This window comes from Biomphalaria glabrata, chromosome 5 (assembly GCF_947242115.1).
Source record: "Biomphalaria glabrata chromosome 5, xgBioGlab47.1, whole genome shotgun sequence".
NCBI lineage: Eukaryota > Metazoa > Mollusca > Gastropoda > Planorbidae > Biomphalaria > Biomphalaria glabrata.
Genome location: NC_074715.1, coordinates 39376631 through 39439118, shown reverse-complemented (window position 1 = coordinate 39439118; position 62488 = coordinate 39376631). Strand labels below are relative to the sequence as shown.

At 34.7% G+C, this 62488-nt stretch overlaps 3 protein-coding genes across 6 annotated transcripts; all 3 read right to left on the bottom strand.

The window, feature by feature from the left end:
- Positions 1-3765: 3765 nt before the first annotated feature.
- On the bottom strand, positions 3766-23795 carry LOC106059013 (putative ferric-chelate reductase 1). Of its 2 annotated transcripts, none has more exons than XM_056030163.1 (10): positions 23590-23795; positions 16683-16873; positions 15793-15914; positions 13637-13728; positions 12657-12739; positions 10509-10786; positions 9066-9170; positions 8443-8581; positions 7668-7787; positions 3766-5755 (listed from the first exon to the last, which is right to left on the bottom strand). In XM_056030163.1, exons 2-10 carry the CDS (start codon positions 16870-16872, stop codon positions 5670-5672), a joined length of 1215 nt encoding a protein of 404 aa, XP_055886138.1. In that variant the 5' UTR covers position 16873; positions 23590-23795; the 3' UTR covers positions 3766-5669. The 2 variants fall into 2 exon arrangements, with proteins under 2 accessions (XP_055886138.1, XP_055886139.1); XM_056030164.1 differs by lacking the exon at positions 23590-23795 and adding an exon at positions 23320-23338.
- Positions 23796-31303: 7508 nt separating this feature from the next.
- LOC106058941 (uncharacterized) lies at positions 31304-49470 on the bottom strand. Of its 3 annotated transcripts, none has more exons than XM_056030156.1 (16): positions 49345-49470; positions 48027-48238; positions 47547-47671; positions 45679-45770; positions 43555-44594; positions 43097-43386; positions 40465-40563; positions 39909-40047; positions 39044-39169; positions 37931-38043; positions 36925-37011; positions 36196-36270; positions 35403-35502; positions 34450-34593; positions 33098-33168; positions 31304-32515 (listed from the first exon to the last, which is right to left on the bottom strand). In XM_056030156.1, the coding sequence occupies exons 2-16, from the start codon at positions 48217-48219 to the stop codon at positions 32420-32422; spliced, it is 2790 nt and encodes a 929-aa protein (XP_055886131.1). In that variant the 5' UTR covers positions 48220-48238; positions 49345-49470; the 3' UTR covers positions 31304-32419. The 3 variants fall into 3 exon arrangements, with proteins under 3 accessions (XP_055886131.1, XP_055886130.1, XP_055886133.1); XM_056030155.1 differs by lacking the exon at positions 49345-49470 and adding an exon at positions 48763-49315; XM_056030158.1 differs by lacking the exon at positions 49345-49470 and adding an exon at positions 49085-49315.
- Positions 49471-54832: 5362 nt separating this feature from the next.
- Positions 54833-59961, bottom strand: LOC106059377 (putative ferric-chelate reductase 1). The gene is made up of 5 exons (XM_056030548.1): positions 59771-59961; positions 58183-58385; positions 57936-58066; positions 57005-57096; positions 54833-55869 (listed from the first exon to the last, which is right to left on the bottom strand). The coding sequence occupies exons 2-5, from the start codon at positions 58373-58375 to the stop codon at positions 55680-55682; spliced, it is 606 nt and encodes a 201-aa protein (XP_055886523.1). The 5' UTR covers positions 58376-58385; positions 59771-59961; the 3' UTR covers positions 54833-55679.
- Between the last annotated feature and the right edge of the window lie 2527 nt (positions 59962-62488).

The following is a 62488-nucleotide window of genomic DNA, read 5'->3' as shown; positions in this document are numbered from 1 at the left end:
AAAACATGAATCAATATAATATCATTAATAAAGTTGTTTTTTTAATGATTGGTAATAAATTATTTTGTTTGGTAATCAAAAAAGAAATAAATGCTACTAATTGAGAGATGCGCCTGTATTTGTGGAGTCATTCCACTTATTACATTTTGTACACTTTTTTTCTTCCATTTCACAAATTAGTTAATGAAATAGTGGTATTTTATATAGAAAAAAGGAGCTTATTCATGCAGTATTGGGATATATGGCAATACATTTTTTGGTTATTTACCTTTAACTTTACCTATCCCTTAGTCTGTTGGACCGTTGGGGCACCAAGCAAGACTCGTCTACCGTCTTTCTCCATTCCTCTTTTGCCTTAGAACCTCTTTCAATGCCATGCCCGTCCATTCTTTAATGTTGTTCTCCCACCGTTTTCTCTGTCTGCCTCTTCTTCTTTTTCCTGGTACAGTTCCCTGATGGAAAATCTTTTCGAGCCCCGAAGATCTTGTAATATGGCCATAGATTTTGAGCTTGCGTTTTTTTAATGCTATATTTAGCAGGTCATCATGGGGTCCGATCGTTGCAGTAACCCTGTCTCTAATCACCACATCGCATGATACAAAAACTGAATTGAACGTTAGCTAAAACATACAAGCTTGGATTCTAAATTTTCTTATCAAACGACCACAATATGTAAAAGTGAACGGGCATGTGTCAGGCACGAGAGAGCTTAGCACTGGAGCGCTGCAGGGGTGCGTCCTGTCACAAGTATTGTATACCATATACACAAATGATATTAAGAACCTATCAGCTGACACTCCTATTTAAAAATTTGCTGACGACACATCAATCATTGGCCTTATTGCACGTGACGAAAATCTGTACCATTCAACAATTAATACCTTTTACCAATGGTGTATAGATAACTTTCTAATTTTAAATGTTCAGAAAACTGAAGAAATGATTATTGACTTTAAGAAACATAAAGGCCATATTGCAGAAATTCAGATAAACAATCAAACCATAGAACAAGTACAAGAATATAAATATCTAGGAATAACCATCAGCAGCAAACTGAAATGTAGTTAACACTGTCAAAACCTCTACACCAAAATTCATCAGCGACTCTTCTATCTCAGAAAGCTAAAATTTTTAACATCGACAAAACAATTATTAAACTTTTCTATACAGCAACCATTAGCAGTCTAATTAACTTTGCCATCACCTACTGGTATGGTAATACTTCACTGGCACAAAGACTTAGACTAAATAGACTAATTAAAAAAGCATCGTATATCACTCGAACACATTTACCATCTCTTGAAGAGCTTTTTCACGAAAGATGCCTTTAAAAAATCTCCTGATTCTTAAGGACAACCTGCACCCATTAAACCACTGTTACATAAGATCTGAACGAAGTGGTCGTCTCCTTTCCATTAGGACTAAAACAGAAAGATTTAAAAACTCCTTTATCCCACTTTTGTTCAGAGTGTTACAAGATCAGCTGTCGTCATCGAGAAGTTCATAGAAGTCAAATTCATAAAGCACAGGTTGTGAATGTGTATGTGTTTCGTGTGTGCATGTTGTTCGAATTTTTCATCTCTGCTGTTATTGTACAGCAGTTACGCTGATGTTGTCAATTGTAGTTAAATTGAATTTCCATTTGATTGTTCAATAAAATTATCTTATCTTATCTTACCTTAATCTCTTGGTTTTTGATGTGAATGTGATACCTAGGATCCTTTTGTAGCATCTCAATTCCATTGCTAGGATCCTCCTCTCTAGATCTGCAGTAGCGTCCAAGACTCACAAGCATATAAAAATGTGGCCATGACCAGGGAACGCATCATTCTGATTTTCGTGCCTTAGACAAGCTAAATTTTTAAAAAAAGTTTTTAAGATTCTGTTAGTGTGTGTGCCTGTGTCTTTGATGTAGCTATGAGCGAAACAATAGTGGATGATTAGGTTGTATCACGGTACTTGTATAGAATGAATAAAATCAAATGCAATCATGAGGAAATTTGTTAAAATTTATGTTATAAATAGGCAGGTGAACTTTTTTTTTCTTTTTTGTTTCTTCTTCTTCTTCTAGCCAGCTTTTTTTTATTGCTGCTGAGCTGTCAGCTCTTTTGCAGACTGTGCCAAGAAAAAATAGTGTGTTGTTTTCTTCAGTTGTTCAGCGCTGCCGTACAAAGTGTTGGTAATGTTGGGCTGGAGTGGTAGCAGGGTCTGCCTAAGGTGGATCAGGAAGGGGCATTCAAAGAGGATATGGTTTACGGTTTCATAAGAGTGGGCGCAGTGTCTGCAAAGGGGGAGTTGTGTGGGATTTATTTTATTGAGATGTTAAATTAGCAGAGGTGTGTCTCCTGTCCTTAGTTGGAAGATTGTAGATTGCTCTTTTCGGGGGAGGAAGTTAATACTGTCCAGTTTGTTAGGCATGTTCATTTCTTGGTCTATGGCTCTGCCTGTGTTTCCTGTTGCCCATTGGTTGAGCCACTTCTCTTTTTGTGGTTCTTGACTAACATTGACCTTAGGGTGAGGTAGTTAACAAGTCTATCTGGTTGTTCCATAGATGATCCTGCCTTTGAAAGCTTATCTGCCCTTTCATTTCCCATGACGCCAATGTGTCCACTGTAATGTGATATTGATGTTTAATTTTGTCATCATCTGGTCACAATCTGGTGTATTATCACTATTAGTGTTGTCAACTCTCTTAAGCTTTTTGAGATGCTGATGTTACGTGCTTGAAGAGTGGATTGGGAGTCTGTAAAGACAAAAATATCTGATGGTGATTGTACCCCTTCATATAATTTGTTTTCGACTGTCTGCAAAGCTATGGTAATTGCCTCAATTTCGGCTTGGAAGTTTGAGCAGGAGTCGCCACAGGGTGCGCTTATCTCAAAGTGTTTATTTTTAGGGAAGACCAGGAAGGCACCAAGACCAGCATTGATGGTAGCTTTGAAGGCTGTTCCGTCGGTGTATATATGGATGGCTGTTTTTGGATAGCTTTCAATTGTTTCGAGCGTGCCTACTTTGAGCTCCAGTGGATTTGATTCTTTTGTTAGAGTGTTATTTATTAAATGTGTTTTAACAGTTGGTTGTTAGTAATTAAATCCAGGAGTTATGTTTGAAATCTGGTAATTAATTTTTTCTCTGTTATTGGGTAGATGGTGTTTTAGGGCTAGTTCGTCAGTAAGTTGGATCAGAGTTCTTTGCTTTTTTTCTCTGTGTTAGTAGTTTATTTGGATGGTCGTCCTCCAACCTTCTGTATCTCTCAATAGCTTCTAATGCTGCTCTGTTGCGCCTTAACTTAAGAGGTTCAATATTGGAGTCTATTTCACAGGCTACTGGGGGAGTAGTTCTCATACCTCGACTGATTAGACGCAAGGCTTGGTTTTGGATTGCGTCTAAAGATGATTGATAGTTTTTTTTGTTTAATATAATGTGTTCAAGTTTGTATGCAAGTTCTTAGATATTAATATGTCTACAACGGTTTAGTTGTATTAGATGTTAGGACCTACATCTCAACAATCCTATATCAACAAGAGAATTCACATACGTTGAGCTAACGGTTGCAAAAATTTCCCTATCACAACCCTAAGTTCTGTGAATTTCCAATAAATGTATTCGATCCAGCTCTAGGTTTAATATTAAATTTTCTCAGTTTTTTTCTGCTTTATGCTAAGTTTTCAGAGAGTCATCACAAGTCAATCACCTTTTATGTTTAAGGTTTTAAATTAATAAGACATTGTAGCAGCACAAGTTCATTAAAGCTAAAATTAAAAGTGATAATGTATAATATTTTAATACAGAATAATTATATGATCAAGGTAAATCTTTAAAGTAGCATAAATACTATATATCATTTTTTAAAAATTAGCCTTTTTATTTAAAAAAAAACATAACATTTTTAATCGAACAAAAATGTGTATTTACATGCATTTCAAATACATAAAATAAAGTAAATAAGGCTAAATATACAAAATATAAATTTCAAATGATTCTATGCAATGCAACTATCCAGCTTTAGTTCAAATAAATAAATGAATAAGTAGACATATTCATGACAATTTTAATTATAATACACAAAATTATCTGGAACATAAGCCAATAGTGTACAATAATATCATAAGGTTCTAATCATTGTTCTTAAATTTCAAAACATTTAAAACTATAGCTTAGTTACAATCATTACAATCATTCAGTTCAGAGATAAATATACACAAAATTTACCCATCTTAGGATTACCTAATGGATTTAAGCTGCATCCTAATGAATAATTCATTTTTATTTGGAATAGAAATTTAATTTAAGGAAAAAAATTACAATGTTAAAACTCTCAAAAGGCAAAGACAAAAAAAAACATTTTAAAAATTTAAATAGAACCATCATCACAAAGTAACATGTGAATCTAAAAAGAACATTTTATGCTATGCTATGATATTGACTAATGAGGAATGAACTTTTTTTTTCAATATCAGAACATTAGCAATAACTTGAAACAAATTTCAATAGCCATGATAAGCCATCTTTTCTTTCAAGTCAAATGATATGATACACTTTCATAAAGAGTCTCTTTCTATTGAAAGAAAAAAAAATATTGCAGTTCATTAAAAAAAAAAAAGTAGTTCCATAGCATCAGCATTATATAATATAACAATCATAGATATATTTTTTATGTACATTTTCTACAGATTTTTGTGTCCATGTTAAATGTGTAAATTGTTTGATGGCAGGGACAAGGAAGAGCTAGATGACTTGCTAATGTGCATGCTCAAAAGTTCCACAGCATATGGCATGCAAATCAACACCAACAAAATGCACCATTAGCCAACAAGGCTTCCAAATGGACATCAGTAAGCCGGCAAGTGTCAGAAGTCTTAAATACCTTGTAGCTATCATTTCAGACATGGGAACCAAACCTGAACTACTAATCAGAATTGCACAGTACACAGCATCACTTGCAAAGCTAAAAACAATTTGTTAAGACAAAGACTTAGCTCTAGGCACTAAAATCAGACTGATGCATTCCATGGTCATGGCAAAATTTTGTATGAGATGTGACTATTGGACGCTAACTGCAGAAGAAGAGAGGAGCATCCTATAAGAAGGATACTAGCTACTCCTAAGAGAAGATTAGAAACAAGATCACAAGGGCAATCTGACCCTATGATGACTTGCCGTCTACTGTCAAAAAATCCAAACTAAATTTTTTTTTTGCCATACAAGGTCCTCAGGGAAAAGTACCATGGAAAAAAGGAGAAGTGATGGGATGACAAGATTAAAGAATAGAGAGGTCTATCATTGAAAGAGACTCTATTCAAGGCAAAAGAATAGGAAAAGCGATCGACAGATCATGTGTGATGCCCCAACAGTTAAACAGACTACGGTATAGATGACTGTAAATTTCTAGTGAGTACTATAATTAATAAAAAAGATGCAAAATGTTGGTTTGCTAAATTTAAATTTACATTGTTGTTTGATTTTAGATAATTTAATAAAATCTAGATACATCAATGCTTAGTCTCCTACCTACATAGTTTTTTAAATTAAAATAACTTGCACAATTTCATTTTTCTTAAAGATTCAGTCATGATAAAGCTCATACCACACTTTTTGTACAAATTCAGTGAAGATGGAGATGCTGGTTCTAATAAGTGACAGTGAAATGTATCCCCTGTGGTGTGGTTCTAATTATTGAAAGTGAAATATTTCACAACTAAAATTACAATAATAAAATTGGTCAATATTGAATATTTGTTTTGCCTTCCATGACCTGTAAAGAAAATATTAATTATATAAATGAATTTGGCATAAAAAAAAATTTTTACTCTAAAAAAAATTAAAATATCATTTTTTCATAACTCAAATGTCTAATTAAATAAACAAAGCAGACACATTTGAAAAAGTGTTGAAAATTGGAAAGTCAGAAATAATCTCCTCTTTTTTTTTTTTAACCCAAAAGTATATTACGTACCATTGAAAAAAAAAAGAAGGTACAAATGTTATATGGGGCACCTCATCAGAGGTAGTCACTAAACAAGTTTTTTTTTATATGTAAATTTATTCTGCAATTATCATAACATTTTATAATTAAAGGATTTTAAAAAAGATAATAACATCAAACATATCTTTTTAACATTAATCTTCTTGCTCCTGTCACTAGCTGATATTTTATTAGGCTCCTCTTTTAAGTTTGAGGATAAGCACAATCTCATGTACTATGAATGAAGATGACTGTGGATTCTAATCTTTTTTTTTTTTATTTTGAAAAACCAATTACATTCAAGACATGGTCAGGCCTATAACCAGACTTTCTAATATAAATAAATGGCACTTGAAAAAAAGTTTTTTTCTTGATTAACTAGTTATTACCTACAGAGCTAAATAGACTGATTTTGTCCATTGGCCTTTTTAAAATTTGATTCTGGAGTTTCTATAAATTTAGTGATTGTTTTATTTTTTATTTTTAGTTGTTCCTTTACAAAATGAAAATTATTACATCTTAGCTAATACCTTCTGCAGAGCAGTGAGGGAAGACAGTGGGCGGGGTTCAAACCTAGGACTATCAGATGATAGCTTGAAGTGCATCCCACACAACCAGGCATATTTATTTGCTCATAACTCAAATACTTTATCTGGCTGCCTGGAGGGGGGTAGCAACCATCAGGCTGCTCAATTCACTACGTTCATGTACTGTTTATGTCTTTAGAGTTGACAGATTACAGTTACTTCATAGTTTTTTAACTCAGTCACGTGCTCTTTCAAGGACAATGAGGCACTATGTCAAACATCATTGTTTCCTACCAGGCACTCAGGGTGGAAAGTCTTTCCTGTCACGACCTCAATCCACCCACAAGTTAAATACCTTTAGTTTAATGCTGGTTAAGTATATTTCCAGTCTCCTTTAATACATTTTTTTTTATATTTTATAAAAGTGATTTTAAAATGAAGATTTTCTGTTTTGTATGTTTTTTTTTATTATTTTATTTGTATGTTTTGTAATGAATACTAATTTCAAAATTAGTAAGAAGGAGGATTAGGCATGGGCTTGTAACCCGACCCTTAACTGCTAATGAAACGGCAAAAATTTAGAACAGAGTAAGTTGTGTATAAAGTACAATAATGAAATCATCTTTCAGAGCATGAGCTATTGGTTTGAATTCAGGTCATCCCCCCCTTTTTGTAATTGCTTTTATAAACAGATTACGGTAAAATTCACCCAGATATCCCTTTCTTCTGACCCCACTTCCAATTATCCCAACTGATCCAGATAAGTGATAGGATCATAGCCTATTGAGAAAACTAAACGCATGAAATAGCGCTAAAAATTAAAATGGAAAAATATTTCTAATCGCACAGATTTATTGTTGTTGGTCTAGATCTATTACAAATTGAATGACATGACTGATCCAAAGTAATAGATACAATTACACTTTGTATAAGCTTTTTTTTTTTTAAAGTATTTTTTATGTTTTTCATGTTTGTTTCTTTCCCAGTGGAAATATACTGAATATAGTGAATAATTCTCTTTAATAAATATTCAGATTTAATAAATATGAAAATCTAATTTTTCAATAATTATTTATGTATGAAAAGCATTATGTAAAGCAGTCTTAAACTTACTGTTTAATGCAGAAAGATTCTATACAATAATAACTTTTGAATGTAAAAATTAACCAACATACTCAAAGATTTTTCTTCCTCTGCAGTCATTGCCTGAACATTAGCAGTTGATGTGATACTATAACTGGATTCAGACATGTAACGTGAAGTGCCATGATACTTTAACTGTAGTACATTGCTAGCTAAAAAAAGAGAAAATTAAATATTTTTTACTGTTTACTCTTTTGAAAAACATTTTAAAATTTAAAAAAAAAATATATCTAATGAGGTAGTTTTGTTTATTGTTGTAAAATTAGAGCATTAAAAAATTTGACTTTTATGTAACCTACATCTAGCATTTTAATCTTGAAAAATATATAAACTCTAATACTATTTTTATAACAAAAGAAGTAGGGCAACATACTATAAAATGTTATAAAAGATGTAACATTTCTAAAAATACTGAACATTTTTTAATGGAAAAAAAACCCTCAATAAATAAATGTTTGAACAAAAAAATATTGTTCATTCTGATCAAGATAACTTGCCATAATCTTAAATTCAATATTGTATTGTTTAGTAAAATTGAGTATTCTTGACAAAAACTTACAACCACTAATGTATATATAGCTCAGTCTGACTAAACTTTAAACTAACAATGTGACTTGGTTCATTTATCATGGCTGAAGAAACAACACTGTAGCTCATTGCTCAATCCCAATATGTTTACTTTCCTAGTCCCTGAAAGACACACTGCATTTCTATTTGCCCTAAAAAAAAGCATTTTAAATGTAATACGCTCACTGACCATGATAGAATCAATAAAACTTAATTTAAGTTGCAGTCAACAGAACTTACTATAAGATGCAGATCCTGTTGCAAAGAACAAGGTCCACTGTTTGCTGACATCATAAAGCTTCAGGGTTGCTGAAACTGGCCTGTTCAGAAAGCAGGTGAGTACACCACCAGTATAACTACTGGATGTCATAACTAGATCCTAGCAAAAAAACATTATTTGGTTACAAGTAATTCCTAAGAATGCTTTTAATCTACTGAGCTTTAATTCTGGATAATTAGATTTAAGACTCAAGCAGAGCTTCAGCAAAATTTACTCTACAATTTAAAAACCACAGACAAGTTCATTTATAGTGTAATATATATTGAACTTCTAAGAATATTTAAAATAGGACAACAGTAGATTATGAAATAAAAAATATTGTTCTTATCCAGTAACATTGACCAAAAATGGTTTTCATTTTAAAATTTTCTAAAATCACATTAAACATTCTGGAAGGCAGCAAAAAAAAAGCAGATACTAATCAAGGTTACTAAAAATATAACTAACTTTCAGTCTATTCATATTATCAATGAATAAAATATATGACATTTTACTTTTTTTTTCTAGAAAACTTTTTTGCATGCATGTACAATGTCTTTTAAGTAATTATCATACATTATGTACTTATACATTATGTACTAACAGTATCAACAAAGATATTTGGCATCACTCTGTCTGTCGACGTGGCAGAAAATTTTATATTTGATCCGCTTGATCCATGGTAACATCCTATGATGGCATCTTCTCCCTGTAAAGATATAAAAATAGATTGTTGTTTTTTTAAATTAGCATAACCTCACCAAAAATAAAATAGTTTAATTAAACTACATTTTAACAAATTAACACACAAAAAAAAAACCTATTTTAAAAATAATATAAATTACGACAAATTAATTTTTTTAGCAAAACACATCACAATAGGAAACATAAAATAATATAATCTACTTTTTCAAGTTAATTATGTTATTTTATTTCATAATATTACTTTTTATCTAGAATATGTCAGTATATATGTCAGACATTTAATTAATATTTTTCAATATACCTATTTTTAAAATGCTATCCTGTTATACAATTTATTTTTTTTTCCACAAATTTTGATGTATCATTTTTAGCTGTTTTTTTTAATTTAATTTTACTTTGATTAGGAGCACAGAGTTTCTCATCTCTTTTGAGTGTAGAAAAAAAGGCTTGAAATCAATATGGCTGATTGATGGAAATTAAGTGTCATTTACATTAGCATAGTGCTGAAGATTGTTATATATAAAGTTATATATAAAATTTACAATGACATCAGTAGAGGACACAGTGGGGTTAAGGATTAAACTGAGAACAATCATTATTGAAGGCCTGTACACTGACCAGCAACGCCACAACCTGTGGGCAGTCTGGGGTTTCCACATCACAGTTAGAGACATCAGACCTGGCAATGAGCAATAACTGTAACAGTTATTGAAGCTCTTTGCTGGTGGTTTTGAAAATGTAGAGTGCAGAGGCAAATCAAATGGACTATTTCCATCTCTCTGTGGTTTTACTTTTTTTAAAAATATGTAATGGATGATACTGATCATTCTGTAGGTGCCATCATAATAATAATTTTATTTATAAAGTGCTGTTAACAAACAAAATGTAGGCTCAAGGCACTGTAATAACAATACAAACACAGACATGACAGCTAAAATGACAGTTAATCTAAAAATGTTTTAAACAGATAGGTTTTAATGTTGTTCTTAAAAGTGGTGTAGCATGTTGTCTGTCGGAGATCAATGGGGAGTGAGTTCATGAGCTAATCACACTAAGTGATACTGACCCAAGCAAAGCTACTGATAAAATATAATTTCTTCAATTCAACATGATATATAGAATATATACAGGTAACATGAAAAGCACCAAGATGCCTGTGTGTAGTCGCTGAATGAACTCTTTATGTTGTGTCTGTTGTATTTATGTGTATGTTTCTGTTGTGTTGTCTTTATATGTGAAAAGAGTTCTTGTAATCACAACAAATTTCCATAAGGATCAATAAAGCAGTCTTAGTCTTAAAGCCAATAAAATAAAACATTCTGTTTAACACAGGAAAACTTACCATTCTTTTATCACTGGACAATCCAAGTGCCATAAATGACCCACTGGAATAAGAAACTACTGATTTCAAAATATAATGAGCCCTTAAATTTTCTTCATACCAGGAGACAAAAAATTTACAGCCACCATGGGCACACAATGAGAAGCATCCTCTTGTTTTCCCACATTCTGCATCTAATGTTATGGGCCCTAATGGTCCTTGTGTTGTGTTATGAGTTCCACTTGATTTTGTGGTGGTTGATATTGTTGTGGATGATGAGATAGTTGATGCTGTTGAGACTGTGGAAGGGTAAATGTGCTGTACATCTCAGAACATAAATATAAATAAATATATATATATATGTGTCATTTTAACTTTGATTAAAATTATGTTAAACAAATTGCTCAAATACACACTAGACCAGTGATGCCCAACATAAATCGACCTGCGGGGGCCATTTTAATTTCCGACACTGGTGTCGCGGGCCACATAAACGGAAAGGTAGCCTACAAAAATGAAATGAAAATGACCTGAAACTATTTGATTAGAAACCCATGGATCTAGTACTTACATTCATTAATGGGATAGTATTATCTTTTTTTTTCATGTGTCAGAAAATGGTTTCATTTCTCTACTAAAACATGAGAAACAGTGTAGCTAGCTTTACGAACGAGTCATTTTCTTGTCTCTTTTTGGTAAATATTCACATTAATCTTCCAATCTCTAGACGTAGTTTAACAATCTTTTTATTCGAATGACGTCAGATTTGTTTTATAATGCTTTACAAATTAAATATATTGGTTTATGATCAGCTAATTATTATGTTCCACAAAAAAGTAAAGATCCATTCACTTTTCCTAGTAGATTCTACATTCACGAGTCCATTTCAGAAACACACAAGTGTTAAAGGTTAATAGTTAGGGCCCTAAAGTAGGTAAAGACGCATTTTTCAACCTTTTTTTTTTTAATTATGGAAAAAAAAGGTGGGTAGGCGATTTTCTACACTTTGTTCTGGCGTTTCAACGGGCCGGATAGAACCACGTCGCGGGCCAGATGTGGCCCATGGGCCGTACTTTGGGCATCGCTGCACTAGACATTGACAAGTTAAAATGATTTTATATATTATCTTGAGTAGCTGAGTACTGGGAAAAAAAATGTTTTTCTCTTCATGTTTCTTTGTAGGTCTACATCCCTCTCATTCTGTAGCATTTTGGCATCATTTTTTTTCAATGCTGTTCTTTTTCCAATTTCAAAACACCACATGGCTATCATTTATTTTTTGGCTTTAATTCTTGCAATGTGTAAAGGTGATTTGGTTAAGATCAATTTAGGAGATTTTTTTTTATTTATCTGGTCATTAGCTTCTCAATTAGTGTTTAATTTACTTCAGAATTAACGTTTAGGATTTGAATATTCCAGTATCTGTTTCTTCAATGTTTATTTATGTTTTACAAATGTCAGCATAAAGACACAAAGAGTTGAAGCCAAGGTGTATACCTTGTTTCTTCAAAGCTCCTGGTGTGTCTTAATGTTTTGAGGTTTTTTTATCAGGTAGTAATTACTTAAAACTAATTATTAGAATGGGCATAGTACCTTCTACTAACATTCCTTTCTTAATCATAAAAATTTCTGATAATATTTTTATATTATCCTAACTTCAAAATTTCAAATACAGGCTACCATAACTTTCATTTTTTAGTCTCTAATTTCCTAAAATACAGTACACAGCATATCTATCCTATCCTATCTTCTGTCCTATCCTATCTCCCGTCCTGTCCCACCCACCATATATATATATATATATATATATGGATGTCTAGTGTATATATATTAAAATCCTGTTGATTGGACCTACAGTTATTTGGAACAAGACCCATAGTACAAACAAAATTTCCTATTCTACAAAAATCTAGTAGTTAATAGGACATGCCAGTAATTAGGACCAAAACAATTGTGTCCTGATTCTGATGTAGTCCAATAATCCAATGATTTGGATTTAACTTAGGCATATTTAGCTAGAGAATTTAAAGCTACAAGACATTGATGTGTATCAATATATGACAATAATCTGACTTTTCAAGATAGATCTATACTTGCATTGCATTCATTCACCACTATTTGTATAGATTTATAAAGTAACTAGCAGTTTTAGGATTCATAAGTTTATACTTGTAGTGATGACAGCAACTGGTTTAAGTACAACAATTTCAGTATTAGTCCAAAACACTGTCTTGCTCTGAACGAAGGTCGCTCTAAAAAATTATAAAAAAAATATTTTTTTACACTGCTCATATTATCTTCAAAGCCTAATTTCCTTTAGGATAATAAGGAGACATGAGAAAATGAAGATGAAATTAATCAAAGCATAAAGATTTCAAACCAGCAACGCCATTAAAGATGCACTTATTTTTGCATATTGTATAGTTAAAATGTAAAAAGCAGAGAAATAACTGAAAGTAACTTATTTTTTTTATAATAATCTTTAACCAATACAGTTATTTTAACTTTTTAAGTGGACTCTTAATTTGCTTGAGTTAAATGCTTTAAAATATAAGTTGCAGCTATTAAGCTACATTGGCAGCATAAATATGCTATGTGTGAGAGAATCCACTTAAAAGAATATATAAATATATACACACACACATATATTTAGATATATATATTTAGATATAGATAGATAGATAGATTCAGCAGTGTTCCAGTAAATATTCCTAATGTGGGAAGTGTTCCGTAATGGAAAAGTTCTAGGAAACGCTGATTTAGGGAAAGCTTCTATATCATTTATATATATATATATATGTATATATATAATATATATGCAAAATATCACTCATTCAACCCAAAGTCTCTGATACCACCAACTGATTTGCATTTACTTTTGTACACAGGTTCGTCTTACCTCTTAGGTGCCCTTTGTGAAATGATCTTGATAGATTCACATTTTAACCATGGAAATTAAAATTTTACTTTACCTTTTGGCAAAACATGAGAAATGGAATCATGATCCAATCTTACAAGTACTTATCTTGAAACCTTTTAACAGGTCAATTCTGTTCAATTGGGGGATTTATAACCAGTGGGTAAATCTAGTTCTCTTATAAAAAAAATACACCAGATTTTTACAATTAATTTTATTTTAAAAAATTTACTTGAATGTTATGTCTCCAACAGCTGTTGAAGGTGGGTTCCAATTGAATGTCAATGATGTCTTTGCATTACTGTTGCTCTGAACTAAAGCTTTCTAGAAGGAGAAGGAAAACTTATTTTAAGTAGTTAACATTTTCTTAATTATAGTTATATAAAAACATGTATTGGTATGCAAAGATTATAATAAAATCTATTTTTTATAGGAAATATTCTAATCAATTTTTTTGGATATTAATGACTAAAAAAGACTGTATGTACTCTGCTTAGCATCCCCAAAAGTTAAAGCAGCTAGCTATTATTAAGGCTATTCATCTAGAAATGGTGGAATTAGGCCTTCAGCAGACAGATGAAACTCATTTGTGGAATCCTTGGCCTTTGAACTATTAACAATGATATGCCTTTCCACTGATAGTCCCTGCAACTGATTTGATACCAAATGTGAAGGTTCTCCTTGGATCACACCAGTAAAGACAACAAAAGCACTTTAATGCCAAGAACAGGATACTTTGATGAAAAGCAGCACTAATAATCAGAAGTCAGATGTTAGGTTAAATTTTAACTTGTTTGGCATAACTTACTCTGTGATGGTGGGAGGCAACCCCAAAAAATTAGACTGAGTTTCTGATTAGCCACAGCCTGCCTTTACGAATCAGTGCTAAGAACTTAGATGTAATCATTGAAAGGCTAAAAACTTGCACCAAAAAATGAAATGAAAATAAAACCCTACTAGCCCTATAGTCATGGAAAGCTAGGTTGATAATGCAGGAAAAAATGGCAGTTATAAACAACTAGTCAACCGGCGGCATACCATATGCCACTATTTTGCAGTGGTTGGCCTTATGCCACTGCAACATATGCGACTGCAGTGGGCCTCGCACATAGGACCTGTGCTTATATTCAAGGTGTATAAATTATTAAATTAAACCATTTTATAACTTAAAACAAATTTCCCGTGCCCCCCTGTCCATTTACCAGGAACTCCTGGAAATCTCCCAAAATTGCAAAATATACGTCCTTAAAATATACTAAAATATATAGACGAAAATTGTCATTTTGGGGTGTCATTCAATATGGAAAATGACAATCCTACGCGCGATAAATAAAAACAGCATTATGCATTAGGCCTAATTGTGTTATCTGGTGAAAGAAGCTTCTTGCGCCTCAAACTAATGAAGAATTACTTGAGGTCAACAATTCTCAAAGACAGATTGAAACGTTTGGTAATTCTTGCTATTGAGCGTGATCTATGTAGGAAACAAAATTATTATGATATACTGTATGACTTTGCTACACGGAAGGCTCGTAAAGTAATTCTGTACATAGTAAAGAATGAATAAAATGCATAGATGAATTTATTTTCTAATACAAACTCTTAAATTTCACTTATTATCCGCTTCCCTACCCAAACTTGGCCCCGCGAAATCCGTTTCGCATAGGGCCCCACAATGGTTAAGTACGGCCCTGCTATTTAGTGATGGGTGAATATACATAGTAGATTACTTGTTCACTTTCCATGATTTTTTGGTCACAATGATCAGGCACTGCTATTTAGTGTTTGTAAAATGTTTTACATGTTTCGGATGTTCATTCAGAGTTGAAGATAGTTTACTTCCTAGTCCAAACCTCCCCCAGGACGAAGGGGGATGGGAGCGGGCAGGGTTTGATAAATCCAAACGACAGACCAGTGCGTAAACCACAAGACCAGGCAACCATCTGTAGGGGCTGGTGAATACTTGTTCTCCCCCCCCCCCCCCTCTTGTTTTTTCATGGTGTGACTATCAGCAGAAATAAGAGTGATCTATCCTTTACTTCTTCGTCTCGTCCAAACTCTTGAGCGATGAAGAGAAATATATATATAGAGAGAGATGATATGAAAAGAATACATAATAACAATGGAGTTCTTCAGAAAAGAAGATTTTCTGATAAAAGAATGCTTAATAAAAGGAAAAACAATTTCTTGTGGAAAAGAAATCTCAAACTAAGGTGGACATGCTGTGAACATTGCTACCTTACAAACAGTCTACTTCCCATTAGTAGGCCTAGATCTAGTTCCTTGTGCTGGTGGCTGGAAACATTTATGGAGCACTGGCTTAATGACATCAGAAAAAGTCACCCCATTTATGCACCTAACTAAGATGTTAATCTATCACTGACTTACATTTGAACAAGCATGAATAGTTCCTGTAATAACAGTAAAGTAACCATCACTTTGAGTGCCATCTGCTTTTCTGGCTTGAATCATGAAACCCTTAAATTGTGCTGATGTTGAATAGATTGTCACTAGGGGATCACAAAGAGAGCATTATTGCAACAAAATAACTTTATCTATATTGTTTTAGCAGAAATTTTAAAAGCTTAAAAATATCATATAGCACTATTGTTATATGAATTAGAAATAAAGGTAGTTTAACCATATTTCAGATAAAAAAATAAATAACCTATACATACATATAAATAAACGAATGATCAAATCATTATATAATTATTTTCAGCTGAATCTTATATTCTCAAAGAGAAAAAAAAATGAAATAGCTGGCAGCCTTATTTGTAGATACAAATTTGACTTAATAGGTCTATTATAGGTCATTTAACATGAAGTAATATAATCTAACGGCTAAATCAGCTTGGAATACTATAAAATATAGCATGATACCACAATTAGCTGATGCTATGCTTTTTTTTTCTAAAACATATTTTGAAAAAAACAGTCATCATGACTTTGTATGTTTTACAGTAAAAAAAAATTAAAATAGAAAATAAATGTATTATGTAGTAGAAAAACAAATTTTAAATATGGCCCAGTCTGTCGAGCTACTTCAGTTTCAATCCCAGTAAGTCTAAAAGAAGAAGACTGCCAATTTGTATCTAACCTATAGATCAAGACAAAAAAGTTTATAATAAAACAATGCAAATATTGTAGTGATGAATTGGTTGATTTTATTTCTCTTCTAGGGATATGGTAACTTAAAGATTTAATTGCTTCTAATATTAAACTAAAACTAAAAAAATGCCAGCCTTAATGAAAACAATATTTTCAAAAAGTCTCACCAGACACAGGTACTCCAGGTGTATAAGAAGATGATGCTAGCTGTATTTTATAAGGACTTTGTGAAGACTGAGCTGATACACCATGGTTTGGCACCATTGTATTACATACTGAGTCCACATTTAACCCATCAGGATAACAAATCACAATTGACATACACATCAGGAACAAGTAAAAGGTGATGAGCAACATTCTAAAAAAAAAAAAAAAAAAAAAAAAAGAAATGACATTTGTTCTGATTTAGAAACAGCTAAAAATTGACACATTTTACATTAATTGACTAGAATGACTAGAATCAGTTTTCTATATTACAAGTTAAGGACAATATGAATGGAAAGAAAAAGTTTCTCAAGCCCTTTGGAATAAAAAAAAAAAAAGATGAAATAAAACAAGTTAAAAGATCAAGATAACCTTGTTTCTTAAAACTATAGAAAATACGAAAAACATGCATATATGTGACCCTGCCGGACCAAGTAAAACAAAGGACGTTTGGGCCACTGCCCCAAACCCCCCCCCCCCGAAAAAAAATCCTGGCTACGCCCATGATATATATATATATATATATATATATATATATTAACTGTCAAATTTCTAAGAAAATCATTAGAGACGTTTTTGAATTACGACCTGTCCACCCAGTTTCCAGGCTTTTAAACCCATAAAGAATATGGTAGAATTGTATCAGAATGGTAAAAAAAAAAAATTAAGAGAAAACAGAACTATTTTTTTTTTATTTATTTATTTCAATGAAATGTAAATTTAGATTTATATTATATTTTCATAGCAGATTTACATATATAGGCCTAAATCTGCTTTTTTGTTTACATTTTTAAATGTCTGGATACATTCAAGAGACTTAAGTTTTAATGTCACTGCCTGGTATGGCAATCTGAGCATTAAAAATAAACTTCACAGAATCATAAATGCTGATGGTATAGTCATTGAGAAAAAACAAACCCCATATTAGCTTTTGTTGGAGACAAACATCTATAAAAAGCTAAAAAGACTCTAGAAAAAAAAAATCACCCTTTTGGAGACACAAGACACCGATAGCAAAGACAGGCACAAAAACTTGTGTTCCCCTGGCAATCAAATCATTTAATAGAAACATCTGATAAATACTTTGTCACATGTAAGTTATGAGTGAGTCTGGTGTGAATGTACATTTTGGTTTCTTATAGTTATAATGTTTTATTGTTTGGTGTAGTGCACAAATTGTAAGACACATTTCCTTACGAGCAAAAAAGATTATTATTATTATTATTATAAAGAGTTATGGAATGAAATTTCTAGAAAAAAACTGATGAAACTAAAACAGGAAGATTAGGAGAGATATCAACATAACTAGATCACTTGCTTGGATCCCCGTGGACATTTGATCTCTTTTCAGCTGGGTTATAATTATTTTCTGGCACTATTTCTCCTGAACAGATTCACACACAAGCTTCACATACAAATGTACGCACTGTTCCATTCATTTTCAATCAAACAAAATCTTTGGGCATGCACGCAAGCACACAGAAACAACGATTCGTTTAGAGTAGTTAAAGTCCGTACCATTCTTCCTAGCCAGTTTCCCCACATCCAACCAATTCATACGCCTGTTTTAACGACTAGCAAGCCGGTCTAAACCAGACACAACTGCTTGTTTCTATGTGTGAAGTTAGGACTATTTCGCTCGAAACAAATATAAAGTCCATGCCTGACGATGAATCAATCGCCGTGTGGTATGTAGCCTACTGTGGGCTGTCGTTTCGGTGGTCTCGGGTTCAAACCTCAATTACGTCGTCCTGCGGGAGGTTTTGGCTGTTATGTAATTATCTTAATTTTGAGGGGACATAAAAAAAATTAACTAGACCTTATTTCCTGGCTTGCTATTGGTATCAAAATCTTATTTAAAAACAAAGGGGCAACATTCGGATAGGATGGTGAATTTCTAGTCATGCCACTGCCTAGCTTTGCGCTTCTAGAAAAGAGACCAAAGGTAATCGGACAACTTTTTTTTTTATTTTACAAAGAAAAAGAAACTAATAATAAACTTTGTTGGGCATCATTTAGTCTGCACTATATCGTTGAACATAGATGAGTACGTCGGAGATAGGATGAATGTGATTTTCAATCAAATCAGCGGTCTAAAGAAGTTAAATGGTGAAAAGTTTTTGCTGGTACCGCACGAATTCGTTACAAAGCTCACTTCTTGAACTTTCCCGCAAACATCAATCTTCAGTATTTACCAACAGGTGACTCCTACATATGGCCTGAAACATTTTAACTATTTACATATCTTATCCCCCCCCCCCCCTCTTGTAACAGGTCAACCAGCAACCTTGACCCTGCCCTACTTCATTCTTTCCATTCTCCTCTATTTCCTTCTCTTTATGTCAAAAAATGTTCTCTCTTGATCTCTTCTTTCTGCTCTTCGTCATTACTCTCCCTTTCACACTGTTTCTTTCTGAATTAGTTCACCGTTTCTTTCTGAATTCTATCTTTCTGTTTCTCTCAATTAATTGGCACTGTTTCTCTGTGACTTCTACCACATCTTGTATGCTTCTATACCATTAATCTTAAATTTCTTTTACATCGCTTTTCTGTTTGTTTGACACTGTTTTTCTCTTTTCTTTTTAGCCTATAATATATATTTCTAAATAATATGTATTTCTAATTGTATGTCTAGCCTTTCTTTCGATGGATATTTGTTTAATTTGATACTGACACGTTTAAATATGCATGCGAATAGAGAACAGTAAAAAAATTAAATGGTGTAAATCAGATTCTTCTGAACAAATTAATTGCTTTTCTAAAGCGCAACGTTCACGCTAATAGCGTGCTCAGTGAGATGTGGTCTAATCTCTTTTTAGCTGCCTGGAGTCGCTTAGCAAAAAAAAAAAAAAAACTTTGCTAGAGTCGGGATTAGAACTCGAGCCCCCTTGATAGGAGATGAAGGCGTAGCCAAGTATTTTTTGTATTTCAGCCACACATCCCACAGGATGCAGGACTTAACTTTTAAACAACCATTGTTAGGGACGAAACCCACAACATGACCTATCAGGCCTCACTTGTTCACTTTCTCCAACTAATTGATTGTACTAACTGTAGTGTCTCGTGAAATAACAAACCGGGCTACTCAAGATTGTTCATTTTCTGGCTGTTTTTTTTAAAGAATACTAGATACTATTTCACAGAAGCTCCTGAAAATATGAAATTATTAAAACCTCCTGAAAAGTCGTAAACATCTCTTTAAAAATATACAAAATTATCATCTTTAAAACATATTCTGCAAAATACTGCCAAAACCTCCAATAGAAATTTTAGCTTATCTGTCCACAGCTTCCACAAACTACTTTGTTGGACTCAGAATATTTTAAACAATTTCCCGTAACTGTGCCATTTAGTGAAAGAAGCTTCTCCAGCCTCAAATTAATCAAAAGTTACTTTTCCACAATTCACGAAGATAGATTGAACAATTTGGCCATTCTTGCTATTGAGCGTGATCTATGTAGGAAACAGAATTTTGATGAGATACAGTGTAAAAGATATGTGACAAATGTGGGGGCATATGTTGCATGCAGAGAGTAAAAGATGTGTGTGGTGCATGGCATATGTTGCATGCAGAGAGTAAAAGATATGTGTGGTGCATGTGGTATATGCAAAGTAAAATAAATATAAATGTATATCTTTTGCTAAAAAAATGACTACCTAATGGGAAACACAATGAAAACTATGGTTGAACCGGTATAATTTTTTAAAATCAAATTATCTTAAAATTGAATTAGGCTTACGTGCTTGCTTCAGTGGAAATGTCCTCACTCGACTCAAACGTTTCACCAGTTAAGAGTTGACTAAAACTATAACTACGTGGACATTTTGCGCACCGCCTTATGTAGACATCCCAGTGCACAAACCCTTGCAACCCCATTACTACATGGACATTTTGCGCACCGCCTTATGTAGAAATTCCAGTGCACAAACCCTTGCAACCCCATTACTACATGGACATTTTGCGCACCGCCTTATGTAGAAATTCCATTGCACAAACCCTTGCAACCCCATTAGCTGGACTGTTAATAGGATTGAAAGCGAACTAGATTTTATATTATTTGTTTGAGAGCCCGCTTTATGTTTCATTGTTTGTTTGAGAGTCCACTTCATGTTTCATTATTTGAGAGTCCGCTTCATGTTTCATTATTTGTTTGAGAGTCCACTTCATGTTTCATTATTTGTTTGAGAGTCCACTTCATGTTTCATTATTTGAGAGTCCGCTTCATGTTTCATTGTTTGAGAGTCTGTTTCATGTTTCATTGTTTGAGAGTCTGTTTCATGTTTCATTGTTTGAGAGTCCGCTTCCTGTTTCATTATTAGCACTAGCACATAGTTAACGTGTCAATAAATTAAATCCAACACATGACTTAAAGTGTATTTAATATTGTTATAAACCTGGTGGTGGCACAGATGGGGGTAGTGGTGTGAGTGTAGTCAGCCGACGCAAATCGCCCCAGGCCAGCGCTAGACGAGCGGTCAACCGTGACGAGTTACGACGGTCAGCCGAGACGAGTGTCAACACGGTGGTTCGGGAAGGATCGACGGCGGTCCGGGAAGGATCGACGTCGTGAACAGAGCTCAGGAGCGTCACGAGAGTTGTAGTCATCTGACCACCTAGAAACGTCGAGCGGCGTTCTGTCCGCTTCGAGAAAGCCAGTAGGGACCCTATATAAGAGCGGAGGTGTCGCAGTCAAGACGGTTCAGAAATCGGGTTCACGGCAGGGGTTCAGAGCCCGGTTCACTACAGTCCGGTCGACTACAGCACAGTTCAGCGGTGTGGTTCTGTACGGAGCATTACGACGGTTCAGTGCGGAGTACTGTCAAGTACAGTTGAGACGACTGGCGTCTTGATCTTGGTCTGCGATCGAGTCCGACACAACGAGCCTAGTGTGTGAAGTCAGTCCTGAACTATTGAACCCAGTGCAAGCCCGGAACGAGACGGAGAGACCAGTGCAAGAGTTGATACGGCGGAACGGTGTTATCGAAGAGATATTTGTACAGTCTTGTGTTACGTGCTGCCAATTGTACAGTATTGGCTGTTATTTATTCAACCATTAAAGTGTTACGTTACTTTGGAGCCCTGAGTTGTCAAGTTCTTTAAGTTGGTGGTGTATGGTGCAGTTTGCAGAGAGCCTGGATAGTGAGATTCGTAACAATATATTTAGAGCGGTAAAGCGCTTGGCTTTCGAACCGGGGTCGGGGTTCGAATCCTGGTGAAGAATGGCAGTTTCAATTTCGGGATCTTTGGGCGCCTCTGAGTCCACTCAGCTCTAATGTGTACCTGATATTAGTTGCGGAAAAAGTAAAGGCAGTTGGTCGTTGTGCTGGCCACATGACACCCTCGTTAACCGTTGGCCACAAAAATAGATGGCCTCTACATCATCTGCCCTATAGACCACAAGGTCTGAAAGGGGAGACTATTTATTTTAAGTAGATTGCAGTCATAGACTACGATAGTTCTTTTTAAATACTCATTACACTCACGGTCAAATAGTAAATCTCTGCATAGAACAAGATATATAAAATTAGCATGCAGTAGAATGAAGAACATTTAACTATGGACAGAAGGCACGGGCTTAGTGCTTACACTGTGCATTTAACATCAGTTGAACATAGATGCTGATCTTCTGTCGGTTATAATACGAGACTCTATATATCTTGTGTTGTTTGGTGTTAATTAGGCCTAACAAATTCCAGCCTAGCGCAACGAATGCCCAATAATACAACTACACAAGAACACGCAGGTCACATTAAGGCAATCATAACAATAGGAATACTGCCTATTAAAATAATTGATATCCAGTTCTGAACTTATAACATCAATTTAAAACAATCTTTAAAAGACGATTGAGGAAATCATTGTCCACTTGCTGGAGTTTGATACGTATCAGAGTGTAGGCTTGTCCAATGTAATCTACAATGTCAATCAGCTAGCAATCATTTACGAAGTTTAACGATCTTATATGACATTTTTACAAAGCTTATAACAACTACTCTGATGAAAATTTTGAACACGTTATTTTCTCCCACACCCATTCTCGGATCAAGTCATACCTATCAAAACATGAATCCGTTAAAAAGTTAACCTATTAGTCAATTATTTATTGGTAATTAATTATTTTATTTGATGTCAAAAACAAAAGGAAATACCTTCTATTGAGAAATATAGTTGTAAGTATTGAGTTCTTCCCCTATATAAGCTTTTTTTTTTTTTTTTAAAGTATTTTTATATTTTGCTTGTATTTGTTACTCTAAAAACTTGGCATTAAGCGAGGATTACACATTATTTCAACTGTGTCTGATTATGGCTATATAGATCGACGTTTAGGTTTCAAAACTTGAAGTAGACAAAAAATTTAGAAGTATTATCTAGAATCTAGAATGTAATCTAGATATATTCTAGATTAGATCTACGTCTGTCTAAAAGAAACACGGTACTCATCTACGACTACTAGTCACTAGTGATTCTCTATACTCTATAGGGCCTAAAACTGCGAGATAGAAGTGATTTAATTAAATTTATTTTTATTCTAAATAATAATAACGCTATATATAGGCCTAATAGTAAATACAGATATCTAGTCTAGTTTCTAGACCTACATTGCAGATTTAGAATGTTAACCTCAACTAGACTCCAATGAACTGAATTTAAACAAAAATACTTCTCAATACGAGAAAGTTTGAGTTGCATATTTGTTTTTAAATCGATCTGTTTCAACAATGTCACGCCAGTCAGGGATTAGCGTTCTATATACTAGTATGTATGTCAAATGTAGGCCTAGATGCTAGATCTCTGCTCTATCAACACCTTTGAATTAAGTATGAAATACATTTTATAGTCTGATTTATAATAGAATATGGCAAACTTACCTAGGGTATGCTTCATCAGGGTTGTGGAAGAATTAAACAGGTCAAATCCACCTTGCACGACTTTCTGTCTCAAATGCTACGATCAAAACATTGAGTCAAAATATTGCGTCCCTTGTCCACATCAGCGTCTCTTTCACTGGGTCTAAGTTTACACACAGGCGCGCACACAGACACACACAGCAGTTAGTAGCAGAGGATAAACATACTCGTATGTGTGTGTGTGTGTGTGTGTGTGATCGACCTGGGAAAGTTTGAGTTCCGTGGATCTCAAGTTATGTGTTCCCCAAACACATCAAGCAAATCTAAAATAGAGTGAAGTGTGGAAGAGATATCTATAAAGGGACTAATGAAAACAAAAAAGCCGAAAAAAAAAATATGTAATTTTAATTTACGACCTTAAAATGTAGGCCTACAATCTCAGACGGTTTTAATTTGACTAGGTTAAGTGATGTCTAGTATGTTCAAATATTTACAGTGTTACTTCCCTTACGTTTTACTAAAGTAGAAAATATTACGTACTTTAAATTCTGCTTTGCCTGACAACAGTTAACATCCCACTGAACTAATCAAGTATTTGTGTATATCTTGTTACGAACCTTTCTAGCTAGACGTTACATGTCCTTGAACTGAAGATGTTTTGGCTTTTCTAAAATCGTTCAATTCTATGTTTCAAATGTTTGAGAACCTTGACCCTGAACCTTAGCGACGCCCGGCATGCACTGGTGTGCTGGTGAAATACTATAACGGACATCTGCGTTCGAGTCATTGAAGCGCATCGATCAACACACCCGTGTAACTACTGAGTAACTAGGTTGTCTAATTCACAAGAAAAAAAAAACGCGCGCGCCGCATCTGTGTTACTTTTAAATCATATCAAGCCATGTCACAAGTGTCCTTAGAATAATTTGTGTACAGACAACTTTAAAAACTAAAATACCGATTCTGTGATAAAATCTAATTCCCATTCTCAATTATAGAACTGAACTTGACAAGCATAGCAGATAATCACCGCAACCTTACTTTTGGTGACGCTAGTGACCCAATGGTCAGAACATTTATCATCCAAAAGAGTAACAACCTCAACCACCAAAACGAATACCACTCGAAGATAGTGCTCCACAGTCACATGAAAGAGTACCCTATGAGATAAACCATAGTCATTCTACGACTGAAGGTGGCTAACAACAATAAATATTATCTTATATATTACAGACGTTACTTCAAACAAGATAATTACGTCCTCGAAAGCTCACTGCTTAAGGTTCAACAAAATGAACGATCTAAAGAGAGAAGAGGCAAACAGAGAAAGCGATGCTGAGACAACATGGAAACAAGAAACTATATTTTTTAAATTTAAAATACTTTAAAAAAAAAATAACAAAGATTATATTAGTTTGGATCAGCCATGTTATTAAATTTGTAATAGATCTAGAATAGCCTTGGTTAGGCCAATAATAGAATATGCATCCTCCGTTTGGGACCCCTCAACTCAAGAAAACATTAAGAAACTGGAACAGACACAAAATAGAGCAGTGAGATTCATAACAAACGAATATTCACATTTGACTAGAGTAACACCTTTAGTAAAATCACTAAATTTAGAAAGCCTTCAGGATAGAAGACTCAAAAGTAAAGTAGCAATTATACATAAAACACTGAACCATAATCTTCAAATACAAAAACAAAATTGAATAAAATACTCTGAAAGACACAAAGATAAAGGCACATTCCTCGTCCCATATGCTAGGACAAATTTGTAGAAATACTCCTTCTTCCCTAGTGCTATTAGAGCATGGAATGGGTTGCCTGAGCTAGCCAGGAAAACCAGTGACTTGGCAGAATTTAAGTCATTGATTAATATGCATGACTAAATGCATGACGCGTAGGACGTAATTTTAATCATCTTCTTTTTTGAAGTAACGTCTGTATTATATAAGATAAGATAGAATAACGATAAAGTAGCATTTATAAACAAAAAAAAAGAGTGGGGAGGGAAACGACCTGATTGCTCAAGTCTCCTCAAGCCGACATTGTAATCACTGTGCTAGTGAAGTTCTTCTGAACATAGAAGATTGTATAGCTAAGTATTGTGTTTGTGCTCACTAAGTCTCTGACGACGTCCTATAAAGTTTATTCAGCTTATGCCACTACTTCAGTCAAGTACAATTACTCTGCTTTGTTCGAGATACCAAACAAAAAAATAATAATAATTAGGCTCTACCAATAGCTAATTAACTAACTGGTTAATTTTTTTTTTATTGATTCTTGTGTTGTCAAGTAAAAGAAATAACTATGCAAATTTTCAGCTTGATCCGAGGTTGGGTGTGGGAGAAATCACGTGTACAAACATTTTTCCGGACAGACTGAGTGAGCTAATACAAGCTTTGTAAAAATGGACGGATATTTCATGGAAAGAAATTTCAAGAGATTCTGTCCAACGCAAAAGCCCGAGGGGATTGGAGAAAGACAGTGGACAGAGCATATATTGTGTCCTAACGGTTAAACAGAGTAAGAGTTAAGAGATAGGTGAAGGTGGAATATTTTTATTTACAAATCTTTGGCGGTTGGGTGATTGGAAGTGACACTATGAACCGCGCCGACCCTAGAGACCAGATTAACATCGTTTTTTTTTAAATTTTGTTATTTCGATAAATAGACCTGAGATGAATTCCATTTGGTAGCAAGGCTGAAACAGGGCCGCCGCGAGGATTGTGGCCGCCTGGGTGCGACATTAAAAATGCCGCCCCCTTACTTCTTAATTCCATTAAGACTGGGCTGGACACTGTACCAAAAGTGTCCTTTGATTCAAATCCATTTTTTATGTAGTCCATTCCATTATTTCCTTTCCTTTTCACACCGTTGTTGTATCCCTCCAGTACAACTATGAATCATGCACTAGGACCAATATAGTAAGTGCATTCAGACATCTGACATCTTGGTTCTTTCAACTTCTTTGTGATCAACATTAAAAACTGATCTCTTTATGACTACTCACTTATGCTTCTGTATTTGTGACGATTATAATTGATGAGCTGCAGCAGGTATATTACAATGAACAGTGTACATGCTCATGATATATATGTATATATATATGTATACAATTTCTAGATAACCTTGACTGCTTAACAATGTGACATGGTCTGGACGGGAATATGTTAACTTGCTTTTTATTGTAGGTTTCAGCATAATCCGAAAAAAAAAAAGCTCGAAATACAAAAGCCATTGACAGTAGAACATTCAACGTTCATAATAATCATCACTATTGTATTTTGGAGAGATATGCATTGTATCTACAATCATCTGACATACACGCATTCAGAGTAGCCTATAAATTTATCCAACAAAATGAAGAAACTCAGTTTCAATCACATAAAATTAAACATACACGGCAGTGTTCCTCATATTCCCGGGGGACGACTATATACCAATATTTTCATTCGAGGCCCCATTAGAAGTTGGAGCCCAGATGAGCGCGTCCACAGTGAGGTGTGTATATATTTGTATGTATGTATGTGTGTGTGTGTACATAATCTTTATTACATTCTGACCCTTCATTCTTTCGGATCACGTTTATTGTGCCCTTCAATAGGTTCTTCCTGTAGTTAGTGGAAAAATTGTTGACTCCCAGCCATTGCTAGCAAGGGGGTCTGGGGGAGCGTTAGGAGCACGCCGCCAAGCACTATTTCTGGTATTGAAGCCAACAAAATGCATATTCTGAGGTATCTACAGTGCATTTTCCTGCTATTGAAAAGTCTTATTTCAAAAACCTAGTGTGCTATTCTTACTGACTTAGACCCTCCCGCACCGTTCGGCGCATTTGCCGTCAAGCTGTTTCCACAAAAGTCTGTCACTGACTCACTGGTAATGTCTGAAGCCTCTTCCCACCTGCTCTGAGGACCTCCATGAATGTGTGGCGCCAAGTTGTACTAGGATGTCATCGCAACTCTTATTATGCGTAATTCATTTTGTCGAAGAACATGTCCCGCAAACCTCATGCGACGCTCTGTCACAATCTTACTAAGGGGTCGACTCCCAGTTCGGCATAGGATTTCCTTGATTTAGACCCGATCTCTATAGCTGACTCCTAAAATCTGTCTTAGCCATCTTTGTTGAGCCACATTTAGTGTTTTTCAATTTCGGCAGATGACTATTCATTGCACTTTATTAATGGAGCCCCGCCACAGGTAGAAATGTGTAACCTCTCTTGAATACGCTCTTGGCATTAGGTGACTGTAGTTTGCTTTAGATTTTATATCGAAAAGGGAAGTTTTATCGTCAAAATCATCTGTTGGGGGTTTTAAACTAAAAAATCTCAGGACTTACTTTGTTGTTTTTTAAATTCAAAACGCCATTTAGCTGCGATCATAGAATTTGGTAACTGTAGTTTGCTTTAGAATAATATTGAAGATAGAGGTTTTCCACCTCAAAACGCTCTGTAGGGGGATTTTAAACTCAAAACCATCTGGAGGAGAGGAGTTTTAACGCCAAACCCCCCATTGGATTGGCTACGTTCAAATAATTTATGTGCTTTTTTTATATTGAAGAGTTATTTTTTTAGCATCAAACCCTTCTGAAGGGGGATTTAAACTCAAAACCTTTTTTGGCAACGCTCATAGCATTTTGAGTGCGTAATTTGCTTTTTTTCTTTTTTTTTTACATTGAAAATGTATTTTCTAGCTTCAAATCCCGCTGGCTGGGGGTTTAAACTCAAAACTCCTTAGGCTACGCTCATAGATTTTAGAGTGTGTAAATTGCTTTTTTTTATTGAAAATGTATTTTTTAGCTTCAAACTCCACTGGAGGGGAGTTTAAACTTAAAACTGAGTCAAAACCCGTTTAGCTACGCTCATAATATTTTGAGTGCATAATTTGCTTTTTTTTTTTTTTTTCTTATTGAAGAGGGGGTTTATCGTAAATTTTGGAGAGGGTTTTAAAATCAAAATCTTCCTTAACTGTGCTCTTGGAATTGTCGTTTGCATTTTTTTTTTTGTTGTTTTTTTTTTAAAGAGGGGGATTTAACTGCAAAAACCCCGGTAGGGGGTTTGAAACTCAAAACACCCTGTTAGGGGTTTTAAAATCAAAACTACCTTGGCTGCGCTGCGGCATGTGATGGTTTAGTATTAAAATCTCACCTAAAATAAACAAAAAAGCAAAGCAAAAAATCAGTCACTAAAGTCCATCCTCCACCACCCCCCGTGGGGGGGGGGGATTTCATTTCGGGGGGGGGGTGACCCCCGGCTACGCCCATAATAGTCATTAACATTAACTATTTAATTAATTCGAAGACATTCGCTACAAAGTGAATAGACCTATATTTAGATCTAGTACAGACTGGGTCTCAGTGGGTTTTCAATCTCGTTTGAGCAATATTTACATTTGTGAAGTGACGTATGTGGCGACGCTTCTCTATCACGAACTCATTGGGTGAAGTGTTCTGATGTTTAACAACGGGTCAATCCAGTGGATGACTTACTTATCCCTCCCCCCTTTTCAGACCTTGTGGCCCACGGTTAATGAGGGTATCATATGGCCAGCACAACGACCAACCGCCTTTACTTTTCCCCTAACTAATGTTAGGTACCCATTAGATCTGGGTGGACTCAAGGGCCCCAAAGATTCCGAAATTAATAATCCCAGTCTTCACCAGGATTCAAACCCGGCACCCCGCTTTGGAAGCAAAGCGCATTACCGCTCAGCCACCGCGTCTCCCATGACCCAATCAATCCCCAGTAAAAATATCAAGCGCGCAAGCGTAAATCCCTGTCTTACTCCTGTATTTACTTGAATAGTGTTGGTCAACTAACCATTGTGAATTAATTGGCATGATGGTCCATTGTATAACTGTTTCATGATATTTTTGAACTTTATTGGAACTTCGTAAAGATTCATCAGCCTCCAAATTATGTTTCAAAATCCACAAAGATTGTTCTATAATAATGCGCAGTTACTTTGAGATTAAAAGTCCAACCAAAGACTAATGATCATGTAAGGTTAAAACATGTCCCACTCTATAACAAGCCTTACAAGACGCGAAGCAGTGTACTAGATCAGAGGTTCTCAAACGTTTTTGACCCGGGGACCCCCTTTATATAGTAATAACCTGACACGGACCCCTACTGAAATTTTCCATTGTGGGACATCACCAGAGAATGCCGATCATGTCCTTCAAAGCTTCATGCTCTATCGAGAGACCCGAACAAGACACTGGCCTCAAACTCCCCCCTCTCCCCCCCCCCCCTCTTTTTTTTTTAGAGAACAGAAACTTAAACTTTATGGAGAGCTGTCAGATCTAGAAACCAGTGCGCAGTTCATCGCTGATATTGGACCACTTGTAGAAACCTTCCAACATAAATATGAGTTCATAGAGAAAGAAAAAGAATCTGTGATTGAGATCTGAGTTTATTCACGCGCAAAATGATTCAATGCCCAGTTTGGATATCCAAGTAAAGAATGTTTTCAAATCTTTAGTTTACGTCGTCATAGAATAGTAGGTAATACATCGTCATAGAATAGTAGGTAATAGATCGTCATAGAATAGTAGGTAATAGATCGTCATAGAATAGTTCGTTATAGATCGTCATATAATAGTACGTTATAGATCGTCATAGAATAGTAGGTAATACATCGTCATAGAATAGTAGGTAATAGATCGTCATAGAATAGTTCGTTATAGATCGTCATAGAATAGTAGGTAATAGATCGTCATAGAATAGTAGGTAATACATCGTCATAGAATAGTAGGTAATAGATCGTCATAGAATAGTAGGTAATAAATAGATCGTCATAGAATAGTTCGTTATAGATCGTCATATAATAGTACGTTAAAGATCGTCATAGAATAGTAGGTAATACATCGTCATAGAATAGTAGGTAATAGATCGTCATAGAATAGTTCGTTATAGATCGTCATAGAATAGTAGGTAATAGATCGTCATAGAATAGTAGGTAATAGATCGTCATAGAATAGTAGGTAATAGATCGTCATAGAATAGTTCGTTATAGATCGTCATAAAATAGTAGGTAATAGATCGTCATAGAATAGTACGTTATAGATCGTCATAGAATAGTAGGTAATAGATCGTCATAGAATAGTAGGTAATAGATCGTCATAGAATAGTAGGTAATAGATCGTCATAGAATAGTAGGTAATAGATCGTCATAGAATAGTAGGTAATAGATCGTCATAGAATAGTAGGTAATAAATAATATTAAACAGTAGTGAGGGGTGAGTTGTTTACTATTCAAACTATCCGAATTGATAAACTGACTTTGAGCAAAGAAGGTATTTTAATTGTATACAATTTATATATATACATATAGGCCTATTGTGGAAACCCGCACGGTTAGAATTAACTCTTACTATTTGTCAACAGCAATGACGTTGTGAAAGTAGATTTACAAATTAGATAATGAGATTATAATTGGTATAAAAATAAAACCTCAAAAATATACTAAGAATACAATTACATGGCTGCGTGGTCGTGCGATCTGCGCGCTGGATTGTCGTTCGGATTTATCGACGATCGAGGGTTCAAACCCTGCCCGCTCCCATCCCCCGTCGTTTGGACTAGGAAGTAAACTATCTTCAACTCTGAAGGAACATCCGAAACATGTAAAACATTTTACAAACAAACATTTTACAAACATATAATTGATATTAAGAAAATGAGCGAGATAGTTTAAAAATTTGTACAAATCACAAACAAGACTTTTCTATTATTAAGCAGTTTATTTCCATATTTAAATAATTAGGAGTACGAACAGTAGGTAAGTATTGGATTGGATATAATGCGTACTTATTTGAGCTTTAATACAAAATAATCTGAAACCCCTGTATCTAAGGCATTCGCCAAACGTATACAAGTAGTTTATCAAACTATTAAGTTGAGGGAGGTATACATTAAAAAAAAACACCAGGAAATTTAGTGAAAGTGGCACCGGAATCTCATAAAATATGATTTTCTATACAGATCTATACCTGCCTCCATCATCTCCTCTTTCTTTTTTTTTTTTAATAACTCTAAACTAGATCTATAGATTTAAAAAAAAAAACAAAAAAAAACAAACTCGAGTCAATAACAATGAAAATGTACTCTCAGTTTGTGCACGGGGGATAACTACAATTAAAGGATTATGTTTCTCTTAACGGAGTGCTGGGCCTTACCATATTTTTTACACGGCAATAATTTGTAACGATATTCTCAAGCATTCCATATTTAAAAAAAAAATTATGTACCGCAACATTGTGGCCACCAACAAAAACCACATTGCACATTCTGAATGTTTGCTAATGAAACGCTACATATAGGGAATATAATGTGATAAGTTATGCTAATTTTTCAACTTAAGTACAATCCTCACATATAAAGCCTGCTGGGTCCTAAATAAACAGCTCTTATATATTAAAGTTTCTCATTAATGATCTAAAAAAAAATTAATGTCAGATTCCAATTACGCCAAGATAGATAGAGAGTTTAATGTATTTCTTAAAATGAATTTTCATTTTTGAATAATGAATTACAAAATTAAAGAATTTATTCTAGATTCATCTCTTTCAAATGGGAAATTAGCTCAAAGTGTAGGCTACACGTTTCCGAAATAGGCTCTAACAAAAAGGAGAGCCTATAACCAATAGTAAGACCAAAAATATATGCAATAACATTAAATATATATACATATGTATATGTGTCTTAGAGTCTGAAGATTAATGAGGAATGCAGTATTTCCATTGTCCAAGGTGCGACCTACATACTTTGCCAAATCGTAAAGCTAGAGTCACTCAGAGATCTTAATGTAATTTTTGAATGTATTCCTTGAGAGGAACTTTTTTTTTATGTACCGACAGCTATGACTGCGATTATCGTAGCAGAGAGGGCAGTGACCACAAAACAATGTACAGCCAGGATTATATTCTTGACCACCATTTGCTAAATGGAATAAAAAAAACTACTTGAATAATAAGCTAATTAAAAGATATATAAACATTTCAATTGTAAAGAGAGAATTTGCGCTAAATTGCCAGCAAACCTCAGCTCCGATAGTTTTCTCCCTGTACTTATAGGTGATTGATTTTCTACAAAACAATATTAAAAAACAATGCATGAAAATGATTTTAAAAGTTTCAAAGCTTTGATGATTGGTAAGATGATTTGTCCATGTGCGAATGACAGTAGGCCTATCATTCACTTAGCACGTAGATGTCTGAAAGCGTAGCTGTATGCTTCTATCAGATAAGACAATTTTTTTTAACTCTATATAAATAAAAAAGTCTTTTATAGAGCTTATTTCATTGATCCATTTACTCATTTAAAAAAAAAGATTTTTTTTTTTCAAGCTGAGTACCGGTTAAATTTTTTCGTGAGTTCTTCTAGGACATTTACATCTTGTAATCTATTTACATCTTGTAATCTATTTACATCTGGTAAGCAATTTACATTTATTTCCATCGCACTGGAGTATATCTAATTATGAACTTCAACTAAACGTAAAAGAGATGAGATCATACAAACCCTGGCATTTTGAGTTGAACCTTTGTTCGTTTTAGAGCTAACACTGTATAACTCATAGATTTCTTGTTTACCTTGAGATTACAAAAACAATACAACAGAAACTAAAATGAAAGTATATGTTATATCTTGTAAATAAAATTGTTTAAAAACACAAATCATATTTCTTTTTCTTTATCCTCTTGTTAGTTGGTTCATAAAAATTCGTTTTTAGACTTCAAATTAAGTACATACTATAGTTTGATTTCTATGTAAGAGTTCTTAAACGTTTTTAGAGTCCTTAAGCAAAGTAAGACGTCTCTGGTCTTAGAAATCTTCATTTAGACAAGCTATTCTCTTTACTGTGTTTTACAAGTAATTCAATGAAAGTCACACTTTATAATCTAAAGGAGCATGTGATGTAAAGATCGTCCTAAGATTATGTTTAGAAAGATGTCAGTCTTGTAACATGTCTCTTTTACGTAAAAGTCATCAGCACAATGTCAGCACGTCACTCAATAAAAACATCACTGTCTTGAAGTAAGATCCTAGAATCGCCTAGGCGAGGACTTGTCGAAATGTCTTTTATAGATGAATCGATCTTGTTGCAGGTGAATCGAGGTTAAACAGTATAAGGTCTTTCTTAGAACATGAAAATCTGACGCACAATTTCACCAATTTTATTTTAAATACATTGGTCATAATAAATTTTATAATTGATTAATAGCCTTCTTCAATATGGATTTATAACTATAATCCAAATACGAAATATCTTTGTCGTTAAATAAATAACACTTTTCTAGTTTCTGTAGTAAGCATTTCACTGCTCCCAGCTGATCTACTGAATGTTAGAACTGCTTTTTTTTTTTTTTTTTTAGCGAAAAGGTGCGTTGTAGACGCCAGGAGAATGATTTTCTGAAGCTCTAAAGGTAGGGAAACGTTTGTCGTCTGTGCCGCAAATGCTAACCAGAGTGGTGGGGAGGGGGGCGAGGGGTTATCACCATTACAAGCATTATAAAAGAGGTACACATAGGTCAAAGGTTTGGGAAACACTGGTATAGACTCTAGGTGAAAGTCACAAGTAAAATTTTGAGAAATACTGGCCTAAGGCTCACGATCTTATTATTTTAATCTTATTACTTTTAACTTATTGTTTTAATATTATTACTTTTATCTTATTACTTTAATCTGATGGCTTTTATCCTGTTACTTTATCCTATTACTTTTATCTTATTACTTTTATCTCATTACCTTTATCTTATTACTTTTTTACCAATTACTGTACATTGTGTAATGATATTTTTGAACCTATTCTTCTGCCCCCCCCCCCAAAGTTTTACTTTCAACTTTTTAAAGTTAAAACAAAATACACTTACTTGGTTGAATCACCTTACAATGTGTTATGACCTCAAGTAACAAGTACACAAACAGTTGCCAGGCAACGTATGCTCCTAGAAGTTTGACGGTGTACCTGGGCGTGTCAGCACTGTGTAGCTGAACACCAAAAAAAATAGTAACGACTGTGGAAGACACGTTGTAGTGCAAGGTTTAGGGTCAAATAGAGAAAATAGACTTTAAATGTATCAGCGACAGACAATGTTAGAACTTTAAATGTATCAACGATAGACAATGTTAGAACTTTAAATGTATCAGCGACAGACAATGTTAGAACTTTAAATGTATCAGCGATAGACAATGTAAGAACTTAAATGTATCAGCGATAGACAATGTTAGAACTTAAATGTATCAGCGATAGACAATGTTAGAACTTAAATGTATCAGCGATAGACAATGTAAGAACTTAAATGTATCAGCGATAGACAATGTTAGAACTTAAATGTATCAGCGATAGACAATGTTAGAACTTAAATGTATCAGCGATAGACAATGTTAGAACTTAAATGTATCAGCGATAGACAATGTTAGAACTTAAATGTATCAGCGATAGACAATGTTAGAACTTAAATGTATCAGCGATAGACAACGTTAGAACTTTAAATGTATCAGCGATAGACAATGTTAAAACTTAAATCTATCAGTGATAGACAATGTTAGAACTTAAATGTATCAGCGATAGACAATGTTAGAACTTAAATGTATCAGTGATAGACAATGTTAGAACTTAAATGTATCAGCGACAGACAACGTTAAAACTTAAATGTATCAGCGATAGACAATGTTAGAACTTAAATGTATCAGCGACAGACAACGTTAAAACTTAAATGTATCAGCAATAGACAATGTTAGAACTTAAATGTATCAGCGACAGACAATGTTAAAACTTAAATGTATCAGCGACAGACAATGTTAAAACGAATGTCAATCTTACCTCCTAGAATATGTGCAGAGGTCCCAACAAATAAATGCGCCCAATTGAAAATGCAACGTTTTGAAGTGCCGAGATGTGGTCGAAATAAAGCCATGACAGGCTGAAACATTTAGGAAGAATGTGAAACCTTGTTTTATATTAGCTTCTTCATTTTTTAGATAAGCATTTTTTTTTTATTATTATTTTGCTATTTGTTTTTAATCAAGTGGGTTTCTCTATGCCTGTATCTGTACATGTAGTTATCTCTATCTATATCTGTATGTGTGCGTGGATGGGATTTTTTTGGATGCAGTGCCGAATTTAAATTTAAAAAACAACAACTAAGTCCAGATATTATATGTAAGTATTAGATATTTCTTGGGTACCCTAAGCTACAGCATGTATTGCCTACAGGTAAATCAAGCCCTGACAGAAACATTGAAACCTTACCACACACCCCCCCCCCTCTAAAAACAAAACTTAGTTTGAATGTAACCAACATCCTTGCCCAAACCTCCTGCAGCACAACAGGGGATGGCGGTGGTCAGGGGATGGCAGTGGTCAAGGTATGAACCCAGGACCATCGAGACTACCAATCGACATTCTAGTGCGCATACCGCACCACCAGGAAGGTTACTATAAAGGTCATATCCTTTTACTTTAAAAATAACAATTTAAGAATAAATATTTCTTTCCTATTAACTCTTTACCATGACCATGAAAAAAAAAGATTTAGTAGTAAAAGTAATTGCAACTTCTAAACAGTATTCAAGTTATATTATTTGTAGACATTTCTATTAATACTTTTACTTACATTTAAAATAGTTAAAACCATAACAATGACTCCCATGATTGGATGGCCTTCTAGATACGTTTCCTCTTCTTCAATCTACATCATGGCATTGTTAACAAGAAAAACATTTTAAAAATACTTTAATAAAAAACAAAAGCTTATATGAAGTGTAATTGTATCAATTAGTTTTATCGGTCATGTTTTGGTAGAAATATGGTGTATATAAAAATCTGTGCTATTAGAAATATTTTTACCAATTAATTTTCTTTAGCTTTTAGCTTTCTCAATGTGCTACGATCCTATCACGTGTCTATTGTGAACGGGGTAGGGGAGAAGAGGGTATCTCGGTACATGATCGTTTTTTTTAAAAATGCTTAAAACAAAGTTCACTTAGGGCTCAAGGGAACTAATTCAACTTATACCATCACATCTGTCAAATACGGTTTCTTTCCCTTGTCGAAGATACCAAACAAAATAATTGATTACCGATAGTTTATTAACTAATTGGTTAATTTTTTTTTTAATAACGTGTACAACATTGTACTATGCATACAGACAGAGTTAGTTGCTATTAGCTTTGTACAAAATGTGATTCAAAATTGTAGATATTGTAATAAAGTAACACATGGTAATGAATACACATGTATTAAATTTATTGCTACGTGTGTCTGTTGTTTTATGTAACATAAGAGAAATACAAATGTGACGGCTTGTTAAATGACAAAAAAGGGAACATCAGTCATCACTCACATCGCTCCATTCTTTTTCTTTCACGAATATTATTATGAAACCGGAAGCAGTTGCAAGAAGAACCAGAAGCATTGCCAGTCGATGTAACTAGACATTGAAAGAAAAAAGAAAATCCACTAGAAGTAATCTCAGGTGAACACAAAGCACACAGACAAACAGACACATACAAAATCATCTATTTCATAAAAAGGTAGATTAAGATAAGATAATTGTTATTTGTCCAATCAAATGGAAATTCCGTTTGACTCCAATTGACCATCAGAGCGTAACCACTGTAACAATAACACTATAGATGCAAATAGGGAAGACTTAAGTGTTTTAAATAACATTTTTCAATGCGTAGGCTTACATTAAAAAAATGTTTTCCAAAATGACATAAGTCAAAATAGCACTGCTGTAATTTAAAAGATAAAATAAAACATCTATGGCTGACTTAATTAGAAGTAGCCAATATCATCAACATTATGACTCGTTTCTTTTGAATGCTTTCAATCATGCTTGTAAATGAAAGAATATTCCATGAATGGCATGGAGGAAGCTTACGAGCTTACATTTTGAAATGATTCTAATTTAGTAGATCTACATTTTTGGATTAAGAGACTTCAATAGATTTCACATACATAAAAATTGTTAAACTCTATACAAAATTATTTTTTGAATCAATTAATTTTTTTAATGTAATTTGCAAGTGCCAAATGTAGGACAAATTGCTATTCTTTAGTAACAATTTAAATTTAGTAAAAACGGATATTCACAAAAAAAAAATTTTTTTTGCTATAAAAATCTCCAACTAATGGCATGATGATACTTCATTTGTTTCAGTTACTGTTGATAAACAAGGTGATTGATTTCTGGCATCAAGAAAACCATCTCAATAATGATTATTTATATTTATTCCCAATTATATTAAAGATTTCTTAGAGATTTTCATTTACCAAATAACTAAAACTTTATTTTTTTTAATCCATAGACAAAAAAAAATCTAATTCTAAAAACAAATAATTACCTGAAACCAAAGTTTTTGCGAAAAAAATGTGCTTGTTAACACAGGTTTAAAAAACCTGGCTACTACAGTACCAATGCTGGCAAGAAATATCCACGCAGAAACCATCAGGCAGCCTAAAAATACGTGGTAACAAAATAAATAAATGAAACTAGAAACATTAATTCAGACGAATGATTGACTTGTATTCAAACGTATCACAACGAAACGCTCTAGAAAACATCGAGAAACAAATCGAGGAAAGAACGGCAGCCGAGGTCATTCTCTTTACAGACTCACGGTTCTGCTAACAAGCCCTCGAGGGCTGAGGGACGTGGCCTACCCCACTGGAAATAGCAATGGCGTGGCGTGCCTAGAAGGAAATCACAAGGTAATGTATGGTGATGCAATGAGTTCCATGATCCATCCCATTGGGGAACCAAAGTTCACGAGAAGGTGACAGTTTGACAAAGCATCTCGGCCCATCAGAGGAACTGCTAAAGCAAGGATGTGTGAATGGACCAAATCCGAATGGTACGATAGCTGGGACCATTGTAGAACGGGACGGGAAGTCTGGAAGTTTCTAAAACGCCCAAACAGGAAGGAAGAGTGGTGGCAACTAGACAGAAAGAAATAGAAATTTTGGCAAATTTTCGCAAGAGACACTGTCCGATAGGAACTTATTTCGCTGCACTCCGAGAGGACCACGATACCAGTATTCCCAGATGTCGAGACTACAGTGTAGGTGATGTAAAGTTCATCTGTTTCTATGGCCAACGGTTAACGAGGATGTCATGTGGACAGCACAAAGACCAACCAATCTACATTCCCAACTAATGTCAGGTAACCATTAGAATCAGGTGAAATAAAATATCTAAGTCTTCACTGAGATTCAAACTCGGAACCTCTAATTTGAAAGCCGATCTCTTTTCCACTCGGTCACCATCTTTATTGCATGTCGACTTACAAAAGATGAAAGTACGCTATACTGAAAGTCATAATGATATAATTATTATTTAAGAGTCATATTTAATAATCATAAACTTAAATAAACACAATTTTAATAGAAATAAATGAACAAAGAAATGTAGATATTACATCTACATCAACTTTTTTTTTTTTTTTTCAAATTCTTACCATGCGCTTTAACTAAAGTATCTTGTATTTGGCTTTCAGATGCCATGGTCAAGTAAGCTGCCGCGCTGACTGGAACTTCAGAAATGGAAACTTTGCTGTGTTTTAAAATGCTAGCTTCCCCGTCAACTAAAATCATTAAGATAGATCTTGACATTATACAACACTGAAACAGTCAAGAACGAAGAGAGAGAGAGAGAGAGAGAAAGAGAGAGGGAGAGAAAGGGAGAGAGAGAGAGGGAGAGAGAGAAAGAGAGGGAGTGAGAGGGGGAGAGAGAGGGAGAGAGAGCGAGGGAGAGAGAGAGAGGGAGAGAGAGAGAAAGAGAGAACGAGACAGAGAGGGAGAGAAAGAGAGAGAGATAAAAAAGAGATAGAGAAAGAGGGAGAAAGAGAGTGGAAGAAAGAGAGAGAAGGAGAGAAAGAGAGAATGATAGAGAGGGAGAGAAAGAGAGAATGAGAGAGAGAGGGAGAGAGAGAGAGAGAGAGGGAGAGAAAGAGAGAACGAGAGAGGGAGAGAGAGGGGGAGAAAGAGAGGGAGAAAGATAGAGAGAAAGAGAAAGAGAGAATGAGAGAGGGAGAGAGAGAGGGAGAAAGAGAGAGAGAGAAAGAAAGAGAAAAAGAGATAGAGAAAGAGGGAGAAAGAGAGTGGAAGAAAGAGAGAGAAGGAGAGAAAGAGAGAATGATAGAGAGGGAGAGAAAGAGAGAAAGAGAGAGAGAGGGAGAGAGAGAGGGAGGGAGAAAAAGAGAGAGAGATGTTATAAACACTGCATAATTAACATATTGATGTTTGTTATTACCGAAAACTTTTTTTCCGTTCCTTTATTTACACTAGTAACGAGCGCTCTAAATTAAAATTTATGTCAAATACCGATAAAACCAGATCCAACTGCAAACAATAGATGCCATGGTAAAGTAATGTTGAAACGTTGTTTTCTTTCCCCAATAGGTCGAGTGATTTGACAGGTCAGTACTCCGTTGATAAAACTTGCATTGGTCAACTGAATTTCCTGTTTGCAAAAGTTAATTATTTGCCCTGTGACTATCATAAACGCTTTAATTATCGTAATAAAGAAAGGTTTGGGCCTTGCCATAAAAAAGAACAAAAACAAACAGTCTCATTTTAAAATAGTAGTGTGCATGCCAAAACATTTCATTTTATGTATAAACAATCTTTCTAAGTAAAAACAAAAACAACGTTAAATATTTACAACTATTGTACTATTAAAACCGTCCAGCATTATTTTAATTTATATTTGTCAATTAATATTTAATTACAAAAGTTAGTGTAATTTTTATGTTTATAGTCTGGATGTAACCGTTAAATATTTATATATTTATAAAGCTGGTAAACATTCATATCTATGTTATTGTTTCGTATTATTTAATTATGTTAGTGTAATTAGTTACTTTGACAATGTACTTACATCATCGGTAAAAGCTTGAGGACTGGCACCAACATTAAAAACTGTAAATTTCAGAAATGTTTTGTTGTCATAGACACAACCCATAGCACTATCGTTACCCTGAAAAATAATGAAACAATCTTTTTGTGACATGAGATAACTAGAGACCGACATAAAGACATGTATAGAGCTATGTCATTAGAGACCAACATAAAGACATGAATAGAGATATGTCATTTGAGACCAACATAAAGACATGAATAGAGATATGTCATTAGAGACCAACATAAAGACAGGTATAGAGATATGTCATTAGAGACCAACATAAAGACATGAATAGAGATATGTCGTTAGAGACCAACATAAATGCAGGTCATTCGCTACAAATATAACATTAAATGTGTGAGTAAACTATTGAGTGGCAAGTGACTCAGAGAAAATACACTGGTATGGTTCACTATAGGATCATAGTCACTGAATTTAAAAAATATCAAGTGGTCTAACTACAGTCTAACTACTGGATGTTGTTACCGGTTGTTGACTTGTGACACAATACTGGTGGTCCTAGTTTGCATCATTCTCAATCAATCGCTAGTCTCTTCCCACCGTCACTCTAGAAGCACATACATACACACACACTCCATAATATTGGACCACGAGTTAATCGGACTAGGCACTTATTGGGATGAAATCCTAAAGTATTGAAATAAATCCTATTCTATTCGTGTACAATTATCATCTTATTAGGAGCTACATTTCGTTTAATCGAACGTGACAGCACATTAGACAACGGAGCCACACGAGGAAGTTTAGGAAAGTCACAACGGAGCCACACGAGGAAGTTTTGGGAAGTCACAACGGAGCCACACGAGGAAGTTTTGGAAAGTCACAACGGAGCCACACGAGGACGTTTAGGAAAGTCACAACGGAGCCACACGAGGAAGTTTTGGGAAGACACAACGGAGCCACACGACGACGTTTTTGAAAGTCACAACGGAGCCACACGAGGAAGTTTAGGAAAGTCACAACGGAGCCACACGAGGAAGTTTTGGGAAGTCACAACGGAGCCACACGAGGAAGTTTTTGGAAGTCACAACGGAGCCACACGAGGAAGTTTTGGGAAGTCACAACGGAGCCACACGAGGAAGTTTTAGAAAGTCACAACGGAGCCACACGAGGAAGTTTTGGAAAGTCACAACGGAGCCACACGAGGAAGTTTTGGGAAGTCACAACGGAGCCACACGAGGAAGTTTTGGGAAGTCACAACGGAGCCACACGAGGAAGTTTTGGGAAGTCTCAACGGAGCCACACGAGGAAGTTTTTGGAAGTCACAACGGAGCCACACGAGGAAGTTTTGGGAAGTCACAACGGAGCCACACGAGGAAGTTTTAGAAAGTCACAACGGAGCCACACGAGGAAGTTTTGGAAAGTCACAACGGAGCCACACGAGGAAGTTTTGGAAAGTCACAACGGAGCCACACGAGGAAGTTTTGGGAAGTCACAACGGAGCCACAAGAGGAAGTTTTGGGAAGTCACAACGGAGCCACACGAGGAAGTTTAGGAAAGTCACAACGGAGCCACACGAGGAAGTTTAGGAAAGTCACAACGGAGCCACACGAGGAAGTTTTGGAAAGTCACAACGGAGCCACACGAGGAAGTTTGGAAAGTCACAACGGAGCCACACGAGGAAGTTTTGGGAAGTCACAACGGAGCCACACGAGGAAGTTTTGGGAAGTCACAACGGAGCCACACGAGGAAGTTTTGGGAAGACACAACGGAGCCACACGAGGACGTTTTTGAAAGTCACAACGGAGCCACACGAGGAAGTTTTGGAAAGTCACAACGGAGGATGAAAATAAAAACGAATATAAACTTCGAGCGTTAAATGCAGAAAGAATCGAAAGCAGTCCCATAGTTGCCTGATATGTTTGTGGTGATTTGGTTACAGTACATGCTGTCAAGAGAACGCCTAATATCACCGTGTATACAATTATCTTATCTTATGAGTTATTTATTCAGAACTGAAATTTAGTCAGAACTTTTTGTCATCTATGTTTCCCATAATATGTACCTATACTGAGATGTAGATTTTAGAAAAACATTTTTTAATAAATTAATTATGTAATGACCAAAGTTCGTAATCAACACTAGCTTTTTTGAACTTTCTATATTTGTATATGACACAATGAGAAAACATTTAATATGTTACATAAATTAAAGTACATCTAGTAGGGTCAATATAGGACATGCTCGCGTAATAAAACTATCCGTTTAACAGGATCTACAACCCGAACTATAATCTTCAAATACAAAAGCAAAATCTAATAAAATACTCAGAAAGACACAATGATAGAGGCACATTCCTCGTTCTATATGCTAGGATAAATTTGTATAAATGCTCCTTCTTCCCTAGTGCTATTAGAGCATGGAATGGGTTGCCTGAACTAGCCAGGAAAACCAGTGACATAGCAGAATTTAGGTCATTGGTTAACATGCATGACTAAATGCATGACGCGTAGGACGTAATCATCTTCTTTTTTTGAAGTAACGTCAGTATTTTATAAGATAAGAACAACAACACTTTCACTTATAACTACCAGGAGTAAGTAGAAGGACTAATTCATCTGCTTTAGAAAAAAAAAGTATTTCTCACCATTTTATTATCATAGGAAAATCCGAGCGCCATGTATATCCCCGAAGTCGCACTACTAGTGGCTCTCAAAGTATAGATGGCAGTTGTGTCTGTCAGTTTCCAGCTGACTAGGAAATCGCAGCTCGTGGAAGCACAAGATGAGAAACATCCTTGAGTAACGCCACACCCAGATTCATACGCTATGGCACCCGACTGTGGCGGTTGAGTTCTGGAGTTGGGTTCATCTGTTGCTGTCTGGACATCTTCTATTTTACTTGTATCTTGTGTGCTAGGGACATCACTGGCTGTTACTGCATATGGTATAAAAAGAATTATTGTCTAAAATTCTACGTATAACAATTTTTTTAAACTTATTGTTGGTACCAAAAAAACAACATTCCTCTATCATTATAGTGCTGTTTTAAACATAAACGTCAGCAATGAATCCAAACATAATAGAGTTTGTACATCTTGCTTACCGTTATTTAATTCAGCTGAAGGAACTGTTGTTGCAACTGTTGTTGTTTGAGAGGGAGCTGTGGATGTTAATATCGTTGTTGTGGGCGTTGTTGTTGCTATCGAAGTTGTTGTTGTCGTTGTTGTCGGAGTTGTTGTTGTTGTTGTTGTAGACGCTGTCGTTAGCGTTGTTGTTGTTGTTGGCGTTGTTGTTGTCTGCGTTGGCGTTGTTGTTGTTGTCGTTGGCGTTGTTGTTGTCGTTGGCGTTGTTGTTGTCATTGGCGTTGTTGTCGTTGGCGTTGTTGTTGTTGTCGTTGGCGTAGTTGTTGTTGTCGGAGTTGTTGTTGTTGTTGTTATCGGAGTTGTTGTTGTTGTTGTTGTTGTTGGCGTTGTTGTTGTCTGCGTTGGCGTTGTTGTTGTTGTCGTCGGCGTTGTTGTTGTCGTTGGCGTTGTTGTTATCGGAGTTGTTGTTGTTGTTGTTGTCGGCGTTGTTGTTGTCGGAGTTGTCGTCGGCGTTGTTGTTGTCGTTGGCGTTGTTGTTGTTGTCGTTGGCGTTGTTGTTGTTGTCGTTGGCGTTGTTGTTGTTGTCGTTGGCGTTGTTGTTGTTGTCGTTGGCGTTGTTGTTGTCGTTGGCGTTGTTGTTATCGGAGTTGTTGTTGTTGTTGTTGTCGGCGTTGTTGTTGTCGTTGGCGTTGTTGTTATCGGAGTTGTTGTTGTTGTTGTTGTCGGCGTTGTTGTTGTCGGAGTTGTCGTCGGCGTTGTTGTTGTCGTCGGCGTTGTTGTTGTTGTCGTTGGCGTTGTTGTTGTTGTCGTTGGCGTTGTTGTTGTTGTCGTTGGCGTTGTTGTAGTTGTCGGCGTTGTTGTTGTCATTGTTGTTGTTGTTGTCGTTGTTGTTGTCGTTGTTGTTGTCGGAGTTGTTGTAGTTGTCGGCGTTGTTGTAGTAGTTGTAGTAGTGGGAGTTGTTGTGGAAGTTGTGGTTGAGGTTGTTGTAGGCACCGTCTCTACTAAGAGTCCAGCCACTCTATTGGCCCAGAATACGTCATATTGTTGAAGGTATGTGATTCTAAAAAAAAAACATAATGGTAGCATTAGAATAATTTAGTAAGGACATACAAAAAAATATCATTAGTGATGAAGTGAATAAGTCCGGACACTGAAATGTTGATGACTTGTACACATCGGCTGTTATTATTACGATCTGGGAGGGCTTCAGAATGCTTCATTCAGCCACAATATGTAAAATCGCGAGGCTTCTTCAGCTTGCAGACCATTTACTCGGCTTTGCCTTCTGCGTACCAGGACCTGTAGCGTTAGCAGAAGGCATACACTGATCTTCATATACTGGCTGTAAATCTGTGCTAATCGATACATTTAAGTACCAAGATATCAATACCAAAATAAACTATTTTTATAATACCTCGATTCAAGTCACAGCTTCATGGAGAATGGGCGAATGGTGGAAGCTGGACACGGATCTAAAAAAAAAACGGCTCTTAAGATTTTCCTATAAATTTAACAGTTGATGTACTAGCTCGTTGGCCACACGGGGAAAACTTGGCTAGATAACGTGGTCTAGGTCTAGAACCAACATCGGTTTTGAAAGGACTGTCGCGTGCTTCAAAGGACTATAGAGTTCGGGAATTTCCAAATGCATGTCATCTTCGATTCAACAGTTTATTAAATTACTGTTCAGGAAAATTGTGCGCATCGTCTTGTTAAGTTTAGATCTAACGACTTATCATTGGAATAGTAGAAAATATACATGAGCGTAACCTGGGTGTTTTCTCGGGAGCAAGGGAGGACGGGGCAAAAATTTTTCATTGTTTTGTAATCTAACATTCATTAGTTAGTAAGAGAATAGGTCTTGAAATTGTATAAAGGAGGTATTGTCTTTTTTTTTTTTAATTGTTTTTCTTGTTAAATTGAACTTGGCATATGTCTGTTCTTTGTTACGTCTATATTTGAAGTTTTATTTTATTGGCAAATCCACTTCGTTGTTTAGATCTAAATACCTATCTATCTGAACTTAAAGTAAGCCTACTTGATGTAAGCTAGGGCTAACATTCTCAGATTTATTACAAAATGAGACCTGAGTCTCGATGAATAGTTTCCTAGGTACTTACGTTATCACAAAGTGTTGAACTAACCTGAAACTAACACTACCAACAGATGTGCTAGGTGCTGTCCAGTTGAAGGTTAAACTAGCTTTCACTGTACTGCTCGAGTGAACCAAAGCTTGCTATGCATTATGTATAGAATAGAAGAAAATAAAATATTAAATTGAGTTGATTTATTGTTTTGTTTAATATTTCAGTTTATCTAATCATCATGCTAACTTATTGGTTTACCCAAAGCAAGTAATATATCTATTGAGAATCAATTCCTACAATATGTTCAAATGTAGTAGTACACTAAACATGTATGTTTTATTTATCATTGTAACATAAACAGAAAACGAACTATTTGGCTAGAGAGTAGTCAAACACTATTTGGCTTAGAGAGTGGTCAAGCAAAATGACGTCATCGCTAATGTTTCAGTAATGTAAAGTGTAAAGGTTGTAGTTTTTTTTCAACTTCTAAGTAAAAAAAAATCTAAAGGGGAAGAACTCCGCCCTTAAAACTATATCTATCAATAATATGCAAGTTATTTCCCTTATTTGATATCAAACAAAATAATTATTTACCAATAATTGACTAATTGGGTATTTTTTTAAAATGGACCTCATTCACCAATCGTAAACAAACAACATTTAGCACGTGGTGCTCTATCTCTTCTATATAATTTACGATCTCATGTTTAATTCATGATGGGTGTCACGTGACAGTTTTTTTCATTGTTTTATCAATAAGATCACGTGACTAAATGTTGTTTGTTTACGATTGGTGAATGAGGTCCATTGATTCATGTTTTGTTAGCTACAATAAACAATTGTTTAAACTATCAACCTTATTGGAGAATGCGTGAGGCAGACATAGCGTTAACACTTTTATTTAAGCGGACCAACTCCATCAAATCTAGTCATATCTCTGAATATCGAAGGATTAGTTTTCCTTGTTGGTATCAAACAAAATAATTAATTAATTGACCTGAAGGCGCGGTGAATGAGCGGTAAAGCGCTTGGCTTATAAACGGAGGTCAATGGTTCGAATCCTGGTGAAGATTGAGATTTTTAATTTCGGGATCCTTGGGCGCCACTGAGTCCACCTAGCTCTAATGGGTACCTGACATTAGTTGAAAAAAGTAAAGTCAGTTGGTCATTGTGCTGGCCACATGACACCCTCGTTAACCGCAGGCAACAGAAACAGATGACCTATACATCATCTGTCCTATCTGAAAGATCTGAAAGGGGAACTTTACTTTTTTAAAATTAATGGACTAATTGATACTTCTTTTTTATTGATTCATGTCTTTTCTATGTCTGTCTAGTATAAAGTTTGTACACGTTTTTTCACCCACACCTAAGCTCGGATTAAGTTGAAACTTTGCACAACTATTTCTTGTAGCTGGGAAAACAAGAATCATTTTTTTTTTTAAATTCAATAATAATTAATTAAATTTTGGTGTTAATTATTTTGTAATTATTTTGTTTGTTATGAAACAAAGGAAAGAAATTGTACTTGACAGATGTGCTGGTATTAGTTGAATTAGTTCCCTTGATGAGGCTAGAGCCCTGACTTTGAATTCAAGTTGTACAACGTTTTAAATAAAAATGCGATCACGGCAACATTGGCACAGATACCCACTTCTTTCGCCATTCTCCCTTTCCCAAGTGGTCCAGACAAGTGCTAGGATCATAACGCACTGGGAAAACTAAACAAAAACATTTGGTAAAAATATTTCTAATCGCACAGATTAGTCTAGATTCTAGATCAATTTAAAATTTAATTGCATTACTGATCCAAACTAATAGATACAATTACACTTCATTTAAGACTTTCCTTTTGAAGAAAAGTATTTTTCATGTTTTTCTTGTGTTAGATTTGAATTTTCAGTTTAGTTGAAGTTTATGCTTACCCCGCTACAGGCTTGTCTTGTGTTTAGGACAACCTGAAACGTACCCACCGAGGCTTGGGTGGCGTCTGCTCTTCTTGCTTGCATCATGAAGCCCTTAAACCCTGTGCCTGTTGCTGTTATAGTAACTAGTGAAAAAAAATAATGCTACGCTGTATTGAAGCATATTTACTAAATCCGTAGGCTGTCAAAGTAATTAAAATACATAATTAAATGTACCCCAATCATCTCATTCTATAAGGGAATAATACTTAGAAAAAATAGTTGTAATCTTTATAATATTAATAACACTCTGTATTATCTGAGAGGAAATTTGACTGACAATGCATTGCAATGCAAGTAAACGAATTATACGATAGGAAAAGAAACGTACGTAGGTATCACAGTTTCACTCAAATATTGACATGTAAGTTTACATCAGTATGTTGGAATATAGTCCATAAACTCATGTTGGAATATAGTCCATAAACTCAGTGTTCTTACCTGACACAGACTGTCCAATCAAAAAGGATTGTGGGTTGAAAGTGATTGAGAAAGGCGGAGAGGATGTTTGAGGCGTTATTCCATGTTGAGGTATCATATTTGAACAGGAGGAATCAACACCTACGCCATTAGGATAACTTTCAGTTCTGTACACCAAAATGGCAAGAAAGGCTAAGTGTAAGAAGCGTAGCATTTCTTATCTGCCTTGCACACTGTAATAAAAGAAGCCTTGATCAACTATAAGTGGTTATAATTCAATAGCTCTAAGTTTAAAGTTGTTGTTTTTTTTCATTTCATTTCGATCTACACAGTAACACGTAGGGTGAGTTGAAGGCTAAGTTCAAGTCCTGGACGTTGAGGAGCTTCTTGCCTTCAGATCGAAGAGAAAACAGCTTTAGAGACGTTTTCTAAACTTTATTATTTGTTACCCCTTTAAATAATGGCGTTTGTTTTCATGATAACATGTTAGGTATATGATTCTCATCAAGCCTTATTGTAGAGGTAATGTTTGTGTCTTTCGATTTAAGGATCTTGTGGTAAGCGGGTACAAATAATACTTATCAGAGGATCCTGAATCTGCATTGTCTCCGGAATTTGCGATAGATACAGATAAGATATTTTTTAAAAATATTAATATTCATATTAAAAAATGTTATAACTAATTTTAGTGCTGTTAAATGTTCAATGTTAAGTACAGGCCTTGAAAAAGTTAAATTATTTTATTACAAAATACAACCTATTTGTTTCAAGTCAGCATTACAGAATTTATCCAAGACCAAAAAAGAAATTCCAAGTCTGTGTTACAGAATTTATCCAAGACCAAAAAAGAAATTCCAAGTCTGTGTTACAGAATTTTTCCTACGTCAAGTTTGTTAAAATATCATTTATTTTTTGATGTAATAAGCCTGTGTGACATAAATAATTAAAGACTCTCCAGTCTATTGCACAAGCAATTATTTCACGTCAAATAGGAAAACACGTCAACATTGAGGTCTGTTCTAGCTCTCCATCTTCCAATCACTTCATTGTATTCTTTGAATGTTTCTAAGTGCACGTACTTCCCCACATCTCTGTTTCACATCTTTGAACTGGACCTAAAAACTGAAGTCTCTTCTACGTCCTTACTTTAGGACTCAGGTGTGTACTTACGTTACGCATGAACGAATTTACTTTTTTGACTATGCTCTGAATTTAAATATAGAATTGAACCTCACGTTTTTTTTTATTAAGGATTTAATTTGTAAGCTACTAATCGATTAGCATTTCTTTTCTAATGAACAGAAATGAACTAAAAACACATTACAATATAAACACATACACGCATCATTGCGAACACACTACTTCATTATTTGCACCAGGAAATGAAGATTTGAATGACCTTTAACCTATTTTTAAAAAATACCTCCAGCAGCTTCGTTTGTTTTGTTTTTTTACAGATTAACCCACTTACAACTGACCAAAAATATAGCATTATACATTATTTATTAAACAGGAATTTTCTTAGATATCTATTGTGTTCAAATTTCTTAACGGGAATTTAACATTTCGTATGGCTAAAACATAATGCGTCATATAAAATGTTATTTCCTCACTGCTTGGCTCTTATCTTCTCGTGAGTCAACTGTTTCAAAGGCAACGAACGTCACTCATTCGTAACATCCTGTAAGTAAGATTTAAGGAAATAAATATTTGACATCATTGAATTTATTGTTGTATCACCATTGTTCATTGTAATTGTTTCTCGAAATCCTGAACATGTTTCTTTTTTTAAAAAACAAATCACAAACATGATAATAGGAATAAAAAAAAAAGACTGCATGTTGCAGTTTTTTTTTATTTCTTACGGAAATTTTGATCAGAAACTTTTGTAAACTAATTGAAATGTGAAAATATCAGAAACAAAGCACACTGACAATATCTTGCTTGAATGTACAATTTTTACATGGAACATAAATAAAAACTTAAGTTGAATTTTATTCACGTTTGAATGAGTATCTTATCTCAGAGACTAATGGCGTTAATTTAAAAAAGAAGATAATTACGTCCTACGTGTAGCCACGTGTTCATCTAGTGGGGCATGAATCAGACAAAAATAAAATGAACTAAGTGAACGTTTTTCCTGGCTCATTCCGGCAACCCGTGTCATGCTCTAAAGGCACTAAGGAAGAATGGACGATTGCCCGAATAGTCCTAGCCTAACAATACGAAATGTGCCTTTATTTCTGTGTCTTTCTGAGAATATTATTATGTTTTTTTTTTCTTCTGTTCAACAGATTATTTGTCTTTACACATAGTTAGAACATAGAACTGAATAGCGTTAGCTGTTTTAGACGTTTGGCTTATTGTTTCACTACCAACACATTGCAATGGATTTCAGCCGGGGGGCGATTTAGTTAGAACGAAGAAGAGATTTTTGGGAGATTGTTAGCCATTTAGATTGATGGGCGTTTTATTTTCTGAGATGAGAGTTTGAAAAAGATTTCGTTGAGAAAAACAAAAGTGTTCAAGTTGTAACCAGACCGTTCCGTATCTTAGATCACTGTGCTGTAAAGTTAGGCCACGTTTCTCTTGCCTAGAGCCTAGGGCAAAACTTGTTGAGGAATGATTAGTGGGAGAACGGAAGTGGAAGTAGAACCAGTTTCTAAAGTTTTCGAAATAAATTTTACGTCTGAAAAAAAAATTATTTTTTTTTTTAAAGAATTTATTAGCTCCTATGATAAAAATGACCATTTAAAAAATTATATACTAGAATATAATTTACTTTTCACATAATTACGGTGCATTTGATTCGTTTAACCTAACCACATTGTCACGCGGTCGTTTTGTCGAAATTAAAGGCAAGTTTAATGTTGTGAACCCGTCTAGATTTAGTAGTCGCTTTCAATCCTTTAGGATTTGGTACAAAAACTGAATTACCCGAGTTACCAGATTTAATTGTGTTTAGAAATTTCTTAAGAAAATCAACATTCTTTACTTAATTTGGTTTAAATATATAATGCACAAATTTGTGAATTTGTTGAGGACATTAGGCCTACTTGTCATGTAAAAGTAGGAGGCACGGTAGCTAAGTGGTAAAGCGCTTTGTTTCCGAACCGGGAGTACGGGGTTCGATTCCTTGTAAGGACTAGGATTTTTAATTTCGGGATCTTCGGGCGCCTCTCATGGGTACCTGTACAATAGTTGGGGAAAAGTAAAAGTCGTTGTGCTGGCCACATGACACCACCGAATTCCACAGAAAGAGATGACCTATAGACCACAAGTTCTGAAAGAGGAACTTTTTAAAATATAAAGTGAATTCCACTGCAAGTATCTGGGTTCAATACTTCAAACAGCTCGAAGGCAGGACCAGTATGGACACAATTTTTTTATTGAAGGGATGCAAATAATGATTTATTCATTTCCCAATTCACACAGGGCCTCAGCATTGTAACGTCCGGGCCTGACAAAGATGAATAGCTCACTCACACAATGACATATCACTGCAGTGCATTCTTGTTATGGACGGGTGTTGATTTGTAGCACCAACTTGCTGGTGGACAATTAACCCGCTGTAGGCGTATTATATCTTAACTTATACAACTTGAAATAACGGGAATATATTCTTGGTGAACACTATTAGATATAACGTTAATGAATTATAGACAAAATCAACTTGAGACGAAATGCAATAAATAGAGTAGACTTTGGTAAAGTGGTATTTTGAACAAAAACACGTCTTTTCACTCTCTGGTAATCTGGACTTGTCTGTTCTACCCAAGAACGCTGACGACAATGTCGCTTCTCTTGCATCATTCTTTTATTATTGTGGTGGGGAGCATACAATCTACCGTGAGGCAGAACTTGACCAATCACCGGTAGATTTGTATCCTTCCCATTAAATTATGATTAAGGAACGGACCTGTCATTGAAAGAGACTCTAGTCATGACAACAAACACAGAGAAATGGAAAGAGACTATCCACAGATCATGTGTGTTGGCTCAACAGACTAAGGGTCAGGTGAAGGTGATTATATTTATTAGGATTTTATGTAAATGCAACCGTAGAATTGAATTCCGTGTATGTAAACACCCCCCTTCTTTACACATCCGTACTTTCAGGAAGTTGGTACTCTCCGGAGGATGGTCACGACGTCACAATAGTTTGATCAGCCATATAGATAAACAAACCATCGTGTTTCACAGTTTCATCTGTCAAACTGAACACCACGCTTGATTGAATCTCTTGAGTTATTTGGGACAAAAAGATGAAGAAAATGTACTTAGAATTGTGTTTAGACATCAGGTCAATAAACAGCATACCTATATGTTAGTAACTACAGTATCAACATAAATTCACTCCAAACGATGATGTTCTGTATGAGATTAGCCCATACTAACACTCACTTAGCCGATCTATGCCTTGGGAGCTCAAAGTAAAGGCGAAGATAACAAGAGTAGACGGCATTTTTATTTTATGTTATGAATAAAACATGTACACATGGAATCAAATATCTTCGGAAAAGTTTAAATAATAAATTTGGGCTCGGAAAAATGCTTGACAGAACATTATTGACAATAATAGAGAACTCTGATACATAGTGTACACAATTCTGACGATTAAGAATAAAAACAGATGTAAACAATAACCACTGTAAACAAGACAGGGTTTTAGTATGTGACTCCCCCTGGAGCAAGATGTTTTGCGGAGGCCACTTCACTCCTTCGAAAGCTTTAATAAAGATTCACTTATGAATGAAAATTACTTATATCTAAGGGCATGCTATATTTTACAAAACAGAAATAGAGTACTTGTAGATTTTTCCTTTTTTTTTTTTTGAAATATTTCATAGGCCCATTTTAGTTCTCAAAAGTTCTCAAAAGTGTATATGTTTCGGTTTGTGGAGAGTAAGGTCTCTTGGTAGACACACTGACGTAAGTCCGGAGCTGTTTCTGTAATTACATATTCTGAGCATGCTACAACTTCAAGCTGGACACTTCCTAATCACGTGACATTGCTTCCACCCGACTTAAGATTTAAAGTGTTAGCGTTAGAAATAAGAAAAAATTGTAAAAGTATCTGACGAAATTTTAATGTTTTTCGTTTTGTGAAGGCTCCTTTCTTGTGGAGGACTGTAACCCCCACCTTCCCTCTTTTAATTACGGCCATGGCTGTAAACAAAAATAGCAACCAGCCTTTTGTTTTACGGGACTGCCATCAAAAAGAATAAAAATCGAAAATTTTCACGTTAAATTAATGATGTCAAAGACGCAAAACTAAACTTGAAAATTGTCAACCAAATACCATTTGATTCTGCAGTACTAAAACGAAAGGACCAAACACACATAGAAATAGTTTATCAACAATTCCTTGTGTTCAGCTGATACTCCAAGAAGTTTGCTATATACATGTATAGACCTTCCGCCACAAACGTAAATCTTTAAGACTATTGATCCTTATGGAAATTTGTTGTGATTACAAGGACTCTTTTGTCATAAAAAGACAACACAACACAACTTCGATAAGTGTTGTAAAAAAAAAAAGGCTTTTATTTTAATCCCCGCGAATAGAAATGTATTTACTTTCGTTGCTTTCATAAAAATAAAAACATCTAAAAGCTTTGTGCTAAAAATTAAACAATAAAATAATTTTAACAATTTTATTTATAAATTACATTAACTAATCAATCTATCACATGTACCAGCAATGTGTTAAATAAATTAAGCATTTAGCTACATTGCATTTTATTATCCTGACAATGCATATACTGTTTTAATTAGTCTGTCTGGGTGGAATCTTGCCCATGTTATTCTTCTCACTTCCAATCCTCGGAGGAAATTGAAACTTTGCACAATTATTTATTGTCAATGATAGCACAGGAATCAATCAAATAATCGACCAAGTAGTCATTCAATTAATCTCATCTGTTCCTTGACTTTCGTCGTAATGGTGTTGTAACAGTTTGAGTAACAAAATTTCTCCATTTTATCCGGTCAGCAGTCACTCTTAGTAGGATATCAAGAGAGAGGTTAGTCTATTCTGTTTCATTGACCAGCCACCCTTTCTTTGGACGACCCTTTCTTCATGCTCTCTCCACTGTACTTTGGAAGATGACCTTAAGACAGTGAGTCATGTCTTACAATAGGTATTCACTAATTTTGTTTCATAGAGAAAGTGTACTAAGCTAAGGTGAGAAACGCCTTGTATAACGAGTTTGTAAACATTTAAACTAACAATAAAGTTCAATTTCGATAAGTACTTGGATAGCTCAGTTGCAAACACGTCGGCCCCATCATCGTGGAGGCTTGAGTTTGAATTCAGATTCTAGCAACTTTTTTTTTACAAACAGAACATGTATCTAAGTGCGAAAAGGACTGTTGTCAACTTGTAAAATAGCAGAAATGTCAAAGAACAGATTATGTATACATACAAAAATAAAATATAAAATATTGGACTATTAAAATTGCATTTAATTACTTTATTCATTAACTTTACACACATGTGTGAACCATAGACAAATCCTTTCCGAAAACACGCTCAGATTTATTTAAGTAAACTTAAATAGACCCCCGTCGTACAACGGCCTTGTAAGAGTACTATTTGACAAATATGTAGGTCGCAATTGGGTCTAATCTGTCACATGAAATACTACTTTTCCTTAATCTTGGAACGTGAAGATAATCCCTTCTTGTTCTTATTATATGTAAGTTATCCTTGGGCTTTTAAAGTTATTTTTAGTTTGACTAAACTACCATTTCCACTTTTTCTATCCCTCTAATTTTCTCTCTATCCCCCTAAAGCCCTCCCTCCCCCTCTCTCTTTCCTTCTCTTTCTCCCTCCCCTCTCTCTCTCGTCTCTTAGTTTTATCATTTATGTTATGTTTCATAAATTATATACATTTTTTATTAAAAATATTGAAAATATAAGATCTCAGTAACAATTGTTCAAGCTAATACAACCACCCAATTTAAAACCAATTTCACAAACAAGCACGCACAAACATACACACGTGGAATGAAAAGCTAATCGCACCGTCTAAGAGTAACACTTCATGGTTAGACCAACTGTAGTTCCTCACTCCAATGTAAACTACAAACATGTCGAGAAACGCAATACTTTGAGTCCGAGACTAATTTCTATTAGAACTCTAGCAACCCGATTTCAAACCCTAACCATCACAAGCTTCAAACTCTAGACCATCAATTACAATCTTAACCACGAAGTACGCATAATGAAATGTGACTAAAGATTTTTCAATACAAAAAGGTTGTGCTGAAAATTATTGTTCTAATACTGGTTTTGTATCATATTAACATATGCATTTAAACACATATAATAAGAAATATATAGGCCTACACATTTTCTATATAAAAACATTGCATTTAATTAAAATGTGGAAACGGGAAAACGGGCCTAACCATGATCTTCCAAAAAAAATGTATCTCCAATGTTCCGTCCTTGCCTCCTCTCCTACTGGGTCTTGTACGAGGATGAAAAAACAACAAAGAACTACACGGTAAAGTCAACAGCCTGGACTAGACGATTCTCACACAATGATCTAATAGCCATGACATAAAACTACCAGCTTGTCTCTTGTGCCTCTGAAGATAACTACGGAAGCTCTGTCGATCTAAATGAAATTGGCGAAGGGAAACATACAGTATAGTGAGCCTGTATCATTCAATATAATATAATATATATATAAACAGGATTATTGTCACCAGCCATAAGCAAACATTTTTGGTAGGCATCATACTGCAGTTGCTGGCAAAACTTAAAGTTGAATTGATGGCGAGACTTTTCTGTACCAAAACTCTCGACACTTTATTGGACCAGAAGACTGTCATGGACTGAACGAAAGTAACTCTGAAGAAAAGATTTACCGAAAGTTATATATTCTATAGTTTTAGGATTCAAAATAACAGGACCTTCAAAACACAATATATAATGATGTATATATCTGAACTGTTATCTTACATTTTTTATTCATATTGCACTAAGTAATCTGTAAATTTAGTTGTCTAAACTCTAAATGATTATATCTACCTGATCTAGTGATTTAAAGTCGTACTTACTAGTTGAGCTAACATGTATATTTTCAAAGCTAGTGTTTAATTTAAACGTACCAAAGACACAACTAGAGTTAATGGGATTAATCTAATGTTGGAATTATGGGGGGAAAAAAAGGAAATCATTCCGTCATGGTTTCGTGATGTTTGGCAAAACAATCCTGGGATGAAACTAATCCGTACATTTCTAGTTATTTGAATAGGTAAATATTATATAAGTCATTCTAATAGTGAAGTTCAATATTCTACATCTATAGGCTTTGTTAGTCTTATTGACTGTGTTCTTCCATTGGTTCTCTTATTTTTTCTCTTATTTTTATTTCTATGAACTGCCACATGTAAATAAATACTGATGTAAAGTACACATTTCCGAGGTACAAGACAGAAGCCGAGATGGGACGATCAGACATTCACCCGCACTGTCCGGGATATCAAATGTCATTTCCGAAAATAAAGAGAAAAGATAAGTGTATGGACTTCAAGGAGTAAGACAATTAACTAGATTTGGTACAATTAAATCTTAAAATCTCTAAACATATTTGCTTTGGTGACGTCCATTTCAAATAGTGAAAACATAAAACTTTTCTACGAATATCTGGGAAGCGTGGTCGAGAGACTAAGTATGCTTAAACCTGGCCTGGCTTGGCTACCTGTGAAGGGTCTCGAGGTTCGACACCTGACTCGAGCAGAGTTGTGTTTAATGAGCGCGTAAAAGCAGCACAGAAAGCCTCCTAGACAACCCCTCCCCACTGGTCCACAACTGTGATTGGACCATAGCGCTCTGAGCATACTATAGCAATGAAAGTAGCGCTATTTAAAAGCTATATCTCTTTGATAGTAAGAGTTGAGAGAAACTATTTAAAGTTCTTAAAATACTAGATCATTTAGTCAAAATGAAAGAGTTACTAATAAAATAAATTCCCAGATTTTACCTGAAATGTATATTTCCTACTGGTGTATCCGGTGCAATCCAGTTGAATGTAAGACTAGATTTTACTACATCATTTGAGTGAACAAGAGCTTTCTAAAAATAGACAAGAAATTTTGTTCCTTTCAAAAGTCTAAAACAGCACTAGCAGTATTTAGCTTAAAAAAACAACAATAACTTAAAACAATAATGGAAATATTGTTATTATGATTTTACAACACATCAAATCATCTTCTAGATTTGCTCTGTCCTTATCTTATAAACTACAGACGTTACTTCAAAAAAGCTGACTACTTTCCACGCGTGTTCCTAGGTCAATCTAGTCATGCATTTTAACAAACACCTTCAATTCTGTCATGTCATTGGTTCTTATCTTTGATGTGTTAGATTTCAACAAGATGAGAGCTTAACGCAGAAAAAATACTGTTTAAAAAGTTATTTTCATGCAAAGACTTTATTTACATAAAAGAAGTTCTCTGAAAAGTTTCTTAAAACATATAACCGGAACTTTCTTCACTCTACCAGTGATTAGTCTTATGCGTTCTCATTTTTCATGCAATTTGACAGTTTTGAAACTGATCCGAAGTTGAATTTAAAGCCCTTACACATACACCTGAAATGATATATAAGATAAGAAGAAAATAAGATTTGAATTAAATGACTGTAGCACATTGTAGTACAACTGATTTGTCTATTTTCCGCCTGTTTCCAGCGTGTCTGAAGTTCATGTCCGTTGTGTGAGTTCCTAGAGTTTAAATAATGTCATATCTGACGAGTTTGTATTTGTTCAGTGTTTACTATCATCTTGTTGAATAAAGCCATGATATTGGTATTCTAGTCATGGAATCACATTAGATAACTGTCCTTATAGTTTTGTATGATACTATTTGGATGTAGTTCTATGTTGAAAGATAATGCAGATAAAAACCACTTACCCCAGAGCATGCCAGTCTTGTGTTTGAGACAACAGAGAACGTACCCAACATTTCTTGACTTTGACTGGCATCTGATCGTTTGGCTTGAATCATGAAGCCAGTAAAGCCTGCACTGGATGACTTCAAAGTAACTAAACAGAGAATAACAAAAAAGCAGTGAAACATTATTTATGCTGGATGCACATACAAATAAAATACACGTTTCTTTTCAAATGGTCATATCTGGTTATAGAAAAATAGAGCGTACCAGCGATACCTTGACCAGGTTTGAACGACATTGCATGAAAGGTCACTGAATAAGGTGATGCTGACCTTTGTGTGCTGACACCATGGAATGGTATTAGATCAGTACAAGACCTGTCGACATTAAGACCATTGGAATAGCACATAGAACATGGTATCAGGGCTGATGTGAACACAAGTCTGTACAGAAGACTCATGAATTGTCACCTGTAAGTAAAGTAACCCAAAGAATACAATTCATAAACTTATTTTCAAAACCTTTTGTAGCTCTAAGAGACATTAAATACTAGTTATGTTTAGATACGTTAGGTTAGTCGTGTGTTGATGTATGTTAGTCGTGTGTTGATGTATGTTAGTCGTGTGTTGATGTATGTTAGTCGTGTGTTGATGTATGTTAGTCGTGTGTTGATGTATGTTAGTTGTGTATTGATGTATGTTAGTTGTGTGTTTGATGTGTTATGCTAGTTATGTGTAGCTATGTAATGTTAGTTAAAAAAGTCCACTATTTTTCCTTGTCACGGTCTGCAAAAGAGTTAATAGCTCAGCAGCAAAAAGCTGGCTTGAAGTAATGTTAGTTGTGTCTTCAATTTACATGCTACCATGAAATTATTATTAATTTAATCTTTAACAAATAATTTTTTTTTCACCAAAACAAAATGATCAAGTAAATTTTTTTTTTTTTTTTGTAAACTATAAGAACTTTCCTCGTGATCATTATAATTTCTTCTTTCTGCGTTGACCAGCGTGTGTATAATTTATTGGTCTAAAGACAAATTTCCTTTTCTATAAGCTCAAAGATATACATATTCTATTCCAGATCTATATACAGTAGAGCCTTAGGCTATTTGTTTTTAAAAAACTCAAGTCCTCATCCTTTAGGACAAAAGTTTTGCTTGATTGTTTGTTTGGCTAAGGATGTTTAATGTAACATGAGTATCTTTCTCTGAATGAAAAGTCATTAGATAATAAGACAAACACAGTGCAAGCAATAGGTAAGTTCATGTAGAGTGCATGTCTTTGTAGCAAACTAAAAGTCAACTTTGAACTTATTAATCTACGCACTAGCGAAAACAAATTTGTACAACTGTTGGATTTTTTCATATAGAAAATAATGTGACAACACTAGATCTAATTTCTATTCTTTTTTTTTTTTTTTGCTTTAATATTTCTTCAGATTCAGTCACAAATCTATTCAATAAAAAAAAACACATAACAGACACAGCGATTACAATAATACATTGGACAAGTAAATAAAATACTTTAAAAAGAGTATCAGTCATCTGTAGGTTGTATATCCATTGTTCATACTTCACATTCAACTATAAACTTTCTATGAGGTAACGGTATACATGTTTTCAATAAAAACCCAACTCCAAGTGTACATGCTTGCATGTTAAGATTTTGGTCGTTTAACTAATACAATATATAATATATGATTCACTGAGTATATTTATTTTAAAACCATGACTTCAAGAGAAAATATTTCACTCAATTCAAGTCAATATTTACGATCTACAGTTACACATTTCTGAACAAAATAATAGCTGGGAAACAATCTAACTAACGGAAATCCTCCCCAAAATTTTATCTACCTGAAATCTATATCCTCCGTTTAATATGTGGAGTGAAGTGACGCCGCGCCAACCAACCAGCGCCAGGTCTGAGCGTCTAGAGACTTCCTTGTACTTATATATCCACAGGCCTGAGAGACATCTTAGCTAAAGTCACTGGCAAGTGCGTCATTCAATCACTAATGAAATAGAAATATTGATAGATGTTCAGAAAGCCGAGTGGCCTTCGTGGCATCAAGAAAGTGTTAGTGACCTTCAGGACATCAACAAAATGTCTAGTGCAGTTTATGACATCGACAACGTATCACGTGACATTTGTGACATCGACAACGTACCACGTGACAAATGTGACGTCTACAAAGTGTCAGGGCGGCCTCCGTGGCATCATCAAAATGTCACGTAATCTTCATGACATCAACAAAGTGTCATGTGACTTTCATACACCAATAAAGTGTCATCTGACTTTCATACACCAACAAAGTGTCATGTGACTTTCATACACCAACAAAATGTCACGTAACCTTCATGACACCAACAAAGTGTCATGTGACTTTCATACACCAACAAAATGTCACGTAACCTTCATGACACCAACAAAGTGTCATGTGACTTTCATACACCAACAAAGTGTCATGTGACTTTCATACACCAACAAAGTGTCATATGACTTTCATACACCAGCAAAGTGTCATGTGACTTTCATGCACCAACAAAATGCCACGTAACCTTCATAACACCAACAAAGTGTCATGTGACTTTCATACACCAACAAAATGTCACGTAACCTTCATGACACTAACAAAGTGTCATGTGACATTCATACACCAACAAAGTGTCATGTGACTTTCATACACCAACAAAGTGTCATGTGACTTTTATACACCAACAAAGTGTCATGTGACTTTCATACACCAACAAAGTGTCATGTGACATTTCATACACCAACAAAGTGTCATGTGACATTCATACACCAACAAAGTGTCATGTGACATTTCATACACCAACAAAGTGTAGGTGAGGCTTAAAAGTTTAAGGTCTTAATGCGAAATAAAAAAAAAGTGCAGATGATGAATGGGGCTTTAAATGATGATTGATTTCTGTGTCCGCCGATTATTGTCATTTATCATATTATCTTTTGACAATTTATTGCTGATTTTTTTTTATTCAATTACTGAACTTATGTGAAGTTTTTAAATTTTGTACCATGTGCCCTCTTTGTTTGTGAGTGTGGGGGAGAGACGTAATTAAGTCCTTCTTACACTGCGTTGATAGTTCGAAACTGTATACTGCCAAATGAAACAGTGCGATACATTTAGAGATGTAATTGATTACCTGACCTTTACCCTCAGAAAACAAAAGATTACAGTGAATTGAAACAAATGTGGACTGCTTTGTAGACAAAAGTATATTGTAGACCAGTGGTTCCCAAACTTTTTTGTCTCGTAGACCCCTTGCCATGTTTTTAAGTTTTCGGTAGACCCCCCAGCATTTTTTTGAAAATTCATTAACTTCAGATGTGCTTTTCTCACTGATTACTATGCGATATATATGTATTGATGATATTCAAAGCAAAATAAAGCAAAATAAAATTTAATATGCATTACAAGAAATAACTAAACAACAACAACAAAAAAAAACGCCTCTTGGTGGGCAGCTTTGATAACAAAATGTCAATCTTGGGCTTCAATTTAGTTCGGGTTAATATTCTATCTTCTCGATTTGATGATGTCTGACTGATTTAAATTTGGAAAGTAAGAAAATTTTTCATTGTCATTGTATGCTTCATTAATTTAATCCTCACATGAAACACTGAGATTATGCCTTCGTGTTGATTAAATTTAGGTTATCACATTGTAGCTGCAAGTTAACATCATTCAATTTATGAAACAAGTTTGTGAAATAGACTATGTCCGATTCCCATTTAATTTCTTTGTTTTAAAATAGGATCTTAGCAACCAAGAACTCAGAAAAAATAGTGTCAAAGATAAGCCTTTCGAAACTATCATACTTCAGTGTGAAGGATCAATTGATCACAATTTCAGGCAAAAGCAATTCTTTATGAATTTCTTGATTCATAACAAAAATATAATAATACCACTACAATATCAGGCAAGGTTAACTAGTCCAGCTTTTTAAAAAAGTAAATCGTAATAACACGATAACCATTCATTGTCCAAAACTCATTTCACCATTACACCTTTGAACTGTATTGTTGCTTAGAGGAATTTTTAATGATATCAGATATAGGATTGTGTAAAACAGATTGTAAAACCTTTTCAATGGTTGGCAAAGTCAATATTTTGCTTATAGTGTGCAGTTTTTTAGAGTTTGATATAAGCCTAAGTAAATATATTGTAAGACGCTCACATACGTATCTTCCCCCATGATGTTTAATCAACATTTTTCTACTGTGGCTTAATTCTGAATTAAAAAGTTTTCAAAAGTATTTCAAATCTTAATCTATTTTATTTCATGTTGACTTTTCTCGATGTTCCAGCTTCGATGGTTTCATAGCGACATAGCTTCAAACTTTGTTACATAAAATTAAAGAACAAATGCAATAGTTGTTCAACAAAGAAAGAATGTAGCCAAATTTTTAATAACCAACAATTTACGGTCAACATTTCATTTTATAGACTCTGCCATGTAAATTATTACTTTCATGTAGACACAATTAAGGTATTTAAAATAATACGTTAACATTTTTAAATAAAAAAAAATCATTCCACTAACAGGGTT

Coding starts and splice junctions, on each gene's coding strand:
- LOC106059013 (XM_056030163.1), bottom strand. CDS start 16,872: ATGTTGCTCATCACCTTTTACTTGTTCCTGATGTGTATGTCAATTGTG. Junction 8,582..9,065: donor CAAATATCTTTGTTGATACT/GTTAGTACATAA, acceptor TTTTTTTGCTAG/GATCTAGTTATGACATCCAG. Junction 5,756..7,667: donor AGAGGAAGAAAAATCTTTGA/GTATGTTGGTTA, acceptor TTTTCTTTACAG/GTCATGGAAGGCAAAACAAA.
- LOC106058941 (XM_056030156.1), bottom strand. CDS start 48,219: ATGCTACGCTTCTTACACTTAGCCTTTCTTGCCATTTTGGTGTACAGA. Junction 38,044..39,043: donor TACTTTAGTTAAAGCGCATG/GTAAGAATTTGA, acceptor ACGTATTTTTAG/GCTGCCTGATGGTTTCTGCG. Junction 33,169..34,449: donor TTGTAAGGTGATTCAACCAA/GTAAGTGTATTT, acceptor TGTAATCTCAAG/GTAAACAAGAAATCTATGAG.
- LOC106059377 (XM_056030548.1), bottom strand. CDS start 58,375: ATGAGTCTTCTGTACAGACTTGTGTTCACATCAGCCCTGATACCATGT. Junction 58,067..58,182: donor ACCTGGTCAAGGTATCGCTG/GTACGCTCTATT, acceptor TTCTCTGTTTAG/TTACTTTGAAGTCATCCAGT. Junction 57,097..57,935: donor CAAGACTGGCATGCTCTGGG/GTAAGTGGTTTT, acceptor GTCTATTTTTAG/AAAGCTCTTGTTCACTCAAA.